The sequence below is a fragment of the Mustela erminea genome, chromosome 19 (assembly GCF_009829155.1).
Source record: "Mustela erminea isolate mMusErm1 chromosome 19, mMusErm1.Pri, whole genome shotgun sequence".
Lineage (NCBI taxonomy): Eukaryota > Metazoa > Chordata > Mammalia > Carnivora > Mustelidae > Mustela > Mustela erminea.
The window spans coordinates 25,035,317-25,100,460 of NC_045632.1; the positions used below are offsets into that span (position 1 = coordinate 25,035,317).

General features: G+C 39.9%; 2 protein-coding genes and 1 pseudogene across 5 annotated transcripts; 1 reads left to right on the forward strand and 2 right to left on the reverse strand.

The window, feature by feature from the left end:
- Nucleotides 1-16,285: 16,285 nt before the first annotated feature.
- On the reverse strand, nt 16,286-18,059 carry LOC116580214 (annotated as a pseudogene).
- Nucleotides 18,060-23,231: 5,172 nt separating this feature from the next.
- VPS35 (VPS35 retromer complex component) lies at nt 23,232-52,196 on the reverse strand. Its single transcript, XM_032324195.1, has 17 exons — nt 52,087-52,196; nt 45,736-45,834; nt 44,370-44,466; nt 43,249-43,372; nt 42,484-42,666; nt 40,590-40,803; nt 39,082-39,165; nt 38,303-38,412; nt 34,325-34,421; nt 34,070-34,218; nt 32,136-32,343; nt 30,627-30,782; nt 28,653-28,775; nt 26,382-26,561; nt 25,632-25,871; nt 25,022-25,165; nt 23,232-24,431 (listed from the first exon to the last, which is right to left on the reverse strand). Exons 1-17 carry the CDS (start codon nt 52,087-52,089, stop codon nt 24,252-24,254), a joined length of 2,391 nt encoding a protein of 796 aa, XP_032180086.1. The 5' UTR covers nt 52,090-52,196; the 3' UTR covers nt 23,232-24,251.
- A 64-nt stretch (nt 52,197-52,260) lies between these two features.
- ORC6 (origin recognition complex subunit 6) lies at nt 52,261-59,811 on the forward strand. 4 transcript variants are annotated; one of them, XM_032324196.1, is made up of 7 exons: nt 52,262-52,721; nt 54,428-54,557; nt 55,753-55,916; nt 56,129-56,218; nt 58,000-58,112; nt 58,583-58,651; nt 59,253-59,811. In XM_032324196.1, the coding sequence occupies exons 1-7, from the start codon at nt 52,657-52,659 to the stop codon at nt 59,378-59,380; spliced, it is 759 nt and encodes a 252-aa protein (XP_032180087.1). In that variant the 5' UTR covers nt 52,262-52,656; the 3' UTR covers nt 59,381-59,811. The 4 variants fall into 4 exon arrangements, with proteins under 4 accessions (XP_032180088.1, XP_032180087.1, XP_032180089.1 ...); XM_032324198.1 differs by having other exon boundaries at nt 52,263-52,484; XM_032324199.1 differs by lacking the exon at nt 52,262-52,721 and adding an exon at nt 52,733-52,987.
- The last annotated feature ends 5,333 nt before the right edge of the window (nt 59,812-65,144 follow it).

Below are 65,144 nucleotides of genomic sequence, written 5' to 3' on the forward strand. Positions count from 1 at the left end.
CTTATCTGAAATGCCAGAGGAAACCAGCACCTGGTGCCTAGTCACAGAGAAAGAGCCAAGATTCACATACAATTTTTCCTCTGCGATTTGAAATCTCTTTCAATCAGCAGGAAGTGTCTGCATTGTACCCCGCTTGTTACCTTCATGCTTTCCTCATTTATCCATCCAGATGGAGCAATTTCAGGAACATTCCTTACCTTCTGTGAATCATGTTAATTTAGTCTTCCTTTTTTTTTTTTTTTTTTTTTTTAAGATATATGCCTGCCTGGCCCCATCGGTACCTTTTTCAAAGATGTGGTTTTGTTTCTATGGCAACTGAGGGGTCTATTGTAATCAAATATTGAGCCCCATTCAATCACAATCTTCTCATCGCCCTGCCGTTTGCTCTGGTCGTCATGCTGTATTTTCTTCCGCATCCTCAGTCAGGCTGTGGCAGTAATTTTCCTGTATTGGGCAGGTGCCGCTCAGAGCGCTACAGATGGCTTAAGAGTAGGCACTAAAAACTTTATGTCCACCTCAAATGCCAAAGGTTTTTGCATGTGCCTAATTGCCTTTTTTTTTAAAAAAAAGATTTTATTTATTTATTTGACAGACAGAAATCACAAGTAGGCAGAGAAGCAGGCAGAGAGAGAGAAGGGGAAACAGGCTCCTGCTGAGCAGAGAGCCCTATGTGGGGCTCGATCCCAGGATCCTGAGACCATGACCTGAGCTGAAGGCAGAGACTTAATCCACTGAGCCACCCAGGCGCCCCCCTAATTGCCTTTTTAAAAGAGCAAAAACCTCCAAGAACTTCTCCCTCAACAACATTCTCCTGCCTAATTGCTTTTGATTTACATATCTGACTCCAAATTGTACTAGGTCTTTCCGAGCCGCCAACAACAACAATAATAATATGCTACCATTTATTGTGCTGAACACTGTGCTAAGTGAATAATAAGTCTTCACCTATTATTAGTTATAATTTAATTTTTGAATAAACAATGAACTTGAAGTTTCCAAAAATGTTTTTAAGATTTTATTTATTTATTTGGCACAGAGAGAGAGAAATAGTCCACACAAGGAGAGGGAACAGCAGGCAGAGGGAGAAGCAGGGCCCTTGCTGAGCAGGGAGCCTAACGTGGCGCCTGATTCCAGTCCCCTGGCATCATGACCTGAGCTGAAGGCAGATGCTGAACAGACTGAGCCACCCAGGCACCCCGAAGTTTCCAAATTTTAAAAGTGTGGTGCATTTTCCGTAAAAATATCCCTGCCCCCACTGTCCCTCCGCATGAACAACTGATTTTACATGCTCCCAGAGATACGCTATACGTGTACTAGCAAATATACATGTGTGTAACCTGCACCTGACATCTCTCAGAAATCAGTCCATATCAGTTCATAGAGAGCTTCCTAATTCTTTCCATGGCTAGATAGCATTTCATTACATGGAAGTACTATAATTCATTTAAACAAGGATATACTGATGAGGGAGCAAAAGGCAAGTTGAGGACAAGCTGGCACCTGGCAACAGCTCCCCCCTTGTTGGGATCTGCCTGACATCCCGCAGGCACTCCTGGCTCCTGGCTGCCCTAAAACTAAGGGAAGGAAAAACAAATGGCTATCTAATGGAGATCACAGTCCAACAAGACATGAGTTTCCATCAGCTGACCAATATCTTAGTGATTTACAAGGAAAAAGCATTCTTATCAATAGCCTAACTTCCAAAGACCCATAATTCAATTTCCTAGAGCCCTAACACCACCCTCCCTTCCATGAGTGATGTGGGAAACAAAGGTAGAAGGGAAAGTAAATAAAATTAAATTTCTTTTATGACCTCCAGCCCACTGACAAGGACCTAAGATAGGCAGAGTATACCATTTCTCCAGGAAGCTCCCAACCTCCTTAAAGTTAATGCCTTATAGAAAGGAAAACAACCTTAGCTCGACAGTAGCCAGGCCTCAGTATCCTAAGGGTCTTCTTTAGCAAAGGAAAGTCCTTTTGGACACCTCCCTTTTTCCTTACCTCCCCCAACTTCCAAGTATATAATCAGCCATTCTTCACAACCCCATTGTAGCAGCTCTTTCTGCCCACAGGTCCCGCCCCTTGCTTTAATAAAATCACCTTTTTTGCACCAAAGACATCCCAAGAATTCTTTCTTGGCTGTTGGCTCGAGATCTCACCAACATTCCAAAACTACATCATACACTAATGAACATTTGGGTTGTTTTTTAATCTTTTGAATATTTCACATGTGTGCAAGTATGTATGGAAGAAAATTCTTTTTTTTTAAAAAGATTTTATTTATTTATTTGACAGAGAGAGATCGCAAGTAGGCAGAGAGGTAGGCAGAGAAAGAGAGAGAGGGAAGCAGGCTCCCTGCTGAGCAGAGAACCCGATGTGGGACTCGATCCCATGACCCTGAGATCATGACCTGAGCTGAAGGCAGTGGCTTAACCCACTGAGCCACTGAGGCGCCCCGGAAAAAAATTCTTAATAGTGGAATTGCTGGGCCAAAGAGTAAGTGCATTTTATCTTATTTATTTTTTATTTTCTTTTTAATTTTTTTGAAGTTCAACTTAATTGATATATAGTATATTATTAGTTTCATAGGTAGAATTTAGTGATTCATCAGTTGCATATAGCACCCAGGGGTAAGTGCGTTTTAAATTTAAATAGATACTGCAGAGGTCCCTGGGTGGCTCAGTCAGTTAAGCATCTGCCTTGTGCTCAGGTCATGATCCCAGGGTCCTGGGATTGAGCCCTGAGTTGGGATCCCTGCTTATGGGGGATCTGGCTTCTCCCTCTCCCGCCTGTTCATGTTCTCTCTCACTATCTTTGTCTCTCTCTCTCTAATATAAAAATAAGTAAATAGATACTGCAAACTAGAACCAAGAATATAGAAGAATGTGTATTTCCCTATTTTTTTTATAGGAGAGTAAGAGAGGAATTTGTTTTTCTGAGGTGCAGATTGTATGGCAGAGGAAAGGACCAAGGAAAGTGGAAGATGTCAAAGGAATAAAAGTTCATTCTATCTGGTAAAGAATAAATTATTCAATGACGCCTGCTCAAGAACAATAAAGAAGACTTCATTCAAGGCAAGGTCGGGCTATCAGGATGAGTATAGGGACCACTGAGGGGGGAGTTTGCAGCAGGAGGAGAGGTTGGGCTCAACTCTGATTTCAGCACATACAGTGGAAATTTATAGCCAAGGAGCAGGTGGAGATCCATGAACAGAAAAAGGAAACATCAGGTATTGGAGGGGATTCTGGCTAAACCTGTTACAGGACTCAAACTTGTCCATGCATCTGATGTACAGTAAGCCAGCATCTGGGACATCAGTTTTGAAGCAAAAAAAAAAAAATTATTATTAGAAGGGCAACCCAGGAAGAAGGCAGGGGATCGTTCCCAAAACTGCCTTGCTTTGTTCAATCTAGGGCCAGTTTATACATAATTAGGTAGGCATGTGAACAACATGAAGGGAGGTTTATGGGCTTCTTGGAACTTTAGGGGAAGTCTTGAAACCATCCATCTGAAGGTATGCATTCTTCTGGACAGTGAGGCATCATCTGGGACCCGAGGACCTCAGACAGTTTTAAGACAAATGTTACTGCATTGCTGGGTGGCTGTTGGTTAAGCATCTGACTTGAGCTCAGAGGTCATGATCCTTGCATCCTAGGACAGAGCCCTCTATCGGGCTCCCTGCTCAGCCGGGAGTCTACCTGTCCCTCTCCCACTGCCCCTCCCTCCTTCTTGTGTGCTCTCTTTCTCTTTCTCAAATAAACAAATAAAATCTTAAAAAAAAAAAAAAAAGACAAATGTTACCATCTGTTTTCCATCAGATTCCTATAATCAGTATGCAAACAAGGAAAAGAGTGAAAAGGGCAAAGTTAATAATTAACCATGCACAGAACTTAAGGAAACATAATTAAGCAAAGAACATGAGGCTAGGTTAATAATACAACTATAGCACACCTTATACTTTCTAAACGGGTCCAAGAACCAAGTGTCTGGCTTCAAACCCCCCATCATGGTTCTTGTTGAGAGCAGGGCCGGGGAATCATACCTGATCAGTGATGGTGGGGGAGAGGAACCAGATTTGGAAGGTAATTAGATATCCGGGATTGGGGGGAGGCAGGGTTCTGGTTAAACTGACTTAGCAAGATTCTTGCTAAAGTTGGACAATGCAGAGATGAATATGAAGTCCAAAATTCAGGCCTAGTTAAGAGTTGAGGTGAGTCTGAGTGCGTTCGGTCAATGAAAGAATCTTTGTCATAGGCTCCATGACGTGCCCCTACCTTGTGATCCTCAAATCTTCAATAAAATGTAGTAAGCTCATAAAGTGTCTGGTGGAAATGAGTTTATCTTGGAAGTCAATGGAAAAGTTCATTTTGCATCCAGCTGATGTGAAGCAGAAGCAGCCCTAGAGATCCAGGCATGAAGGCAGAGGACAAAAGGACCCCACACATGGGGAGAGAGCGTTCTGGGCTTCTAGGGACTGTTATTTATGGAGTCCTAGAAGAGCTGAGTTGCTCTCCAGGGGCAAGGGGGATATTTAGGACATAACACACACAGCTGGTAGTTCATTTGGAAATAAATCTGATGCTGTCTGGAAAACATATTTGTGAATGACAAGACAGAAGTCTGTTCACCCTCCCCAAGTCCTCTCTAAAAAGATGGCTCCACTGCTGATAGCAGTTCTAGAGCTATACCTTCTAAACCCATGCATTAGCCAACAAGTGGAACTGTCTCAGGGCTTCCACAGGGTAGGATCGGAAATTCTGGAGACAGAGGAGGCCTCCGAGTTCATTTTGGCATTTTGACTGTGACATTGTATTAAGGTTCTCCAGAGAAACAGAATCAATAGGACATTTATTTATATTTGTTTATTTTCAGGAACTGGCTTGCATTGTTATGGAGTCTGAGAAGTCCCAAAATCTTTACTCAACAAGCAGGAGGCCTGAGAACCAGGAGAGCAGATGGTGTGAGATATAGGGCAAGTCCCAGTCTCAAGGTCGGAAAAGACCCACATGCCAGATCAAAGAGTCACCCAGGGAGAGAGAAATCTCCCTTCTTTGGAATTTTGTTCTGTTTGGGCCTCCCACAGATTGGATGAGGCCCACAGAGGATGGCAATCTGCTTTAAGCCGACTACCAGTTCAACTGTTAATCTCCTCCAGATACACCTGCACAGACACACCCAGGAAAATGTTTGGTTTAATTTTTATTTAAATTTTAATTAGTTAACAAACGTGCAATATTGCTTTCAAGGGTAGAATTCAGTGACTCACCACTTACATACAACACCCAGTGCTCATCATTAACAAGTGTCCTCCTTAATACCCATCACGCATCCAACCCATCCTCCACCCACCTCCCTCCAGTAACCCTCTGTTTGTTCTTTATCCTTAAGAGTCTCTTACAGTTTGTGTGTTTGGGTGGCTCAGTGGGTTAAAGCCTCTGCCTTCAGCTCAGGTCATGATCCCAGTGGTCCTGGGATCGAGCCCCGCATTGGGCTTTCTGCTTTGCGGGGGGCCTGCCTTTCCCCCTCTCTGCCTTCCTCTCTGCAAACTTGTGATCTCTGTCTGTCAAATGGTTGAAAAAAATCTTTTTTAAAAAAAAGAGTCTCTTATGGTTTGGGTGCCTGGGTGGCTCAGTCGGTTAAGTGCCTGCCTTTGGCTCAGGTCATGGTCCCAGGCCCCTGCATCAGGCTCCCTGCTCAGCGGGGGACCTATTTCTCCCTCTGCCTGACACTCCCCCTGTTTGTATTCTCTCTCTCTCTCTCTGACAAATAAATAAATAAATAAAATCTTTTAAAAAAAAAAAAAAAAAGGAGCCTCTTATGGTTTGTTTCCCTCAATCTTTTTTTTCCCTTCCCATATTTTTTTTGTTTTGCTTTGTTTCTTAAATTCATATATGAGTGAAATCATATGATATTTTTCTTTCTCTGACTGACTTGTTATGCTTAGCATAATACACTCTAGCTCCATCTAGGATATTGCAAATGGTAGAGTTCATTCTTTTTGATGGCCAAGCAATACTCAAATATATATATGTATATACCTATATATATATATAGGTATATATATATATACACACATACTGCACCTTCTTTATCTGTTCAACAGTCAATGGACATTTGGGCTCTCTCCATAGTTTGGCTACTGTTGATAATGTGCTATCAACATCAGGGTGTATGTACCTCTTTGATTTGTATTTTTGTATCCTTTGGGTAAATATCAAGTAGTGCAAATGCTGGTTTGTAGGGTAGTTCTATTTTTAACATTTTGAGGAACCTCTAAACTGTTTGCATTCTCACCAATAGTGTAAGAGGGTTTCCCTCTCTCCACATCCTCACCAGCACCTGTTGTTTCTTGTATTGGTGACTTTAGCCATTCTGGCATTTGGCATCTCATTGTAGTTTTGATTTGTATTTCCCTGAAGTTGAGTGATCTTGAGCATCGTTTCATGTGTCTGCTAGCCCTCTGGATGTCTTCTCTGGAAAAATTTCTATCTGTGTCTTCTGCCCATTTCTTAACTGAATTTATTTGTTTTTTTTGGGTGCTGAGTTTGATAAGTTCTCTATAGATTTGGGTACTAACTCTTTATCCAATATGTCATTTGCAAATATCTTCTCCCATTCCATAGTCTGACTTTCAGTTTTGTTGATTGTTTCCTTTGCTGTGCAGAAGCTTTTAATCCTGATGAGTAGTTCATTTTTACTTTTGTTTCCCTTGCCTCTAGTGATGTGTCTAGCAAGAAGCTGCTATGGCCGAGGTCAAAGAGGTTGCTGTCTCTGTTCTCCTCTAGGATTTCGATAGATTCCTATCTCATACTTTGGTCTTTCACCCAGTTTGAAGCTATTTTTTGTATGGTGTAAGAGAGTGGTCCAGTTTCGTTCTTCTGCATGTCGCTGTCCAGGTTTTCCAGCACCATTTGTTGAAGAGACTGTCTTTCTTCCATTGGCTATTTTTTTCCTGCTTTGTCAAAGATTAGTCAACCATATAGTTGTGGGTCCATTTCTAGGTTTTCTATTCTGTTCCATTGATCTAGGTGTCAGTACCTTACTGTCCTGATGATGACTACTTTGTAAGTGACTGTGTTAGCCTACCACCCAGAACCACACATCCACCTGGCTCTGCTGTACCCTTTCTCCTTGCTGCAGCCAAACTACAGGTCCAGTCATGTCCTCTCTCCTTCAGGCTTTTCAGAACTTCCCCACTGGTCTCACAGGTAGGTTCTGCATCCGATCATGGCCAGCTGGACCGTATGCATGCTACTTTTTGCCTCCTCCAACCCATCTCCACATCTCCTTCACTCACTTCTTTCAGGTGCTCAAACATCACACTCTCCACCACCATGAGCCTTCATACATTCTATTCCCTCTGCCTGGTGTGCTCCCTTCTCTGCCCTTTCCCTTCAGCCCCAGTAAATGCTTACCCCATGTATAGATCTGGATTAGAATGAAACTTTGAGAAGGCAAATTCCTATCACAAGCATTCCTAGCACAGACAGTGGTCGTGTCCTTGATTTCACTGTAGAGAAGGCGCCACCTGCCCACACACTTCCCTCCCCACCACCTCTCGGGCCCCCCATCTAGAAGCAAATCTCCTCAGTGCAAACACCCACTTTCAGAGGGCTCCTGGCAGGCCCTGGCTCTGCCTACTGGCATGGCAGATGAAGGCAGAGCCTAAATCCATGCATCAGCTTAGGGAGGTGACATATGGACCATGTTCCCAGCTGGCACACACTGCAGACCTGAGCTCTGAGGGTAGGAGTTTGGGATCCCAGCCTCACTGCTAAGACATTACCTGAGAGATGATATCATCATCTACCTACCTCATCATGGTTCAGATAGTGCTTGGAACCTAGCAGGGGGAAGGGGTTCATCCAAGGACACTTTGTCAACAACAGAGTCCAAATGGGAAACAAGTCTCTTTAATCCCATTTCAGTGCTCTTCCTCATCAACAAGGAGAGAATGACAATAAGAAGATATACCATCAAGAGGCTTCACAAGAAACAGATACAACAAAGGGAGTAAAGCAGAAAAACATGGGACTGTTCTCGAACTCACCGGAGACGGCCCCACAGTATAAGAAATAGCTGGACGAGACTTTGTGGTGGATAAAAGGCAGACTGTGACTACAGGAGGTGCTGCTCCATGCTGGTGAGGACCAGAACTGGTGAAAAAGTACTGGTTACTATCATTCATAGGACCTCTTCCAGTCTACAGTTGGAAACTAGGAAAACCCAGTTTCCATGTTAGTAACAGCAACTTGTATGCAGGACTCTCTGAGATGAAATTGGAAATGTCTTTTTTTTTCTTTTCCAATTTTTTTAATTTAATTTTTAATTTTTTAAATAAACACATAATGTATTTTTATCCCCAGGGGTACAGGTCTGTGAATCACCAAGTTTACACATTTCGCAGCACTCATCATAGCACATACCCTCCCAGAAATGTCTTTTAAGATATTTTATCTGTTTCAAGTTTGGCAGGGAACATCCAACCCCAAATACCTGAAACAAAAAGGACCTTTATTCTCCCATTTTCCAAGAAATCTGGAAAAGGACGTTGTTAAGGGTTGGTTCAGTGGCTCAATAAGGTCATTAAGGTCCAGGCTCTCTCCATCTTTTCATCCTGCTGTCCTAACCAAGATGATCATGTTCCCCTCATGGTTGCAAGACAGCCAAAGTATCTCCAAGGAATCACATCACCACACAGAGAATTTCCCCTCCCTCACACCTCTATTATCTTGGATTGGATTCCATTATCTTCTAGGAGCTCCCATTCTCCCCAAGAAACTTCCCTTAGGATGTGGTCGGCTAGGTCAGGTTACATACCCATGTTGCAAAGGACCCCTACAAAGCAATCCCTCGATGTTTCCACCTGTATAAGTGGAAGTGAGCTCTGGTGAGTAAAAAGGAAATGATAGTGGGCTGTGTGGATAATCAATGGACAGGTTCTGCACTACTGGACAAGTCAAGAACAAACCCATGCCCATATCATGCCAAGATCCAGAAATTTGCTAGAAAGAACTGATTATCTCCTAACAAGGACTTTCACAAAGATTAGTGAATCTAAGACAGGCTTGACCTTGTGGGTCGACTCACCCCATGAACAACCAGATATCTGTTCAAGATTTTCCTCCCCCTCCACCTCTCATGGGGCTGTTTACATCAAGTTCATTTAAAGGCCCTCTGTCCAAGACTATGCAGAAAGATCACTAACCCTCCTGTGAAAAGGACTAACCACCCCATCATCAGTTTCTCCTTTGGTATGGGGAAGATAGTCCAAGAGAGAAAAGAAGCAAATGGAAAAACCTTCATCTTCACCTTAAAGCATAGTATCAGGAGGCACAATGACCATGGAGGATTGGACATGATGACACTTGAGTTTTAGGCTCTGTAACCTCAAGCAGATTCCTCCGCCTCTCTGAGACTCCATTCCTCCATTTAGAAAATGACCTCCCAGGCTCCTGGGTGGCTCAGTGGGTTAAAGCCTCTGCCTTCGGCTCAGGTCATGATCCCAGGGTCCTGGGATCGAGCCCCGCGTCAGGCTCTCTGCTCAGCAGGGAGCCTGCTTCCTCCTCTCTCTCTGCTTGCCTCTCTGCCTACCTGTGATCTCTGTCTGTCAAATAAATAAATAAAATCTTTAAAAAAAAAAAAAAAGAAAGAAAGAAAATGACTTCCATAATCCATTCCCTTATTGAACTGAGATTATACAACTTCAGGTGTATGGAAAAGCTTTGTGAAGCAAGAATTATTGATCAGTCATTCAACAAATATTAAGTAAGTACCAATTATGCACAAGATACAACACAGTGATGGATGTCCTTGTTCTCATGGAACTTCCATTTTAGTTGGAGAAAATCACACTTAAACAAGTGAACCAATAAAGAATGTATATCTGGGAAGATATTCATAAAGGAAATGTCCAAGAAATGGTTAATATCCAAAACCATAAAGAACTTATACAACTCAACACCCAAAAAACCAATAACCCACTTAAAAATGGGCAGAAGACACGAACAGACATTTCTCTAAAGAAGACACCCAGATGGCCAATAGACACTGAAAAGATGCTCAACAGCACTCATCATCAGAGAAATGCAGATCAAAATAATGAGATGTCAATGAGATGTCACTTCACCCATGTCAGAATGGCTAAAATCAAAAACACAAGAAACAACAAATATTGGTGAGGATGTAGAGAAAAAGAAGCCCTCTTGCACTATTGGTGGGAATACAAACTGGTACAGTCACTCTGGAAAACAGTATGGAGGTTCCTCAAGAAATGTAAAATAGAACTAGCCTATGATCCAATAATTGCACTACTGAGTATTTACCTAAAGACTACAAAACACCAATTCAAAGGCATACGTGCATCCTGATGCATTATCTACAACAGCCAAATTATGGAAGCACTCCAAGTGTTCACTAATAGATGAATACATACAGAAGATGGGAGATTATATGTATATATGTGTATATATATAGTGGAAAATTATTTATTTATTATATATGTACTCTATATAGAGAGATATAGTGGAAATTTATATATAGTAGAAATTTATATAAGTGGAAAATTATTCAGCCTTAAAAAAGAATGAAATCTTGCTATTTGCAATGATGTGAATGGAACTAGACTATATTATGCTAAGTGAAATAAATCAGAGAAAGACAAATACCATATGATTTCACCCATTAAAGGAATCTAAGAAATCTAAGGAACAAAACAAACAAGCAGAGGGGAAAAACGAGAGACAAATCAAGAAAGAGACCTTTTTTAAAAGATTTTATTTATTTATTTGACAGATACAGATCACAAGTAGGTAGAGAGGCAGGTAGAGAGAGAGAGAGAGGAGGAAGCATTCCTAAAAATTACTAAAAATCCAAAAATAGGGAAAAGAATGTACATCTGGGTAGTTATAAAGACTATAAACAGTAAGTTCTGTGATGTTAGAAAGTGACTTGGTGGCCAGGAAAGAATTGGGCCTTCGACATTTGACCGAAGACCTAAAAGATTTGAAAGAACCAGCCAGGAACTGATGGGGCGCAGCAGACAGTACTCAGGCAGCAGGACAAGGGCTGTGCAGAAAGGCAGGCCTGGGCAGGACAAAGGCCAATGTGACCGGAGTGCAGTCAGCCCAGAGAGCAGAAAGAGGAGGTCAGAGGTAGGCAGGTCCAAGGTCACACTGGGTCTCTAGGCCTGGGCTTCAAACTTGGGGTCACAGTCAGTGGTATCACGTATCACAGTGTGCTTTTCAGCTTCTTTATAGTTTCTGTGCTTTCTCTTATCTGCAATGAGCGTATTTCATTTTTATAGTCATAAAAATAAGTTTAAAAACTGGAAACTGGGGCCCACAGAAACCTGGAGGAGCAGAGAAGGCATGAAGAAAAGGAAATTGTTCAGGGAAATCCTCTGCTTTCCCTCCAGCCTGCCCTGCCCTGCCTGTAGGTACCCTTAGCCCCTCAAGACTCCCCTGCCCCTGCCTCTTGCCCCCTCCCTCCTCCTTCCCTTCCTCCCTTCCACCCTTCCTTCCTCCATCTGTAGAATTGTCTTTTCCCTCAAGTGGAAAGCCAAAAGTCCTTCCTTTGCAGGCTTCATGAACCCTAACATCCTGAGCCAGTGGTTAGATGAGGACACTCAATTCAGTTCCATCCATATTTACGAAGTATGGCCCTAACATGGGTTTCCTATCCACCTCCCCAAATAAAAGGTTGTCTTTCAGATGCCCGGTGCCCTCACTTCCTGATAGGAGAAGAAGAGGAACTGGCTAGAAACCAACAGTCAGGGAACGAGGCAGAGGTTGGACTGATGCTCCTTTCTGCCTGATGCTGAATGTAATTATGGGTCTCAAACTCACGGGCCTAAGTCCCTGGAAAGTATCATCAGTTAGCAAAGGCCTGACGTAAGTGGTGAGGACCGTGGAACCTCTCACTCATTTTCATGGGCATATTTATTCATTCATATCCCCTCTATGGTAAGAGTCAAAACAGTAAATGGACAGAAAATGGAGAGAAGTAGACTTGTTGGAACTCTTTGGATCCAACCCTCCTTAAAGCTAAAATCCTCATGGATATTTCATTTATGCAAATACACAGATTTCTATTTCATTTTAGCTAGGTCAATGTGGGTTTCTGCCTCTTAAGAGTGAGAGGGCCTAGGCAGATACCTACAGATACCGTGCTTTGTCCTTCACAAGGCACTTTCATCCCCATTACTTATCTGAGCATCAGAATGTCCCTGAGCATCAGAATGTCACTATTACCACCCTCATTTTATGGACAAACTGAACAGCATGAAGCTCAACCTAGTCCAGTTACTGGTATACCTCCCAGCCCCGTACTCTGAGTCCTTTTATCTCTCTGTTAATACTTCTCTGTCAGTGCCATGCAAGCCAAGAAGTGACTTACTTCCAAATATGAATTTTTCACCAAGTTCTGTGTAGGGTAGTATGTGAATTGGTTCTATTCTCTGAAACAGATCGCCTTTGCCCTGATATGTGGCACATTTGATAAAGGGATGATTATGCACCTACATGAGGAATAATATTAATGTGGAAAATTAGGGGAGTGGATTTTTTTTTTTAAAGCAAAGACCATTTTCTATTGACTTTAATTATAATGGGTTCCTGGCAATAAATTTGTAGAAAGTGGGACAGCTGACTCAGCACAACACACCAATGAGAAAGGCTTCCAGAAAAATGGCAGGTAGAAATGGCAGAATCCTCACAGCCATGCTCATTTGTCACAAGTACAAATAGGAGAGAGTTTCCTAGAGTGTGTTTATACAGACCATTAGTCTCTCTGGACATTAGGGCAAGGCGGGAAATTTGTTAATGTCAAATAACAATGGACAGCTGCCCATACTGCCCCTTTTGAAAGGATTCACTGATAAATCCTGAAGTAAAGAGAACTATTTAATTTTCTTAAATAATGATTGAGCATATAGATCTTTTTTCTTCCTTTTTTAAAGATTTTATTCATTTAGTTGAAGGAGAGAGAGTGAGTGAGAGAGAGCATGAACCGGGGGAGAGGGAGAAGCAGACTCCCCACTGAGCAGGGAGCCCAATGCAGGGCCCAACCCCAGGACCTCAGATCATGACCCAAGCCAAAATCAGACGCTTAACCAACTGAGCCACCAACGCATCCTGAAGAGAACTATTTTACATGGGGTTTTCCAAACTTGTTTTACCAGGGACATCTAGGAATGAAATTATTTGGCTACAAACAACAGAAACCACAATAGCTAGCTTAAAAGGAAGAAAAGAGAACCTATTGGAGGACTATAAGATAGCTTGTAGAATTACAAGGTCTTCGGTTTTTTTCTTATTAATTAGTTTCTGGGAGCTTTCCCATGTCGGTTTACTACTATACGTATATTCATCTCAGTGTTTCACATTGCTTCCTGGTGTTTCATCGTATGGCTGGGTATCAGTATCTATGGCTACAAAACTTTGTGGTTTCCAAGACCAGCTGCGCAGTTCTTCTGGTTTGATCCAGTTTGATATCTGAGGAGTTTTCTCATGTACCTGTGGTCAGCAGGCAGGTCTTTCAGAGGCTGGATGGTCTAGGGTGGCCTCATCCATATTCCAAAGGCAGCCAGTGTGCTCCGGTTCTCCACACGGCCTCCCATCCTCCAGCAGGCTGGCTTGGGTTCACTAGCACAGCAGCGTCAGGGTTCCAAGAGAACAGGCCCCAGGGCACAAGCGCTTTCCAAGCATCTGAGTGTGTTGTGTGCCACTGGCCAAGGGAAGTCACGATGCCAAACTAGAGTCAAAGGGTGGAGACGCAGACTCCAACTTTGGTCAGGGCCACTGGCAACACCACATCCTCAGAACACAGATGCAGGGAAGGGAAGGATTTGGGACCAAATTTACAATTTGCCACAGGATGGATCATGTTTTATTTATTTGCTTCTTCTTTTTTTTTAAGATTTTATTTATTTATTTGACAGACAGAGATCACAAGTAGGCAGAGAGGCAGGCAGAGAGAGAGAGAGAGATGGAGAGAAGCAGGCTCCCCACTGAGCAGAGAGCCTGATGTGGGACTTGATCCCAGGATGCTAGGATCATGACCCAAGCCGAAGGCAGTGGCTTAACCGACTGAGCCATCCAGGCGCCCTATTTATTCACTTCTATATCCATGGACATTTAGGTTGCTTCCAGCATTTCATCATTATAAGAAAGGTTGCAACAGACATCTTCTTAAATATATCTTTATACACATGTAATTATTTTGATAGATTCCAGCACTGAAATCGCGGGGTTAAAAACTATGGGAATTTTTGCCTTTTGACACCGATGTATACTGCCATCCATTAGCGAGAGCCCATTTTCCTGCATCTTTTTCAATCACAGCTCTTATCAATCACTTTAAATGATTCCAATCATTATGGGCTACAAAAGCTATCTCATTGTTGTTTACATTTGCATTTAATTTGACTGCTAGTGATTTTGTATGTTTACAAGTCATGTGTGGGTCTCATAAACTACATTCCATGTACACATGCTCCGGAATTCTCCATTTTGCTTCATTATTATATTTTTTGATTCCTTAACACTCTATATTATGATATTTTGATACACAATAGGACAAGTTTCTCCCATTTTTCTCAAAAATGTTTTGCCTATTTTTGTGCATTTTTCCTTCTGATGTGAACTTTGCTCAACAAACTTGGGATTTAGTTGGGATTTAATTGAATTTACAGATTAACTGAAGAATTTTTTTTTTTTTAAAGTAGGCTCCATTCCAAGTGTGGAGCCCAATGCAGTGCTTGAACTCACGAACCTGAGATCAAGGCCTGAGCTGAGATCTAGTTAGGCACATAAGGGACTGATTCACCCAGGCTCTCCTAATTGAAGGATATTTATATATTATACTATTGGGTCTTAAATATGAGGAAACATTTGTCTCTACATGTATTTAGTGGTTCTTCTAAGTCAATAAAGTTAACATTTTTTCTTCACACTTTTCTTGCTCATTTCTTGTTGGGTTTATTCATAAATATTTGTGGCTTGTGTTGCCATTGTTAATGGGATTTTTTTGCAACAAACTAATTGGTTATTGCTAGCATATAACAGAGCTATTGATTCCCATACATCTTTGAGAGGGACAGTCATCTCCCCACTGGCCATGTCTGTCAGCATCAGTCTGGAACCAGCTCTGTTCAACCAGAACTCCCTGGATATCCTTGATTGAGTCTCTTCCCATTCTGGCCTGTTTCCCCACATGTAAAATGAGTGGGTTCAACTAGATTAACTAGATTACTGTGTTTCAAATGCAGGTTGATGGCCAGTTGAGGATCATGAAATAGAAGTAGTGGGTCAAGACCAGCATTTAAAACCTAAAAATAAAATATGCAGTAGAACCAAAAGTACCAAAATTCATCATACTAAGGGCAGTCACTATTTTTGTTAAACTGTTTCCTCACCAATATGCGTGTACATGCACAAGTGCTCAGTGTGTGTGTATGTGTGTGTGTGTGTGTGTATACACTGGGTTATAATGTAAACAGTATTTTCTAGGTGAATTGTGATTCAAAAAACTTGAGGGGTGGCTGGGTACCTCGTTCAGTTAAGTATCTGACTATTGATTTCAGCTCAGATCATGATTTCAGTGCTGTGAGATTGAGCCCCACCTCGGGCTCACTGCTCAGCATGGAGTCTGCTTCAGACTCTCTCCCTCTGCCTCTACCCCCATGCACTCTTTCTCTAAGAAAAATTTAAAATCTTAAAAAAAAAAAAAAAAGCTTGAGTGACCATAGTGACCCCCAAGGGCCCATCTCTGCTCTGTGGTCCAAGAATTTATATCCATGACATTGGGCTGCTTTTCCCACCACCAGAACAAACTGGTCTGCAAGAGGCAAATAACGGGACAGACAAAACAGGTATCATCTGCATAATTTATACACACCCCCTCTTCATACACAGCCTTCCAGAAACACACACACACACACACATACACACACACCAAACCTCAGGGAGGAGCTACCTAATTCAGCCCAACCCAGGAGAAAAAAGCATTAACTGGTAGTCTTCCAACCACCGCCCCCTCCCTAAGGGATTATCACTCCCTCTAGGGAAAGACTGCTTCTCCCCCATGACAATCCTGTAGTCACAACAGGTACCAAACAGGTAGCCTGCTCTGAGCCAGTTCCCCACAAGGTAGGATTTTCTATGTTGGAGAAACAAAGGGGCCCGGGTGAGAAGTTGGGAGCTTTAGGAGACCAAACTAAGACCCCACACAATTACTACCTACTGTCAACCTTGAAAATGAAGCAGCCAGTTATTTTACCAGCAAAATGGATTTATTCAGAAATGGCAGAGAAATTGCAATTTGGACACGAAAGCCATGGCAAAACCACTGGCTGGTCCAGAGAACAAAGGAGAGAAACATTATAGGGGAGAAAAGGGAAGTTGGGGGCCAGGGCTTTGGACAAAAGTCCATTGGAGGAAAGTGAGAAGAGTGATGACAGTTTCTCATTGGCTGGGCTGTAGTTGGGCAAGGAAAAAGAATCTTCCTCCTGCATGCTGGGGTAGTAAAGTAGGCTTCTTCCTGCTGGAAAATGCAAGGTATGAGTTGGGATCTGCAATTGCCCTAGAGTTGGTAGGGGGTGAAAGCTCCCCTTTCGGTATCCTGCCTCTATTTTAAATGAGGCTTCCTCAGTTTCATACCACTGTTAAAATGTGGAAGTGGCCGGTTCAACGATAAATTGGAACAACTTTTTAGAGGCAAGCTGGCATCCTGCATTCCTTTTGTCCCAGCAATTCTGCTTGCATTAGTTTCTCCTGAGGAACCTGTGGGACAGGTGAGAAAAGATACACAAGCAAAACCAAACAAAACTTAGAAACACAGTTTCTTAGATACAGATTGGGCAAATATATGCTCAACCATACGATGGGAAAACGATATCATTAAAGATAATAATGGTGATCTGTATTCTATATGGATGTGGAAAATGTCCAGATTTATTATTTTGTGGGGAGAAAAAGCAGCTTATACGTTGGAACAGCCAAACCCCATTTTTGTTTTTGCAAATCTGTGCGGGGTTCTGTCTCTCTGTGTGTTTTTTCTGTTTTGTCTGTCTAGATCTGTGGGGGAGGAAAGAGTTGTGGGGGGTGGGGGGGAGGGGTGGGGGCAGGGGCTTATTTTTAAAAAGGGTCTGAAGCCTGTAAGGACTTAAGCCAAAATGTTAAAAAGTAGAAGGAGGAGATGTGGTCGAAATTTTACTTCCACTTGATGCCCTCTATATTGTTTGTTTTACACGTGTACATGTTACTCTTCCGATAAAACATAATGAAACAAAATTATTCCTTTTCGGGCGGGGGGGTTCGGAACAGTAGTAACAAGTTATTGGGAAGACTCAGTTCTCCCTGCCTTCGTAGATGGGAGCCCGCGCAGCGAGAGCCGCTCGCCGGGACCCCTCCCCACCACCCCCGACCTCCAGCAGTGCCCCCGACTCCTCCCAGCCCGTTCCCAGAGCAAGGCCCCACTCCCACCCAGCACGCCTCACCAGCAGGGCCCCACTCACAGCCCGCCCGCAGGCCCCAGCCAGGGCGCCCCGTCCCCAGCGTTCCTGCCCCGCCCCACGGACCGCCCCTATCCTACACACCCCGGATCCCAACCCCAGCGCCTGGGCCTAGTCTCGGCCCCGCTCCGGCTGCAGGAGGTCCCCTCTCCAACGCGTTTCTTCCCTCTGTGTCCTCGCGCACCTCCTGGGCCCGCGCCCACTCCTGCGAGCTCCCCTAGCCCGCCCCGCGTCATCTCTGCCACCGACCGCAGGGAGGCCAATGCAGCGGGCAACGCGTGTGCCCGTGGGCCGAGGCACCGGCTAGGGCTGCACCCCAGGCCGCACGCCTGCCACTTCGCGCGGGTGGCCGCCCTGCTGGCGGCGCTCCTGGCGCTGCGGGTGCTGGGCCACGCGCTGATCGTGGTGGCCCTCACCGTGGACCACAGCCTGCGCTCTAGCGGCAACTTCCTTAAGTTGCCGTTGCCGACTTGCTGGTGGGTCAGTGCAGCCCCGGGGCCTGGGGGCCGGCGGCACCTGTGCAGTCCTGGAGTGGGGAACCCGGGGCTTGCAAGTCTCCCTCAAGAGTTGGGGCACCTTGGGGCACCTCAGGCCAGGACAGAACGAGCAATCCAGCGGCAGGCACTATAGGCGGCTTCTGCATCCTGCTGGACGTCCCCTATGTCCTGACCAGGGAGTGGAAGTTCAGGAGGAAACTGTCAGTTGTGGCTGCTGTGCACCGCCTGGGTCTTCAATATCGTCCTCATCAGCTATGACAGGTTCCCCTCTGTCACCACGGCAGTGAGAAGAGTAGAGGCTCGACATAAATCCGCTGGTGTGGGGGAGAGCCCGGGACACCGGCGGGTTCTGAGTTGCTGGGCTAGTGGCAGAGGGAAAACCCCACACCTTCCAGGTATTTTAGGGCCCACATATTCAAAGGGAAAAGAAAAGGAGATGCCAAAACTAGGTTACAAATACTGATGCCTGTTTTAAATACTTATATTTAATAAATTTAAAAGTTACAATGCAATGTAAATTGTGCCTTTCACATGATTTATTTTTATCATTATAAAGTGTACCCTAGGTGTTACAGTCTTGAGTATGGTCAGGAAGGATCCAAACCTAGGGGCCCCTGGCTGGCTCAGCTGATGGAGCATGCAACTCTCCATCTCAGAGTTGTAGGTTTGAGTCCCAGATTGCGTGTGGAGACTAATTTAAAAAACAAAATCTTAACCAAAAAAAAAAAAAAGAGGGGTGTCGCCAGGGTGGCTCAGTAAGTTAAGCATCTGCCTTGGGCTCAGGTCATGATCCTGGGGTCCTGGGATGGAGCGTATGTCAGGCTCCCTTCTCAGTGGAGAGCCTGCTTCTTCTCCCTCTTCCTCTGCATCCCTCTCTCTCTTCCCCTATCTCAAATAAATGAATGAAATCTTGAAAGGAAGCAAGTCCTATTAAGGCACCTTTGTCTTTCCACCCATTGTTCTCACCCTGAGTTCAGCTGTCACCCCCTGGAGAGCCTTCCTCAGTCACCCATGTCAAATAGCAGCCCTCCCACTCTCCAGTTCTCCCGGGCTATACTCATGTTTGTCACGGCCTGACACTGTATTTGAGGTCTCTCTGTCTTCTTCACTAGACTCTACCACGCTCTAAGGGGGCAGGAGTGTTGTCTTGCTTGCTGATGTTTTCCCAGTGCCTGGACCTGTACTAGTGTATGTGCTGATTTAATGAAAGCATAATTTCATCTGGAGATGTGATCGTATGTCCACATTCAAGGCCCAGTGGAAAGGTGATACAGATGCCAAGTGGATTTTTGTCCTCCCTGGTAAGTGTTCATGGCTGCCTCCCCAAGAACAGTGCTGGGTGGGAAGGGAAAATGCCCCAGCATTTCCAGGGCAGACAGCAACGGGAAGGGTTTGTATGAGCAACCACAAGTAAGGTACGTTCACAGTGGTGCTCCTTAAGCTGGTCCAGGAGTCCAGACTGAGGGTCCACTCTTAATTTTAAGACACTTAACACATTGTGTGATCTTGGCACATCACAGCACCTCTGTGCACCTGTTTTCCTGTAGGAAAGTGAGGGGTTAAAAGCCCGTTGGCTCTAACCTCTATGATGGCTAATTCTTTTGGTCCTTACCTCCTATAAGCAAAAACTAAAGTTTTTTATCCCTGTTTTGCACATCTAGATAAGACCCAAAGAAACTAATCAGCTGCAGCAGAAATGAATCTTAAGTGAGACAGAAGGGGAAAAAACAGCAGTAAAAAGAACTTTCCTTTGAGCTTTAAAAACAAAAACAAACAAAAAACTCCTTGTATCTTTTGTCCAAGTAATCCACGTTCACTATAGAAAAATCAGAAGCTTTGGCGGGTAGGCTAAGCCCACTCTATGGCACTCGTGCAATTTGCCTTTCAGCTGGAGTTCTCAAACCATTTGGGGAGCACCTTTCAAAAAAATACCTTTTTAGATTTAATGGGCTTGGAGGGGGGCCCAAGCTTGGCATCTTTAAAAATGTCTTTGGGTGATGATAAGGTATTATAAGAAATAGCTGAGGACAAGACCCGTTGCTTTCCCTACTGTTCTAGCCAGCTCATCCTGTCTCCCATCTCTGTTACCCTTTCTTACATTTTCACTATATTTGACCAAAATCATTTCCCAAGTACCATTTTAAAGTGCCATTTTCTAAATTTCCAGGACCTCAGAGTAAGCATTACTCTAGGGCCAGCTCTCCTGAGGTGCTCCATTGGTGATTAGGTTTTCTTTGCTATGAATTAAAAGCTTTGTGTACATTGCAGGCATACACAGTAAAATCACTTAATTAGCAGTATTAGCAGCTAATGTGGAGAGTTGGGTCTTTGACTTCAGTGACATACATTCCCAAAGGGTCTTCAGTATGGCAGCCCAGTTGGTATAAAATGTCAATCTTTCGGATCTTGAAATAGCCTTAAATTTCCTGTTATCTTTCATTATCTCAGAACTTCTTCTGCACACCAAAGATATGGGGGAGGGGAGTCAAGAACATTTATTTTGTGCTTCTACGTTTACAGATATTTTTAATATCCAGTAAGAATTGATAGCTAACCTTTGAGGCTTATTTTAAGTCAGATACCGTTCAAAGTTTATATGGATTATATCCAAGAACCGATACAGACAGGGTCATGACAACCCTGTGGTCCAGGAAAAAGTGTCCCATTTTACACATGAAGAAACCGAAGTCCACAGAGGTTAAGTAAGTTACCTAGAAAAAAGAGCTAGCCAAGTGGGCTTTGAAATCCAAGCTACCTCACTCCAGACAGAGCCTCTGGTCTTTGTCACAGCAACATAGTGCCACCTACAGGAACAGTAGGGGGGGACTGGCTTAGTCAAAGTAAAAATACTGGGGCACCTGGGCGGTTCAATTGGTTAGGGGTCTGATTCTTGTTGATTTCAGCTCAGGTCATGATCTCAGTGTTGTGAGATCAAGCCCTATATTGGGCTCTGCGTTATGCATGGAGCCCGCTGAAGATTCTTTCTCCTTCTCCTCTGCCCCTCCCCTCTTCTCTATAAATAAATTTAAAAAATACTGAGTGACCACTTAAGTACAAGATGAACTTAAAGCTGGAAGACGCAGTGCAAACCAGTGCTATTCTACTTGTGGATGCTGAATTGTGTATAACATATACATGTTCTGGGAGGTGTTCCACTTACACCACCTTCCTAGATGTGTACCGACCGTTCCCGAGTCTTGGAATTCCCCATTCAACATGAGGCCTAATCTAGGCTCAGTTCTTCTCTCCACCTATGAAGGGTTGCTCTCCCCAGTCTATTAAGAACCAGTATTTTGGGGGTACCTGGCGGCTCAAGTCAGTTGAGCATCTGACTCTTGATTTCAGCTCAGATCATGATCTCAAGGTGGTAACTGAGTCCCAGTGTTGGGCTCCATGGTCAGTGGAGCCTGCTTAAGATTCTGTCTCTGCACCCCTCCCACTTCCTGCTCGTGTGCACTCTCTCTCTCTCTCTCAAAACCCAAAAACGAAGAAAAAGGACCAGGGGAGCAGACCTACAAAACAAGCCCTAATTCATTAGATCCTAGACATAAAATTGCCAAATTGGTGTGTGTTAATTCTTAGTCCACATTTTCTTTGCATTTCTCTCATTACAGACAGGTTAAGAGTTTAACTTGCTCCAGTCCATGGAACACTGCTGGACAGCCTGGCTCTAGCTATAAAATATGGGATTGCAAGTCAAGAATTAGTGTCACAAGGCTAAAAAAAAAAAAAAAAAAAAAAAAAGGCTGATGCCCTGTGACTTGAAGTCACATGAAGACTCATAAAACCCTCTCTCGGCTGTACTCCAATACTCCTACCACCTGAAAGTCCTTCTGTGCTCTCCTAGAAATATCGTATTTTATTATTGCTGGTCTGTCTTCATACCAGAAGAAAATTCTCAAAGCTAGAGACGATATCTTGTTCACCTTTATACCCAGCGCCTATGCATCAGAAAAATCAACACACAGCAGGTGCTCAACTTTTGTTTAATAAAAAGAAATCTGCAAATTAAGATTAGCCAAACTCTGGTTAAAAAAAAAATTAGAAGACCTTTGGTTTCTTAAATCTGGTCTCTTCACCTCACCAAAAAAATGTGAAATACTTTATACCCTATACTAACATTATTTTGCCGCCGAACCTTTCTGAATTCAAATTCAAGTATTCTCAAGTCAAATCTTTACCCTTCAGCTGTATTTCACGGTACACGTGAATAAAATGAACATGTCAACTTCATTCTACAATCAGGTTTAGAGTAAAGTGAATACCTGCAACGTACAGAAAGGGTTTGCTAGAATAACAAGTTCTACAGAAAAGCTAAGCATACTTGATAGATTTTAACGGCACCAATATTACAACTTTATAGACACTTATTCCTATAAAACCTGATGTCTGTTCAGACTGCTGTAACAAAATACCATAGACTGAGTAGCTTATAAACAGAAGTTTATTTCTCACAGTTCTGGAAGCTATTAAGTCCAAGATCAAAACACTAGCATGGCTGAGTGAGGGCCCTTCCCCAAGTTCCTTACTGCCAACTTGTGCTGTCCTTACAAAGTGGAAAGGGGCAAGCAAGCTCTCTGGGGCCTCTTTTAATAAAGGCACTAATGCCATTCATGAGATTCTGCCCTCATGACCAAAGCATCTTCCAAAGGCCCCACCACTCAACATCTTTGGGGGTCAGGTTTTCAACATTAATTTGGGGGGGTGGAGGGAGCCACAAACATTCAGACCACAGTATCTAACAAGTGCCAGACATCTATCAATGGCGGGGGGAGGGACAGATGGTGAGGTGTTAAGTGAGGTGGTCATCTGAAAATGCCCATAAATTTGCTACTTCTCACTTCAAGAGGCAGAGCTTAATTCCTCTTACCACCGAACTAGACTTAGTAACTCCCTTCTAACAAACAGAATAGGGCAAAAACAACAGTATGTTCCAAAGTCAGATCATAAAAAGGCATGTGGCTGCCTCTTTCGGATCACTCTAGGGAAGGCAGCTGCTATGCATGAGGACACTCATGCTGCCCTTGTAAAGGCCCACAAGGAGAGAGGAACAGAGGCCTCCAGGTAATGGTCATGTGAACGAGCCTGGATGCCAGCCCCAACCAAACCTTCAGATGGCTGCAGCTCCAGCCAAAATTTTGAGACACCCTAAGCCAGAACCACCAGCTAAGCTGCTCCTAAATTCCTAAGCCAGAAAACCATGAAATAAATGTTTGTTGTTTCAAGATACTAAATTAGCCTTCTGAGAGTTTAAGTGGAGACATCATGCCTAGGAGAACAGGGTAAGGCCAAGGAAAGCAAATGGGTATAAACCAAAGAGCAGATGGTGCCTTGCTCAAGAAGTGCTTAAGTTGAGAATTGAAAAAGCAAATGCTGTAATGTAAGATTGTCTATTAAACTCCACAGGCATTCTACTAGCTCCTTCTACACATCTAGCATGAAAGGGTTAAAGTCCAAAATTGTTAATAGCAACTTTATTGTTCCACTGGTGCAAAAAAAAAAAAAAAATCGTAATTGTACGATGCATTTCCCCTTAAATTTACAATAATGAAAGTTATACATAAATTATATCGATCACAAATTTCCTATTTTATACTATTTAGAACAAAATTATTTTGATAAATATGCCCAGAGGACAACATAGGTTCTTAATTGATGACTGAATCCAAATATGCAAAATAGAGCTTTTGGTGTTGACCATGGTGTTTTAAAATTCTCAAACATGCACTAATATATTCTAGTTTTAGGGAAAATATTACACATGGCCTTATCTTGCAATTAGGGAAAAGCCCAAGCTGAATTTCACATACAGTATCCCTTTCCTCTAAATTAATCGCAAATTGGACTAGAGAACAGAGAGACAGACACTTTCAAGTTAGTACTCTCAAGTAATGAAGGAAATTACACAACCAACAAAACGGAATAAAGGAAGAAGAGCTTCATTAGTAGCTGAGATAAGTGGTGGTTTGTTTCTGCTTTTTTATTTTAACAGACCACGTGAGTTTTAAATAGCAGATCAATCATGCTACCTGGGGTGATCAGACAGACTGAACACTTAGGAAGTGAATAACTTTATTAAGGTCCTGAAGGTGTCTGGAGGTGCTGGGTAAAACACATCACAGGTAAGAACAGGAAACCTACCTCAGCATTTCTGAAAGGCACAATCTATGGAAGGGAAACCTAGTATAATAAAACCCTTACTGGATGTACATGGAAAAGAGTATGGTGAGCCTGTTTCCTTTTTAAAGGATGAGACCTTCATAAATTGGCCCCTCAGATTCTGGCGATTCCCGCCTCAAACGCAAATGCTCCAGTGTGTTATGAAAATGTTTGTTAATCTGCTCTGTTTCTTCACTGGACTCAAGATTTGGAAGATCTTCTCGAATCTTTTGGATAAGCTGGTTCAAAACCTGAATTGTGACCTACAAGAGAATATGTACAGTTACATAATCAAGCATGTAGCATATAAAAAATATAATTCAATAAAAATGTTTTGAGATTCTTGTGTTACTTTCAACAGTCACCAAAGTAATTATAAAAAGAGAGATGAAAACATCATTCCTGGTTTGAGCAACTACTGGCAATTCACCAAAAAAACAAAAACAAAAACAAACAAACAAAAAAAAACCAATAAATAAAAAACAAAGCATCATGAACCAATAAAAGAAAAGCAGTATTTTATTTAACCAACAAATCTTGACCAACACTGTATTATTGCTAAAAGGATATTCCATTTAGGAATTATTCTAAATTTGTACCTGATAACCAATCAGCCTATTGTGTGTTTTTCAAACAGACAGTGACTATTTTTTATAAAATATTCATGAGCAAAAGAGATGAGAATTTTCTTACACACAATGAGTTCTTCTCTTAGAGAGATACATCTATAGACAGAAAAGGATACTAGAGAATGAAATTACCAAGATGATAAACTTTTCTATGTATCAAACCTCTGAAGAGCAGGATGGGAAAATATTATCTCACTAACAATATTTTATTATAGTTTACTTACCGCATCATTTTCCTTTTCATAAAAATAGATATATCTGTTCAGAATTTCTATAAAAAGTTGCACTTGTAAAGAGGGGTCCATGCACTGATTTGCTATTTTCAGAGCTTTTTTAAGGCATTCCATTACCCTCTTGCCTCCATGAAGCTAGAATAAAAGAGTGAAAGGGTTGAGGGTGGGGTGAGAGAGTCTATTAAAGAGATTAATGAATTATAAATGTCCCATTTCACACAAAGACATAAACATAACCCTACAGTGGCTCTTAAGGCATAACAAATTTAAATCCACTTCATTTTTTTTAAAGCACACAGCTATACTTTACAATTATAATTTGTTTTTACATATTTATATGTTAAATGTTTTATGCTTATCATATATACTTTTTAAAGACAGTGGTATAAACTTGCTATATTACCATATACTCAACGTGGGGCTTCACCACAGGATGTGACTCTCTATACATTATACATTACTGTCCCTTTTATTTCTTTTAATTAACAAAGCTATTTCCTTTGTCCAAATGTTTCACCTCCAGCACACAAGGGCCATGGCAGCTATTCCCTCTAACAATCCCCTTTCCTATAGCATGCTCAGGAATGACCTCCCTCCTTACCTCCTCTCCATTTTTGTCTGTGTTTCTGCCAGACCAGAAGAGATGTGCACAGGTGCTCACAGCTCGGCCCTGGTCAGGTTTCTTCAGAAGTTTGGATGCAGCAAGTGCACACTGAGTCCTCAAAGGTTCATGATTCTCTTCACTGAAGCACTTCATCCTCTCAAAAGTACCAATGATCAAGGTGATGGCAGCCAGCTGTGCTTTGGAATCACTGATTTCATCTTCATACAGAGAAAATGCCTGGTGAATAAGAAGGAGAAGAGACCTTTACTACCATCGATTGGAGCACTTTCTAAAGTACTTCCCACCAAAACCCCCATCTTGTGAGATCCTCTGCAGTCGCTTCATATCACAACATGCTGACCCCTCCCATGGAGAGGAAAAAGACAGCTGATAAAGGAAAGAAACGGACAACATGCAACAAGGAAACTTGTTTTATCTTTTGTTTAACCCAGAGTTCTCAAACTGAAATTAATAAAGGAACTCTTCACTCCATGAAACACTTATCCCAAGACCCACCTGGAAATCTTAAATCTCTTTATAGCAGCTAGTAACTGATCTATTTTCCTGCTCCAAACCAATCAATATAGTATTAAGTATTATAGTATTAAGGAGTTCCAAGATAGTGGGAAAGGAGTAGTTACAAATTCAGTGAAGAGAAAATCCATGTGCACTACCACTGTAAGTGCAACAGGAGACTGAACACAGCAAAACTGATTAAATAACACAGAAAGGAGAAAAGACCATCACCTGGGACATAAATTCGTACGCCACTGTTTCATGATTTTCAAAACCAATTTCTCCAGCAGCTAGAGCCCCTTGAAGAAAAAGTCTTAAGGGTAATTCTGCCAGCTCTGCTTTGATCAAAGCACTAATAGTCTGGTGAGCAAATGAAAAAATCTTCTGGCATTTCTTTTCCCATTTGTCATCCTAAAAGAGAAAAAATAGTTTCAATTACCTTAATTTCAAGATTAACTTGCTCAAGAATATTCATTTTATATGAAACTTCTATAGAACAAACAGGAAAAGCAGGAAAGCTGAGCTCAAGGTTCCACCATCCTCTTCCTCCATTTCATTTATGAAGCACACAAGTGAATCAAGCACATACTCACTTGTGCTTACTGGCTTTGTAATTTTTGTATATTTGGCATTTTGTTTTTTTCTCATCAGAAAATCAACACATATCCCAACTGCACAGAACTAGGAAAATAAACAAATAAATTTTAAAAACTATAATCATCCCTAAATCTACTACCCAGCAATAATCACTAATAACATTCTGATGTTAACACCTTTTTCCTATGCAAATGTAATGTAACTGAGATGTCTATTCTGGTTTTGTTTTCTACTTTGTAGTAACTCACCAGAAGCGTTAAACTGGGTTCATGCTGCATATATTTGCATCGAATTTCTTTTTCTTCACTTATTTTGTCTTAACAATTTTCCTCAGGATACTAAGTTACTGGAAATCACTTTAATGACTAGAAAATACTTCACACACTGAATATAGCATAATTTACTTAACTATTTCCTTTTGGACATAATCTGTAATACCAATGAATACTAATGCTCTATACATACGCAGTTTACTGAATCCCTAATTATGTCTTAGTATAAATTCTTAGAAGTGGAATTATTAGTTCTTTTAAGGCTCTACTTACACACTGACAGTTTTTTAGAAAACCTGTAGTATTTCACATGTCCACCACTACTAGTTGAGAATGAATCCCCATTACACCACTGCCACTGCAAACCTTCTTTTTCTTTTCTCTTTACCACTATGATTTCTAAAACAGAGGTTCATTGTTGAAATTACTAGTGAGGTTAAAGTTTATCCATGTTTGACCATCCAAATTTCTTATTAGAGCAATCAGTTCTTTTCATTTTTAAAAGAGGGTAATCATTATAGACTTGCTGCAAGGATTAAATGCGATAATCCAAGTATATAGATAGTCTTTGGCACAGTATATGGCACACAGAGAATGCTAGTTGCTATTTCCATTGTTACCAAAATCTACACAGAATGCTAGAAAAGAGACTACATGAGCAGGCGGCATAATATAAATTGGCCAAAAGCTGCTGTGTCAAGCTGGCAGGTATACGGTTCTCTATTATTGGAAAAGTAAGTTTACTGAGGTTTATTCGTTAACACTACACTATCCTGACTGTCCAAATTTCAGGCACATCAGATTAAAGTATTTTCTATAAAACTATTGAAGACTTAAGCCATGATTCTGCTTAAAGAGTAAGTGCATAAAAATATACACAATTCATAAAATTATTCAATTTCAGGGTTTTGGAGAAAGGTTATAATGCAATGCTAGGCACTTTCATGAGTCAAAACTACCCTGAATTAGATCTCACCTGTTATGTACTTGCAACCTCTGCATGAAATTATTGTATCACTTTAGAACTGGTAAAGACTCTAAGAAAGTAAAATCATTCTTAAACTGAGGCAGTCTGAGCCAATTCTGTCATAAACTTATCAATGTTTCACAAATAATCTTTATTTTTTTATTTTAAGATTTTCAAGAATTTATGCATTCGAGACAGAAAGAAAGAGTGCATGCATGCACATGAGCAGGGGAGAGAGGCAGAGGGAGAGGGAGAGGCAGACTCCCCGCTGGGCCAGGACAACCCCTCTCACCACCCCCACCCCCGTGTAGGGCTCAATCCCAGGACCCTAGATCACGGCCTGAGTTGAAGGCAGAGGCTCAACCATCTGAGCCACCCAGGTACCCCTCAAGTAATCTTTAAATTACAGGAAAACTTTTGGCAGAAATGTGAACTGCTTTAATCTTTCATTTCTAAGTGTTTTTATATGATCCCTCAGCTAGTATATGCAATCTACCAACACCATTAGGAAAACTTAATACAAGATGTATAATGAACGATTTATTGAAAGTGGAATTTTATTATACCACTATTTTTGAATGTTTGAAATTTTCTATAATAAATAACATACACACAGAAGAAGAAAAAAAGAAAACAAAGTAGTGACATACTTAAAAGTAAACCCACCACTTTAGAATTCTCTTTGTAGCGAAATGCCAGCTGATAAGCTGCAAATACCAAGGGTGGCAGTGTGAAGCGAATCCGCTGATTTCCACCAGCTCCAAAATGTTTTCGTGCTGTGTTTAAAATCTGACAAAAAAAAAACAAAAACTCTAAACATTAATCTTTCCTGCACTATGATTAATCATTTATAAAATCAAATGAGGGCTCTAAACACTGTTATTCCTAACATTTTTTGACTACATCTGATGTAGCAGGCTTTGCAACAGATGCTTTGTATTTTTTAATCTCATGGAGTCAATGTAATTGACATCACAGCTGAGACAGACAGTAACCCCATTTCAAAAATAAAGAAGGCTGAGGTTCAAAGAGGCTGCATAATGTGTCCAGGGTTACACAACTAGGCAAGGGCAGAGACAGACAGTAACACTTTGTCATACACACTTGTACAAAGTCTGCTATGTTGACAGAGATTGCAGACTCTGAAGACAGACTTCTACTTAAAAGTAGATTCTAACACCTACTGCCTGAGTGACCCTGAGCAAATTATTTACCTTCTCTTAGCAGTAAAAGTTTCATTTGAAAAGCGCAGTGGTGGTTGTTATTGTTGTTGGGAAGATCAAGTAAGGCAAGTGAAGAGTTATAACACCTGACACAGGAAAGGGCGCAAGGGCTCAGAAAATGTTCGTTATTACTAGGATGCAAAGTAGCTATGTGTGTATTGCTGGTATGTCTTACCTCCTGATTCAGAAAAAAAAATGACCATTAAAGTAAAAGGAAATGGCAATATACTTTAAAAGAGCCATTGTGAAATAAACGTCAGATTGTTTAAGAAAAACCACAAGGATTCATGAAATACTTTTTAGTATGTGTGACACAATGTGTGACATATTCAGGTTTTGTGAAATTCTCTAACATAATAGATGAGAACGCAGTCCCCCTTGGGGAAATCAAATCTAATGATCCTCCCTTAAAGGTCATTCAGTGCACAGGCACAATCAATTGGCTACATGTGGAAGGCATACTTCCAAGCAACAAAAAGAGAAAACAAACGTAGGCACAGAAACATAAGGGAATCAGTTAAAATATCTGAACACTCAGCCAATCACTGCGTACAGATCACACACAGTGCACCGAGTGGGACACTGGAGTGCCCAGAATGTTTGTCAGGCAAGTCAAAGACTATCACTGCCAGAAGAAGTCAGCTTCTTTTTCACCCTGCTTATGAAGGAGTACAAGAGTGTCCTATAACAAAGTCAACAGGAGAAAATCAGGACTCAACCTCAAATAAAAATGTTCCTCATTATATAAGCCTATGAATCCAACAAGTTAAACTACACTTTGCCCAAACAATAATTAGACTGCCATCTGTGCTACCTTTCATTAAAATAAATCATCCAGATCAGTCACCAACATTCCTACGCAGGCAACACGTTATTCATTTCACAAATATTTACTGAGACTAATGATAAAGAAAGGGAAAACCTCAACTGGTTGTTCTTTAACATGAAAAAAAGGTTAAGAAAAAGACCATTTGATTAAAGTCTTTTCATATATTTTCAATGTGGCAAACACATACAACTTTTATTTTCAAACCCTGGAAACATAAATACAACTGAATAGAAGGACTGTTGCTTATACTTTAAATTTTACTATGATAAGCAACTGGACAATTCTAAAAGCAGCATAGTTCAAGAAGAAAATGAACATGGAATGAGTACTGAACATCCAACTAAAGGAAAATCGGTTTTCTGCAATTCTTAAGAAGTCTTGAAAGAAACTAGAGCAACCAACTTGTTTCCCATAAGCTCACAATTATGCATTTCTATATAAAGTAAAACTCCATGAATATCACTTATCTCATTCAGTTGCAATTTTTTCAAAACCTTCTAAGACCATAGGGGCATCAGACCACTTGAGGCACATCTACATGGTTTCTCTAAAGCTATGAAAGTGTATGATAACTGAGTTAACTCATACCAAGTACTGCTGGTCGGGGTCCTCAGACCGCAGAAGATGAATGAATCTGCCCACAAGGCTCTGCTCATCAGCAAAGTCTTCAGGATCAGGGTCTTCTATGGGCTGATCTGGCTGGTCCTGAATCAACGTGGATACCAAATTCATTATGGAATCCACCTGTAACATAAGAGGCAGAAATCCACTGAGGTGAGACCATCAGCATGTAAAGTTACTATTAAGTGTTTCCAGTTAAAGACCCTAGATGTCCATCAACAGATGAATGGATAAAGATGATGGGGGTGTGTGTGTGTGTGTGTGTGTGTGTGTGTGTGTAATGGAATACTATGCAGCCATCAAAAGAAATGAAATCTTGCCATTTGCAATGACGTGGATGCAACTAGAGGGTATTATGCTTAGCGAAATAAGTCAATCGGACAAAAAAAACGATCATATGCTCTCCCTGATATGAGGAAGTGGAGATGCAATGTGGGGGGTTGGGGGGTAGGAAAAGAATAAATGAAACAAGATGAGATCGGGAGGGAGACAAACTGTAAGAGACTCTTAATCTCACAAATCAAACTGAGGGTTGTGGGGGGGGAGGGGGGAGGGAGAGGGTGGTGGGGTTATGGACATTGGGGAAGGTATATGCTATGGTGAGTGCTGTGAAATGTGTAAACCTGGCGATACACAAACCTGTACTCCTGGGGCTAATAATACATTATATGTTAACAGAAAAATTAATTAAAAAAAAAAGGTTTCCAGTTATGTAAAGTTAACCAGTATTAACATAATTCCTCTTATTTTAAGGTTTATGTATGCTAATACACATACAGACAAGAGTCTAGAAAGATACACCAAATATTAATTAATAGTAGTTATTCTCTTTCTGGTAGGATTATAGTTTTATAATTTCCTCTTTATAGACCTCTAATTTACTTTTTTGTAGCCCACACTTATTTTTTACTTTATTAACATATAATGCATTTTTGTTTTGGGGTACAGGTCTGTGATCCATCAGTCTTACACAATTCACAGTGCTTACCATAGCACATACCCTCCTCAATGTCCATCACCCAGCCACCCCATCCCTACCATCCCCCTCCACTCCAGCAATCCTCAGTTTGCTTCCTGAGATAAATAGTCTCTTATGGTTATGTCTCTATACACTTCTAATTTCTAATTTATATAATGAGTAAGCTCATCGTAACCTTTTTAAATTTTTATTATCATTTTTTTAAGATTTTATTTGACAGAGAGAGCATGCACATGCAGGGTGAACAGCAGGCAGAGGAAGAAGCAGGCTCCCCGCCAAGAAGGAAGCCCGACACGGGGCTGGATCCCAGGACTCTGGGATCATGCCCTGAGCTAAAGGCAGATGCTTAACTGACTAAGCCACCCAGGCACCCCATAATCTCTTTTTTTAATATTAAATTACACTCTTCTTCTGTTTAATGTGTGAGTCTCAGGATCTAAAATCATTACTACGTTGTCTCAGTTTTCCTAATATATAGCACATTGGTATTCTCTTACCTGGTCTTGAGAGACAATTTCTGTGTTATAATCCAGAACATTACTAAGCACATAACAACTCATGCTCTTTCTGGACTCATAGTCAAAGTACTCAAAAAGTGGGTGAAAATGTTTTAATTTCAAGACTGTTAAAATATTGTTGTAAGTGTCAACAGGTATCTTCAAAAGTCTGGTGAGCTCCTTTGAAACTGCACTACTGGTAGCAATACTACAAAAAGAAAAACAACAGCTCTTTAATGAGTAAAATTAACTTTCTCTATATACAAACATACTGATTGCATAGAAACTTGAAGGTTTTCATTTATACATTAAAACAAAGAGGTCAGGTAAATCACACCATCTCAAAATACTCCTATGACCTTCTGAGAAGATGAAGATGCCTATCTAAACACAAACATATACTCACCTCTTAATATTCTGTTAATACAAAATAAGATGCAACAATATCTTACCAGTTGTACAGCTGGAGTTAAAATTACTGTCTAGAATTTGACATTTTTAGGAAAGCATTTTAAGTGGCAGTTAGGTTGCTAGGCAGCCAATCAACACTGTATATTCATGATGAAAATAAGTAGGGAGAAAAATCCATGCAAAACTAGCAACTCCACAAAACAGAAAAAAAAACTGCTTCTTTTCCATCAGATGCTGGCACTCAAGGAAAATCAGGCTGAATTTAAAGTAGCAGCTCACAGGAGCATTCTGTGGAGATGAGGCATACCTGGGCATTTATAAGATCTTTAGAGGTAGGGATTTCTAATTCTTTGTCTAATTTTACTTTAAAACTTACTTGGTGGGAGAAGATACCAACACATGATTTAATTTTCTCTCACATTTAACATTCGAGATCTGGAATGTTTTTCAGTTCACAAAAAATGGAAGTAACCAAAAGGCGGCAGGATGGTGAATAAAAAGAGTTATAGGGAAATAAGAAATCCTCCTAATGTGGCTCAACCACAAGAAGGGAGATGAAAAAGAAAAAGATTATATGAGGCAAAATTATGAATAATAAGGATAAGGGGAAAGGGACTAGCTTGACCCCATGTTCAGATGCAATACAAGACAGACAACGAGGGGACTGCTGAGGAAAAGATAAAGGGATCAGAATTACGCACAGTGGCCACTAGAGGATGCCACAGACTAGGACAGAACCTTGAGGCTCTCAATTAGCAACAAAATAGACTATTTTCCTCGATGGTATCAAAATTAAAGGTCAAATAGAGAAGTATTTTAAGCCAATTTAATTTCCACACCTTAAATATACATATGCTCCTAATTTTTAAAAACATACTCATCTCTAGGAAACCACTTCCTATAGAAACACTGCTTAACATAAACACAGCTGACCCATGAATATGGATTTGAGTAGTGCAGGCTGACTTATACATGAATATTTTTCTACAAATACAGTACAATAAAATGTATTTTCTCTTCCTTTAGTATTTTAAACAACATTTTCTTCTCTCTAGTTTACTTAATTGTACAAATACAGTATATACTATGTAGAATGTACAAAATATGTGTTAATTGACTGTTACTGATAAGACTTCTGATCAACAGTAGGCTATCAGTAGTTAAGTTTTAGGTAATTAAAAGTTATAAGCAGTTTTTCAATTGCACAGAAGGTCAGTACCCCTAACCCCAACATTGTTCTAAGGTCAACTATTAACTTCCTTACTAGTTTGAAAACTAACTCATTCATATATCAAAGGGGTTTGAAATGGAGAGACTCTGGTCCATAGAGTACTTCTAGTCCTTGAGTGCCACTACTTGATCAAGGTATACAACCAAGAAATTGATTGCTACTTTCTGCACTGATTAAAACCAAGCATACCAATCTAACAAATGCTAACATTTCAAAAAGCAATTAAGAAACACAAGTCTAGGATTAAAAAGTGCTTGATGAGGGTTTTTATAAAAATATAACTTTGACTTACTGTTCAAGGTTGAGCTTATTAAATATTTCCACTGTAGTTTCTAGAACTTTATCAACATAGTCCACACGATCAGGGTAACACTTCATAGCAAGATTAATGAGAGAAACTTGTAAAGATACAACATCCTCTGAAGGCATGTCTTGTCTAGACTGAAATGTTGAGAAAACCACAAAATTTATCTTAAACAATCACAAAAGGATCTACCAGCTCAGAAGTTTCAAAGTTTTGAGAATGTAGGAGAAAAGCCATACAAACCTGTATTACTGTAGCCACCTGCTGTGAAAATATGTCAAAAAGTTTAATATCTGCTGGGATTCCAGGTCCATCTTCACGGTGGGCAAACAACGCTAATCTGAAAAAGAAAATAATCTTTATTTCAACAAATACAGGGATTTAGGTAGTGGGATTATGGATGACATTTATTCTTTACACTTTTCTCTATTTTCCACAAGGTATTTCTCCTACAACATTAAAAAAGATTTTTAAAAAGGACACGGAATAGAGCTGATCATTCCCTCAATTCACTTTTTTAATAAGTTTTTAATTCCATTAGAATTAACAGTGTTATGTTAGTTTCAGGTGTACAATACAGTGATTCAACACTTCCACACATCACCCATTGCTCATCATGACAAGTGCACTACTTAATCCCCATCACCTATTCCCCCATACCCCACACTGACTTTCCCTCTGGTAAAGAGTTAAGAGTCTGTTCCTTGGTTTGTCTCTCTTTTTTTTTTCCCTTTGTTCATTTGTTTCTTAAATTCCACATGAGTGAAATCATATGGTATTTGTCTTTCTCTGCCTTACTTAAGCTCAGCACAATACTCTCTAACTCCATCCATGTCACTGAAAATAGCAAGATTTCATTCTTTTTATGGCTGAATAACATCCCATTACTTATATACCATGTCTTCTTTATCCATTCATCTATCCACAGACACTTGGGCTTCTTCCATAATTTGGCTTTTGTAAGGAATGCTGCTATTAACACAGGGTTGCATGTATTCCTTTGAATTAGTGTTTTTGTGTTTTCTGGGTAGATATCAAGTAGTGTGATTGCTGGATCATAGGGTAGTTCCATTTTCAAGTTTCTGAGGAACCTCTACACTGCTTTCCATAATGGCTACACCAGTCTGCATTCTCACCAACAGTGAAAGAGGGTTCCTTTTTCTCCACATCCTCGGCAACACTTGTCATTTGTGTTTTTCACTTTAGCTATGCTGACAGGTATGAAGAGATAGAACTATTTTAGTTTTGATTTGCATTTCCCCTGATGATAAGTGATGTTGAGCATCTTTTCATGTGTCTGTAGGCCATCTGGATGACTTCTCTGGAGAAATGTCTATTCATGTTTTCTGCCCATTTTTAAGTCAGATTATTTGGTTTTGGGGTATTGAGTTTTATCAGCTTTTTATATATTCTGGATACTAACCATTTATCAGATATGTCATCGCAAATATCTTCTCTCATTCAGTAGGTTGCCTCTTAGTTTTGTTGATCGCTTCCTTCATTGTATAGAAACTTTTTATTTTGATGTAGCCCCAATAGTTTATTTTTGCTTTTATTTCCCTTGCCTCAGGAGACATATCTAAGAAAATGTTGCTATGCCAATGTCAGAGAAATTACTGCCTGTGCTCTCTTCTAGGATTTTTATGGTTTCAGGTCTCACACTGAGGTCTTTAATCCATTTTGAGTTTATTTTTGTGTATGGTATAAGTGGTCAATTCATTTTTAACTGAACAGTTTTGTCAATGACGTCATATTTCACTGAATTCTTACTATATGCCATATTTTAAACCATACATAAGATTTTTAACAGCCTGATTATGCCATAGTCTTTGAAACTTAATCAAGTAGATCACAGATAAAAATGCATTAAAGGGACAAACATATTTGACAACCATGATTTTAAAGAGCAATTTTTAAAAGATAAATCCCCTTATAGCTTCCATTAAGAGTATGCCCAATTCAGAGGCACTTGGGTAGCTCAGTCAGTGAAGCATCTGCCTTCCCCTCAAGTCATGATCTCAAGGTGCTGCGACTGAGTCCCACATTGGGCTCTCCACTCAGTGGCGAGTCTGCTTCTCCCTCCCGCTCTGAGATCCTGCTCCCTCTTCGATCACTTTGCTCTCTCTCAAATAAATAAACGAAATCTTTAAAAAAAAAAAAAAGAGTATACCCAATTCACATATAATTCTTGCTGTCCAGATTTAAACTAGTGATTTGGAGAATCTGCTACATCTTAGACTTTAATAACTTAGGTATTTAAAATCTAAAAAAAAGGAGTGCCTGGGTGACTCAGTGGTTAAGTGTCTGCCTTCATCTCAGATCATGATCCCAGAGTCCTGGGATCGAGTCCTGAATTGGGCTCCTTGCTTGGCAGGGAGCCTGCTTCTCCCTCTCCCACTCCCTCTGCTTGCATTCCCTCTCTCGCTGTGTCTCTCAAATAAATAAAACCTTTTAAAAAAATAAAATTAAAATATATATATATATATATATATATATATATATATATATGAATTAAGGTATTTGCAGAAATAAATCTTCACTTGGGTTCCTGGTTTCATAAGGTCAATGATGTGTAAGCTAATGAGTAGGACACATGTTATATACTAGCACTCAGCACAGTTGCCAAGCAGACACTCTTTAGAGTCATTATCGAAAGCCAAGTTTAATATTTTTAACCAAGACCAATGCCGAAAGAAATAAAATTTAAACCTAAGGGGCATATACTAAACATATTTAATATTTCAAAACTCTTTTTTAAAAAAATATAATGATAGAATGATTACCTGAACATTCTTTTTTGTCAAAATTTTTAAGATTATTTACTTATTTATTTGAAAAAGAAAGAACGAGCAAGAGAGAGCACAAGCCAGGGGAGGGGCTGAGGGAGAGGAAGGAGTAGATCCCCTGCTAAGCAGAAAGCCCGATGTGGGACTCAATCCCAGGACCCTGGGATCACAACCTGAGCTGAGGGCAGACCCTTAGCCGAATGAGCCACCCAGGTACCCTTACCTGAACATTCTTTTCAAAATTTATTTTAGATTTTATTTATTTGAAAGAGTGAGCAAGTGAGAGAACATGAGCAGGGGTAGGCGCAGAGGGAAAAAGAGAAGCAGACTCCTCGCTGAGCAGGGAGCCCAACAAGGAGGGGTTCAATCCTGGACTCCAGGATCATGACCCAAGCCAAAGGCAGTCATATAACAAACGAGTCACCCAGGTGCCCCTTTACCTGAACATTCTTAATCATCTGTATCTAATGGCTACTTGATAAAAGAGACTCCAAATCAAATTAGTGCCCCATAAAAAGAAATTTCATTACCGTAAAAAACAAATTTTGTTCTTTGAATATATAAGAGTTAAATAATGGTTCTGTATGACATTGCCAACTAAATGTCTAGATTAAAAATACTCATTATCAGGTGCCTCGGTGGCTCAGTTGGCTGAGCGACTGCCTTCAGCTGAAGTCATGATCCCATGGTCCCAGGATCAAGTCCCCCAGCCCTAGGATTGAGTCCCACATCAGGCTCCCTGCTCAGCAAGGAGTCTGCTTCTCTCTCTGACCCTCCCCTCTCTTATGCTCTCTCTCTCTCAAATAAATAAAATCTTTTAAAAAAAAAAAAAAAAAAGAATGTTTAGGGGCGCCTCTGCCTTTGGCTCAGGTCATGATCTCAGGGTCGTGGCATCGAGCCCCACATCAGGGAGCCTGCTTCCCCTTCTCTCTCTGCCTGCCTCTCTGCCTACTTGTGATCTCTGTATGTCAAATAAATAAATATAATCTTTAAAAAAAAAAATATTCATGATCTCCATGCCTCCTGCTAAACCTCCTTCATACCTAAGCTAGGCAAGCACCTGGTAGATACTCATACTTACAGAACCAAACTGTTCATAGTGTAACTGCCTTAAAATCATTAATATAATAGGGCGCCTGGGTGGCTCAGTGGGTTAAGCCGCTGCCTTCGGCTCAGGTCATGATCTCGGGGTCCTGGGATAGAGTCCCGCATCGGGCTCTCTGCTCAGCAGGGAGCCTGCTTCCCTCTCTCTCTCTCTCTCTCTGCCTGCCTCTCCATCTACTTGTGATTTCTCTCTGTCAGTAAATAAATTAAAAAAAAAATCTTTAAAAAAATCATTAATATAATAAAGATGTAACAGAAGTAATTCACAAAAATGTTTTAAATTCATTAGTCCCTGGTCAGAACACTACCCTCCAATGTTGGAAGCACTTACCTATCAATTAAAGCAATGATTATGTTCTTCACATTTACATTTTGATGTAACTCAGCACAGGCCCGGAGAAAAGGATTCAAAGTTTGAAGGTGGAATTCATCAGGGAAAACCTGAAAATCAAATAATAATTAATTGACACAAGTAAAAGTATTTCACATTATAATCTGTATGGTATCTTTATGGTAAATGTATCTGTATGTATCTTTATGGTAAAGTTCATATTTGTGGAAACAATCATTTTAATCTTATACAACTAAATTCAAACACATTACTTTTGAGTCTCTTTAAACATTAAACCCAAGTAGAAATAATCCACTAGACAAACTGCATCTACAATTAAACTAAAACTAGTGAGAACTAGAGAACTTGGAGGCCTCTCTTTCCCACATTTTGGGGGGAGAAAACATATCAATACAAAGACCAAGTTATCAGTAAGAGAAAACAGTTCTTTTTAATCAGGACAGCTTGTTTTTTTTCCTTTCTTTTTTTAAGATTTATTTATTTTAGGAAGAGTGAGTGAGTATGGGTGAGCACACACATGGGGGGGGGGCAGATGGAGAGGGAGACCAGCAGCCGACTCCCCGCTGAACCAGGAGCCCCACATAGGGCTTGATCCCAGGACTCCCAGATCCGAAATCGAGAGTCAGATGCTCAATCCACTGAGCCATCCAGGCACCTCAGGATAGCTTCTCTTCTATTCTATCAAGACTTTTTTTCAAAACAATGAAAATTAATGAAGGAAGAAATGAGTTATTTATAAAATGAATGTCCTCACTTACCTGAATAATACACTCCATAAGATATTCTTGAGCCAATGCATCCCTACAATTCACAACTTGCTCCAATATGCCAGTCAAAACAATCTAAAAGAAAAAGGTAAGAGTTAAAACATTATTTTTAAGTCCTAAGAAACTCCTCTAATAACATATTTAAGCTTATAATTTGAGAATCTTATTTTAGATTTTTCCAACTCATACTTACTTTTTAAATTAAACTTCAACATTTTACAGAAGCATTATTTTATTTTTTTGAAACAAGAATTTTTTTAAAAAATTTAAATAAATTCTGGACTTCTACTTAATAAGTCATTTAAGATGAAGTTTAGGAATTTTTTTTCCTTTATGATTTGTGCCTTTTGCGTCCTAAGAAATCTTTGCCTGATCTAACATTATAAAGATATACTTTGTATTTTTTTCCTAAAAGTTTATAGTTTTAGGTTTTATATTTAGGTCTGTGATCCATTTTTTGAGTTTTTCTGTATGGTATGAGAATGGGTCATAGTTCAAGGTCTTGTTTGCACACAGATGTCTAGTTTTTCCAGAAACATTTGCTGAGAAGGTTTTGGTGGCTCAGTTGGTTGGGCGGCTGCCTTCGGCTCAGGTCATGATCCCAGCGTCCGGGGATCGAGTCCCACATCGGGCTCCTTGCTCGGCAGGGAGCCTGCTTCTCCCTCTGTCTCTGCCTGCCATTCTGTCTGCCTGTGCTCGTTCTCGCTCCCCCTCTCTCTGACAAATAAATAAAATCTTTAAAAAAAAAAATCTATTAAAAAAAAAAAGATTACACTTTTATCAAAAGTAACATACTATATGTATGTGAGCCTAGTTTGGGCTATCTTTTCCAGGGCTGACAAATCCAGTTCAATGTCTGCTTTTGTAACTGATTCCCATATTGTCTGTTACTGCTTTTCACTACAGCTGTTTACAGAGTTTACAGAGTTTAGTAGTTGCAGACAAAATCAAACATTTTCCTTTATAGGAAGAGTCCTTTATAGGAAGAGTTTGTCAATCTCTGCTTAACTCCCCACCACTGATTTATTTATCTCTTCCACCAACATCACATTCTTTTTTTTTAATTTAATTTTATTTATTTAACAGACAGAGACCACAAGCAGGCAGAGAGGCAGGCAGAGAGAGGGGGAGGCAGGCTCCCTGCTGAGCAGAGAGCCCCACGGGGCTTGATCCCAGGACCCTGGGATCATGACCTGAGCCGAAGGCAGAGGCTTTAACCCACTGAGCCACCCACGCACCCAATATCACATTCTTAATGCAGCTTTAGAGTAAACCTGGAGTAAAATACAGTCAATCTCAATTTAAGAAAAATTGGTATCTTAATAATATTGAGTCTTCCAATCCACAAATAAAAACTGAAAATATATCTTTCAATTTACTTGTCTTTAATTTTAAAGTGGTTTTCAATGTAATATTATTTAATAAAAATATTTTAATTTTAAAAATCAGACTTCAATTTATATCTCATAGGAAAAGGTGACAAGTAAAAGGATATACACCTGTTTGTAACGTTCCACATTCACACCTTCCAACTGACTGAGGCGCACCAAATTTGTTCCCACCAAAATTCTCAGTTCTTGTCTTTCCCGTTCTCTTTTCTCTCTATCTCGGCTATGTCCCTGATGTTGCATTCGCACCCAGAGCTTGTTCATCTCTGCAAAGTTAAGTAGTACAAAATCCATGGAATCACTTATGTCGCCAGTTGTTTCTTCACTGCAAAGAGAGAGTTGAAACAATCTTTACATACACTATTTACACTAGAGGACCATCTTACTGTTACTGTTCACCTTTGACCGTTTCATTCTTGTCTCTTTAATACACTGATATTTCATAGAAGAAACTTTAAAATTCACTGGCTTAGTGTTCAATTTCAAGGGAAAGAGACTCAAGAGAAAAAAGATACCAGAGAAAGGATACAGAACAAGTGTAAAAGAACAAAAAACTTTCCCCCATTCCCTATCCTAGGTCAACTTGTTCTCACAGCAATTACATTAATTCAGAAAGCCTTTTAAAAAAATGATACTTAAAATGTACTGCTAACTAAATCATTTTTTTAAAAGATTTTAAATTTATTTATTTGACGAGAGAGAGAGAAGAGAGAGCGCGCACTCTCGTGTGCACAAGCAGTGGGGAGGAGGGGCTGATGCAAAGGGACAAGCAGACTCCGTGGTGAGCACAGAGCCAGATGTGGGACTCAATACCAGGACCCTGGGATCATGACCTGAGCAGAAGGCAAACGCTTAACCTCTGAGCCACTCATGTGCCCTACTACATCATTTTACTGTGGAACATTTTATGTTTTCAATTGGAATATAAGCTTTGAGAGGGAAGAAACCATGTATTTCCCGCTTATTTTTCATCTCCTAGGATAGGGAACATAGTTTTCAAAAATTTGTAATGATTGCCTAATTAAATGCTTAAGATCTGCAGTCAAATCGTAATAAAACAAAGAACCTCACCATCTTCTCACATTGTTAAATTTTTACCTTTTCTATACCATTTAACTTTACATGCATGGTAAATTTTTGTATTTTTTTCTCTTAAAAAGGAACTGATACAGAAATACTAAAAACTACTGAACTGTACACCTTAGAAATAAATGAATAAACGAACTTGAAGAAGGAGTGCCTGACTGGCTCAGTCACTAGGACATGGGACTCTTGATCTCAGGGTCCTGGGTTCGAGCCCCATGATGGACGTAGAGATTACTTAAAAAAACATTTTTTTTTAAATAAATAAACTTAAACAAAAGGAATTAAGTTCCTCTATCTAGGAACTCTGCACATAAATAGTTCACCTAGTTGGTTGCAGACCAGCTAGCTGACCATCTACCCCTATGTGAAATACAAGTGCAATGGACGTGGATACTGGAACACTGGTCACACCAGAGACAGGGCTCTTATTCTGAAAGGCTTTTGTTTTTTCTGTTTTGGAGTTAATATGTAATTTGTGTATAGAGATAATTTAAACCACTTATATCCAGGGTATCTAGCAGTCCATAAATGAAAAAAACTGGTAAGACACATTCAAGAAACAACATGAAAATTAGCTAGTTCACAGAGTAAGTTAAGGATATGTCACTATTCATCACAAATATAACTTCAAAATATAACCCATTTTAAAAAATCAAATCTTTAAAGAATACTTAATGTAATGGGAAAATGCTCTCATAAAATTATGTTTAATGAAAAAAGCAGGTTCTAATAATCTACAAGAGCACATTTTGCATCATACCCCATATGCTGAAGAAAATATCTACATGAAATGCCACATAAGTACTGGCTGTGGGTGGGAGAAATATTGATTTTTTTTTTCTCCATACACTTTTCTATTCTTCTTATATATTCTACAACAAGAAGTATAACAACTAAATCAAAAGAGAAAATCACTTACTCTGTTGGCTCTCCTTCATCAGGCAAGATGTTTCTGGTACACTGAAGAAGATAGTTCCGAAGAAATAAACCTCTCAAAGGATGCTGCACACCCCGACACATTTCTACCAAGTCTTTCAAAATATCTTTCCTGGACTGAGGAAATGACTTGACATATACAACTCCAACTGTGATCAACAGATAACTAGGGGAATTATAAGGGAATATCTGATTAAAATATTAATAAATAAATAAATACTCAAGTCAAGAATTTGATTATGTCTAAACATACTGAATCCAAACATATTAAGCAAGACAGGGACCAGGTTTTCTTCTGCACAATGAAAAAATACCTAATTTAAAATATAACCACTCCCACTCACTGACCCTCCCCAAATCTATGTATATATTTACATGCAAATTATATACATATATATTTATATACATATACAAATATATGTGTACATACAAGTATATAAATATGTACACAAATACATATATACATACATAAGTATCATTATCACCTTTAAACATACTAGTAAGAGATGTCACATTAATTTCTCTAGTAGTCAAGGCATTAAACAAGAGTATGTCTACTTTTTCTATTTCCAAAAATCCTCAATTATCCATATAAAAAGTAAAATTAATTATACCTTAAAACCTTTAAAGAAAACCCAGAATACCTACCAAAAAGTTACTCTCAACTTGTTAAGAAATTAAAGAATCTTAAAATTGGTTTTTAAAAATCAAAGTGGAAAATGCAGATATCCGATTCTCAATTACTTACAGCCTTGGGATAATGTTTCCAGCATACTGTACAAGTTCATAAAGATCTGCCACTTTTCTTCCTTTAGCAAATTCATCTGTCAGGTAGACTTCCAAGTAGTGTAATTCATCAGAAATAGCCATATCTTTTAATTACAATTAAGGACTCAAATAAAGCTAAGCCAACCTAGGCAATACTCTGTCATTACACTATTGGGCAGGTATCTTAAATATTAGTCCTTTAAGAGAACATGTTTAAATGAAGACAGAATTTCATTTAGGCTTTCCTTATTTTAAAATAAGTGTTTTTATTCACTTACATGCAGAATTTAAGAAACAAAACAAATGAGCAAAGAGAAAAAAAAGAGAAACTAAGAAAGAAACTCTTAACTATAGAGAACAAACTGATGGTTACCAGAGGGGAGGTCAGTAGGGGATGGATGAAATAGGTAATGGGGAATAAGGAGGGCACTTGTGATGAGCACCAGGTGATTCAAATAAAAAAACTTAAAAAACAAATAAATGAAATAAAATAAAATGCTTAAAAAACTGAATAAGGGTTTTTAAAGATGTCCAGTAAAGCGAAGCAGTAAAAATAAGGATTACCCATCAGACTACTAGAGGGTTGTTGGTTTTTTTTAAGATTTTATTTATGTATTTGACACAGAGAGACAGTAAGACAGGCAGAAGGAGCGAGAGAAGCAGGCTTCCTGCTGAGCAGGGAGCTAGATGCAGAGCTTGATCACAGGACCCTAGGATCATGACTTGAGGCGAAGAGAAACACTTATGGACTGAGCCACCCAGGTGCCCCAACAAGAGGGTTCTGAAATGGCAAATCACTGAATTCATTTTCATTTTGGAGTCCTGCATGACAAATATCTAAGCATTAAAGAACCAACTGCCTAAAAGCCTCAATATCCTTCATGAAGGGAATAAAAAAACATAGCAACAAAGAAGCTTAAACATAGAAAAACGGTTTCTGTTATTAAGTTTTTCTTTTTCTCATAAAACTTACATGGAGGAGTACTATTTCGTTAAGACAATGAAAAATAATGTAACAGCAGAAAAACACAAGAAGAAATAAAATATGGCCTCATCAAGAAAAAAGTATGATCAAAATGGTCTTCAACATTCAAAAGATACAAAGTTCATAGTAGCTCTTTGGTGATAACATAGAAGTCCGAAGCTCACCAAGCATATTAGAAGCATGTTTCAGAGCATCCATAAGCTTGTTTTTGTCCTACAGAAATACCAAGAGAATTGATGGGAATGTTTAATTTAAGTAAACATTTAACTTGGATTTGTTACACAGTATATAGCACTTAAATTATTTTAATCATATAACAATCAGGTTTAGTTTCACCTTGACTTCTCTATAAAGAAAAAGATTCATGGTTCCTCATCCAGACTGCAAAGCTTAGCAAGTCTTATGTAACTAGGACTATAAACTTCCTGGCATAACTCTAATCTTTTAAATCTCTAGTGGCTATAAAAGTAACTCCATTAATTCACCCTTACCTGCAATCAAGGCAGCTGGCATATTAATTCTTTTAAAGCAAGCTACTATCCTGACAATGGCTTTGTCATAGGTAAAGACTCCTCAGAGATGTCTGAATTGACCATCCCTGTCTCTAAGTATGCTTTCCACCTCACAATGCCCATGTGTCCCACTGAACACATATATGAAGACAATGCCTTTAAATACAGGAAACAACATTCATACTCAGAAAGAGACAGAAACAAGCAATAACCAAGTTCCATACCCACTTATTTTCTCCATTCCAAGACATTTTTTTGCAAGGAAAAAATACAATACATATAATTGGTTAAAAAAGCATATTACAAAGCTTTAGAAATTGTGAGACATTTTACAAAGGTAAGATATCAATCATCAGAGCAACTTATAACTTGAAGTACCAGCCTATTTGGTTCCATTTCTTAAATTTTAATGCAGAGATTCTATAGTTTCTACACAGATTACTTCCTACCCTGTCTTTTAGACTATGACAACACAGAAATTGGTGTAAGTATAATTTTCAAGCCAGTTGCTGTTTCATATATATATATATATATATATATATATATATATATTTTCTCAGGATGGAAACAACAGACTTCAAGATATAAAAAAGCCAAAAAGTCCAAAATGAAAGCATTTAAATACATTCATTCAACAAATATTAGGTGCTCATTATATGTCAAGTACTTCTCAGGTTTGAGGTATAGAAGCAATGACACTAGTAACTGAATCAGATATTGTTATGTTGATAGAAGGTAGGGTCTCGGGGAGCTTCCGTTCTGGTAGGGAAGACAGACATTCCCAAATCATAAATGCAAATGCAAGTAAACAGGGCTCTGTGCTGGAACTATTCCATGCAGTGCTTGAAGGAGGTGAGATGCAAGATGCATGCCAGAAGACACTGAAGATTACATTTAGTAGAAGCACTGGTGCTATACAACCTTACAAAACATACAGATTGTATTTTGCCTCCCATATTGACATTCTTACCAGGCATCTCTTCATCTGGAATGACTGGACCTTCACAGCCTGTATGGCTTCATCCAACAGCTTTTCCTGCTCATCCTGAGGTGACTGCTGTGTTGTAGGCTGAAAAATAAAAAAATACTCCCAATTAATGTCTCATTAGCACTCTCTTCTAAAATAATCCGTTATTTCTGTACTTCTAGATATAGCCCTTCTCCAAGGCTTTCATAAAAGGCACATTCCAGTTCTAGATCTCAAACCTGTTTATTTATTTTTGACAATTATTGAACAAGAGCTATACCCAGTCACCCAAGTTAATAGCATAATAATCCTGAAGGGAACAGTAACATGTAGAGAATCTCTACTCTCTCAGAAACTGATCAACATTCTTGTAGCAGGTTGGCCTCAAAAAACATGTGGTGTTAGTGTGAATCCAACAACAATCCTTATGATAGGTATAGTTTATCCAAATTTCTAAATGCCTCTTTTTTCTCTATACTACTTTTCAGCTGCATTTTAGTCTAGTCTTAGATCAAGAAACCAGTTTATGAAACACTACAATCTAAGGCAATATGTAACAAGACACTAAAGAACTTAGAAATAAAATCGTTGAAATTATTAATAGTGACTGATAGAAGAAAACCATTAAGGCATACTCTCCTCAAGTACCTACCTTATCACTTCAAATTGAGAAATCTACAGCTATAATGGACAAAACATATCTTGATATTCTTCTCTTTGTTATCAGCGAAACACCGCTTGCAAAATTAATTAGATCTTCTGGTCAAACAGAATTAACCACTTGACCCTTTACATGTATAAACACGGTTTACACCTCTACTGCAGCATGCATTATATTGTAATTATAAATGATAGCCATTTCGATATCCTTGGGACCCAACACATTGCCTGACACATAACAGCTTAACAATAACAGATGCTTCCTAAACGTTCACTGTATGAACGAATGAGCTGGTTTTAGAATGTTTAGGTCATATATTTAATTTTAAAAATGCCTAAAGAATTAACAGATAAGAGTGTCTGGGTGGCTCAATCAGTTAAGTATCTACCTTTGCCTCAGGTCATGATCTCAGGGTCCTGGCATGGAGCCCTGCATCAGGTTCCCTGCTCAGCAGGGAGTCCACTTCTCTCTGCCCCTCCCCCCACTCATTCATTCTCTCTCTCTCTCTCTCTCTCTCTCTCCCAAATACATAAAATCTTAAAAAAAAAAAAAAAAAAGAATCAACAGATGAATGGTTAAGTTGGGGTATACACATATATATAAATACATATACCGGAATATTATTCAATCATAAAAAGGAACGAAGTAGTGATATATGTGACATGAATGAAACTAAAAAACATTATGCTAAGTGAAAGAAACCAGACACAAAAGACCATGTATTGTATGAGTCCATATGAAATATCCAGAATATGCAAATCATCCACAGAAACCGAAAACAGACTTTGGTTCCCAGAAGAGAGAGTGGGGTAATAACTACTTAATGAGTACAGGTTTTCTTCTGGAAGTGATAAAATTGTTTTGGAATTGGACAGAAATGGTGGTTGTATAACACGGCAAAGGTACTAAATGCCACTGAATTGCTCACTTTTAAATGGTAAATCTTGGGGTACCTGGGTGGCTCGGTTGGTTGAGCAGCCAGCTCTTGATATCAGTTCAGGTCAGGATATCAGTGTCCTGGGATAGGACTCATGATATCAGAGTCCTGGGATAAAGCCCTGAGTTGGGCTCCATGCTCAGCAGGAAGTCTGCTTGAGGAGTCTCTCTGGCTCTGCCCCGCCCCCCACTGGTTCTCCAACCCCTCTAAAATAAGTAAATAAATCTTAAATGATTAAAGGTAAAATGCCTCTTACACAATGAGATGGAAAGGAAGAAGGCAAAGAATTACATATAAACATAAAAGTTAAACCTGTTCAATTATCTAAGACAATCAAAACAGCACTGAATTTGAGAGTAACAAAAAACACACAAAACCCATTTTTTAATTAGAATCACTTATAAAAATGGAAAACTTTTTCTTCATCTAATTTTGGAAAAAGAAAAAACATTAGTAACATGAAATACCAAGTATCTTTATTTTTTTTCCTACAGCAAATCTAATAACCTGTGCTTCCTTGTGACCACCCTTCTTCCCAAGCATATACAAACTTCAAAGAAAAAGTTATGTCATTTAAACTAATCTTAAAGGGAATCTTCATTTATATACCAGAACTATTAGTGTAAAATATTGGTCTTTGAGGCAAAGACAACACCAGCATCTGAGGATTCTGACTTAATGAAATTCACTAGCCATCCTGGGCTAGTCCTCTGAGAACTTCAGTGACACCAAGCTATGGTTTGGATTTCTTCAGCTCTTTATCTCTAGATGCAAAAGATTTAACAATTATTAGAATCAATGGATTTCATTAAGTTCAGATGACCAACTTAGAGATAAAAATTGATACATCAGGAAATTTTTACACTTTGTCATTGTGGTAAAATAACATAATTTGCCATTTTAACCATTTTTATTTTATTTTTTTTTCCATTTTAACCATTTTTAAATGTGCAGTTCAGTAGCACTAGGTAGATTCACACTGTTGTATGGTCATCACCACCACTCATCTCCAGTATCCTTTCATCGTTCTCAAAGGAAACTCTGTACCCATAAAACAACAACCTGCCATTCTCTACTGCTATCCCAGGCAACCACCATTTTACTTTCTCTAGGAATCGGACTTCTCTAGGTACCTCATGTAAGTAGAATCACACGCTTTTGTGTCTGGCCATTTCAACTTAGCATAATGTCTTCAAGGTTCATCCATGTTGTACCATTTGTCAAAATTCCCTTTCTTTTTTAGGGCTAAATAATAGTCTATTGTATATATTTACCATATTTTGTTTATCTATTCCTCTACGGATGGGTAACTTGGGTTGCTTCCACTTTCTGGCTATTGCGTATAATAATATTAATATAGCAAATAAAACTGTGGTTACAAAGATACAAAAGAGATGCCTGGGAGGCTCAGTCACTTAAGCATCTGCCTTCAGCACAGGTCATGATCCCAAGACCCTGGGACTGAGTCTAACATCCAGCTCCTTGCTCAGAAGGGAGCCTACTTCTCCCCCTATGCCTGCTGCTACCCCTGCTTGTGCCTTGTGCTCTCTCTCCCTCCCTCTCTGGCAAATAAATAAATAACATCTAAAAAAACAAAAACAAAACAAAGAGACTACAAACAATTCCAAAAATATTTGTATAGAATCCAATAGATTCTCTGATCTATAAACAAAACTGTAGCAAAATTCTATTTTGTATCAACTGGGTTTAAAATAGAAACAAATACAAAATACAGAAAATTACAGCCTTATTACAAGGTAAGCTATAAATGAAGAACTAAAGCTGTAATAAAGAAATGTATTTTTAGATATTACTCCCAAGACAATGTAGTTATTATATAAATGTAGCCATTATGTGGCCATTCTAAGAGAGTGTCTTGATGCCTTTCCTGGGAAGTGTCACATAGAATAAGAACAGTAAGAACTGCTACCAGCATGCTCTCATTAAACACAAGCCAGGTAATCCATGTCTCCTAACTTATGGAAGTAGTCCTCCATTTACAAATGACTTCGTATTTATCAGTTACATGGCTAAGAGAAAAATGGAAACACTAAAGAACCAAGATCAAATTAACGTTTTAATTAGGCTAACGTTAGCCTGAGACCCAGGTCAAAGAGCCCCCCTAAGTTCATATAATTGTAAAGTTCAGAGAAAGTAATCCATCACAGACAGATCACTTATAAAACCACTTATTCAAACAACGTGCATTCGTTTCCTCTTCTACTAAACAGGGCAATAAGAGTACTTATATTACTATTATGAGGAATAAATAAAATGACCCAGAGCTCAGGACATGCTTAGTAATATGCACTTTGTAAATGTTACCATTATTATTATACACCCTTAGATATAAGCAATTACCTCCACCCATCCTAGCAACTTAGTTGCTGATCCATCTCTTCACTGATCCCCTGCAGATGTAATCTAATAACACAATTATATCAATTATAAAACAAAAATAACCAACCTCACAAAGATACAGTATTTCATCACATATAATGAAAGTACTATTTTTAAAATTATAAGGCACAAAATTACAATTGAAGTAGGGAGCATTAAGGATGATGAGGGCTTGGGAACTTCAAAATACAATCTGAACACAAAACGGGCTCCAACTTCATTTACCAATACATTTCCCCAGGAATTCTATGGTACACACCATGAATATTTACTTCTCCCAGCTTCATCTCCAGGCAACACTTTTTCTTCTCCACCTGGAGAATTTTTTTCTTTTTAAAATTTTATTTACTGACAGGTGTCCCCTTAGCGCAGCAGGCAGAGCGTCAGTCTCAAAAAATTTTATTTATTTATTTGAGAGAGAGAGAATGCACACACAAGCAAGGGTAGGGGAAGAGGGACAAGTAGACTCCCCATTGAGCAGGAAGCCCAACTCAGGGCTCAATCCCAGGACCCCTGGATCATGAGGTGGGCCAAAGGCAGATGCTTACCTGACTGAGCCAGCCAGGCACCCCTTCACCTGAAGAATTTGTGCTTGCCTTGCCTTCCTCACTGTATCAGTTCACATGTTACTTTCTGCAGTCTTTTTCAAGCCCCCTGTGCAGAACTCTCTCCCTCCATCACCCCAAAACACTGAACTTACAGTGCTAATAAAGCAATCCTCAGACTGTATTAAGTTCCACAAGCCTATCTCCCTCCATAGCTAAGCAGGGTCGGGCCTGGTTAGTACTTGGATGGGAAGCCTATCTCCCTCCATAGACTCTTAAGCTATTTGACAGCAAGAACTATGTTTGTTTCCAGTGACCAGCACAGTCCATATTAGAAGGCATACAAGATGTTTGATGAATTGGATCCCAGAGTATTAGGACCGGGAAGGGCCAAAGAAGTCAACAGTTGTTTTCAGATGCAAAAGTGAGACTCAAAGAAGACTGAATGACCTGCCCAAGTCACAGAAACAGTGACTGTGACAAGACTGATAATCAAGTTTCCTTTCTCAAAAATGTTCATGAGGACAGGACTGCTCATTGCTCCAAATTAATTCATCCAGCACAGGACAGGTGTATGGCAGATCAGTTAAGTGCTTTCCGTTATAAAATACTGCAAATATCAATTCATAAATGTAGAGCAACAGACAAAACCTAGTTAAATTTTTACGTTGTCCTTGTATCACTTCCCAATCGTAAAAATTCTGAGAAATAAAATCACCTTGTATGGCAATATAGTATATGAAGTAATACATGTCAAATATTTAATTCTACTTTCTGGCATTAACACATCTAAAGTGAAGCCTGTTTCCAGACTTACAGATTTATAGAAACCTGTGCACACGAAGTGAATAAGGAGATAATTAAAACGGCCATACAGTACACTAACATTCAAAAACATTACTTATACACGGCAGACTGTGTCAAAAGCCAACGAAATGCAAGTGACAACTGCCTTTGTGGAAACTCGGCAGGCACATGGATTCACATTTTGAGGAAGTTCAAGTTTACAGGCCAACAGCCACACCACGATTTGCTGCCATCACGAAGAGACACTAACAAGAACGAATGCCTACTTCAAGCAAATAAAACACCTGGACTTCATCAATGGGGAGACAAATAAGAGAACCAGGGTGTCCAATGAACAAATATTAAAGGAAACAAAGTCGGCTTTCTCTCTGTCAGAATTCATGGATATCAAATAGCCTAAGTACTTCCAGGAAATTCACGTAAACGAGTCCTTAGAATTCGCTGACAAACACAGCTATGGAAGGGGACTACGAGGCCGAAAAAGACCAGGGCACCATCTGGACCCTCCAGCAGGTATTTCTTGCACAAGAAAAGGGCGTGGGGCCAATTGAGCACTATCAAGCACAAAGGTGGAAACGCACGCTGACGACTGAGCAACCCGTGGGCGGGTCCCGACGCCACCCCGAGTCTCAGGCCCTCCGCACGCCCCCGACCCAGCCTGACTCTCAGACCCGTCCCCTCAAGGCGCGGCGGTGGCCGACTCCACTCAAAGGCGGCGGCAGGCCTCCACCGACTTCAAAGCCTACGGGCCGGGACACCCCCCCAGAAAGGCCATCCCATTCCTGGGCAACCGCCGCGATCAGGAGCCGCCGCCCACCCCGATCTCGGATCAGCCAGCCTGCGGCCTTCCCCGGCCTGTCCTCAACCCGCAGGCCAAGCCCGGCTGGTCTTAGTCCGGATTGGGCCGCGGGGCACCAACTCCACCCGCAAGGCTCCAGGACGGTGGCAGAGCGCAAGGGTTGGGAGAAGGGTCCGCCCAGGACCCGCAGCACCTCAACACTCACCATGGCGACTCCCCTAAGCCTGCAGCAAGCGGCACCCACCCCGCGCGGAGCCTCCCGCGGTCAGGTGACGCTGCGGCCTCTTCAAACCCCGCCCTCCTTAGCCCCGCCCCCGGAACCCGCTGGGGGCTCTTCGATTGGCCTGCTTCTAGGAACTCAAGTCTCGCGTGTTTATTGGCTCTTGCCACTTATCCGTGGACTGACGGACCCGGGTGCCAGCCAGTCTCTCCCCAGTGTGTGAGAGAGGGCGGTAAGGTGCAGAGTAGCGGGGTATATCTCGGCGGCAGGATGGAGCCAACAGGAAGTAAAGACATCGTTTGAGGACTCTGTCAAGACGGGAGAAATGGAAGAAGGGGGAGCCGCTAGTCCCGAGTTCACCTGCCCAGGAGTGTGCGGTCGTGGTGCGCATGAGCCAAAAGAAGACTAGGCTTGATTTGCGCAGCGGTCGCGGCTTCTCGTCCCAGCCAATCCAGAGGCAGCAGAGGGGTGGGGCCTGGCCCTCACTGGCCGGCGCGGCATTTGCGCGCGGGTTTCGTCGCGCTGCAGCGGTTCGCGCGGGTGCTTCTCCGCGCTATGGAGTCGGGGCTGATCCCGCGTCTAGCGGCACGCTTGGGTATCGCGGAGCCAGATGTGTTGAGGTGGGTCTGGCGGCGCAGGCCTCATCGGCCTTGGGCTCCTCAGGCGAGGTCCGCGTGACGGGCGGCGGCGCCGCCGAGTGAGGGGGGACCTCGGAGCCCGGTGGGATCAGGCCCTGTTTCAGGAAGAACGTCCCGGCAGTGGGTTTATCTGAACTGGCAAGAAGGGGTGATTGTAGACGTCCCTGGGGACAGCTGGCTCTATGGGATGCACGGTGGTGGGACGAGGAAAGTCGAAATTCCGGTCGTTTCGCAGATACTTCCTGAGGGTCTGTCTACAGTGGTGAACCACACAGACGGGGTACAGACCTTCTTGGAGGTCACTATGCAGTAAACATGCCAAGAACTAGGAGGGAAACGAAACTAGGTGGTGTCGAGAGAGGGAGGAGCGCAGAGCACGTTCTGGCGTCTGCTCTTCTTTAAAAAACAACCACCTCCTAGATATATGTTAACTAATTAGAATTTAAATAAAATTTTGAAAAAAAAAAATCTTAGAAGGCCTCGGAGGGGGCTGCCCCTTGTGCTGAGACCCGATTGATAGAAGGTGCCAGCCATGGGAAGATGTGGGAAGAGCGATAGCTTGTGCATAATAAGCCCTTTGCATAATCCAGGGTTAGAAATAAAGCTATTGTGGCTGAAGTGTGGACAAGACTAGGCCCTTGCCTTGCTGCTCAGTTAAATGACGGAAGGGAAGGAAAGGACTTGTTGAAAGAGTTGAAGTAAAGAGCTCCTGAACGCCGTAATCATTTAGAACAGCCGTTCTCAAAGTGTGGTTGGTTCCTGGACCAGCAACATCACTCGTTAAAAATGCAAATTCTTGGGTCCCACTTCACGCCTACTGATCAGAAACTCTGAGAATAGGACTCAGCAATCTCTTTATACAAGCCCCAAGGTGATTATCTTGTACCTCAAAGTTTGAGTACCACTGATTTAGAGGAAAGAATAAGGAAAGGAAGAAGGAACCCTGGTATAACTGCCAGCATCTGAGAGTTTATGTTTGTCCCAGTAATGGAAGGATGAAAGCAGGTGTTTTTTTGTTTTAAGAAATTGAAGAACTGCGGCACCTGGGTGGCTCAGTCGTTAAGCGTCTGCCTTCTGCTCAGGTCATGATCCCAGAATTCTGGGATGGAGTACCGCATTCTGCTCCCTGCTCAGCGGGGGAAGCCTGCTTCTTCCTCTCCCACTCCCCCTGCTTGTGTTCCCTCTTTCACTCTCACTGTGTGTCAAATAAATAAAATCTTAAAAAAAAAAAAAAAAAGGGGGGGCGCCTGGGTGGCTCAGTGGATTAAGCCGCTGCCTTCGGCTCAGGTCATGATCTCAGGGTCCTGGGATCGAGTCCCGCATCGGGCTCTCTGCTTGGCAGGGAGCCTGCTTCCCTCTCTCTCTCTCTCTGCCTGCCTCTCCATCTACTTGTGATTTCTCTCTGTCAAATAAATAAATAAAATCTTTAAAAAAAAAAAAAAAGAAATTGAATAACTTACTTTTCCTTAAATGTAGTTGGGCACAGTGGAATCTGAAGTCAGGGCTGGTTCTGTGCTAGAAAACATTGTTCCACATCCCCAAAGGATGTGCTTCTTGTTCGGATCCCCTTATAAACTTGCCTAGGAATTAGGTCCAGAATGAAATCGACCCTGCTGTATTCATTGTTGACCAAAATGTTAGGCAAACGTCTGGAAAAGTTTTAGTGAGCATGTTACCCTTATAACCAGGAAAGCTGAGGAGTACTTGCGGCTGTCCCAGGTGAACTGTAATGGCCTGTCTGCACATACCACAGAAACCAGCAATGCAGTCATGTGTCTGGACCTTGCAGCTTCCTGTATGAAGTGCCCCTTGGACAGAGTAAGTAGGTCCCATTGAATGTCTAAATAATCCTCTGCAACTTTGAAACTTAATTATACCTTTTAATTTCTGGTTGGACTAGACTCAAAACTCTTGTGTTTTAGAATTTTCCTGGCTATTGTCCTATATAATCTAGATGAATTTTAAAATCATTTTTGTCGGTTGCAGAAAATTACCTTTACTATCTCGTTTCCTTGGCCACCTCTTTCTTTACTCAAGACCATCTTTCATGCTGCTGCTAGCATCTTCCTAAAGTGCATGCTTTTAAACTAATGTGTGTTTTTCTTCTAGAATCACAGTGGTTGAGAGCACAAGCTAGGAGTCAAGAACAGTTAGATGTTAAGACCAGATTTTAATATCCCTAGTTACTAGCTCTGTGAGCTTGGATTCCTCATTCATAAAGTGGGGATAAGAATATCCATTTCACTAGATTGTGAGGATTAAACCATATACTGTATGTAACACACTTAACAGTGCATATCCCATTAAATGATGGCATTAAAAACACCATTAGCTCCCAATGGGTTGACTCCCCATTACTGTCAGCTTCTCCAGCTTCTCTTGAACACTGACCTCAAGCTACACTATTTACTTAACAGACCATGAACTTTAATGACTTATAGCTTTGTAAATGCAACAACATTTTTCTTTACCTGCATTTCTTTTCCCATAAGCTTCTATTTGTCTTACATGACCCTGCCTTGCCGTTACATCCCTTATGAAGATTTCCTTGACTCTCCCAGGCAGTGTTGCTTTCCCTCAGTTGTTGATCCTTCTGTTTCCCAGTTTCCCTCTCTCCCTTTTCCTGTACACATTCATCCTTCCCACCTCTACTCCCTACTTCCCTCCTTCCTTTTCCCAGTGAATTGCACATTGACATTTTCAGTGAAAAACAGATGACCATATATGTGTTTCCTGGGTTTTTATTCACAGCTTGGCTGTAGTAACACTTGTTTTTTAAATTATCTGTGCTTATGCATGACTGTCTAGTATGAGCCCCTTGAGAGCAGTACTCAGCTCTGCTTGATGGGATTACTGACTTGACTAAATGAAGCTAAATGTTTAGATAGAGCCACTTGCCACAGAATTAATTAATTTTGAAAAGTTGACTTACTAAACAAGTGTTTAAGGGCACCAATATATAGAATGATTGTGATTATGATTTTTATGATTGGTGCATTTTTTTCTTTCAAAGGATTATTTAATTAAACTTTCTGGTTTGAACAAGAAGATGTATCAGAGCTGTCTTAAATCTTTTGAGTGTTTACTGGGCCTGAAATCAAATATTGGAATAAGAGACCTAGCTGTACAGTTTAGCTGTACAGAAGCAGTGAACATGGCTTCAAAGATACTGCAAAGGTATGAAGCATAAAGAACCTTAATTGAAAATTTATACTGACACATAAAGCAGAATTATCTGATGTTTTATTTTCAGTCTTAAAAAATAACTAATATGGTAAGGTGACATAATGCATTATTTCATACATTTAAATAGCTTATAAATTCTGATTTACATTTTCAGTCTCTTTGAAATAATTTTTAACAATTCCGCAAACACTGCTTTCCCTTAGCTATGAATCCAGTCTTCCACAGACACAGCAGTTGGATCTCGACTTATCCAGGCCACTTTTCACCACTGCTGCATTACTTTCAGCATGCAAGTAAGTATGCCTTTCAACGTTGAGAAATGTCCACAATTTAAAAATAGATTTCTCTTTCCCAAAGAGGACTTCTACTTAGTTTATTTCAACTCAGAGTGTATTTTCCTATATGAATAATATTAGAGGGGTGCCTGGGTGGCTCAGTGGGTTAAACCTCTGCCTTCACCTCAGGTCTTGATCTTCAGGGTCCTGGGATCGAGCCCTGCATTGGGCTTTCTGCTCAGCAGGGAGCCTGCTTCCTCCTCTCTCTCTGCCTACCTCTCTGTCTACTTATGATCTCTCTCTCTCTCTCTGCCAAATAAATAAATAATATCTTTTAAAAAAATAATAATATTAGAAACAGTGGCCAATGACCAGATTTTGTTTATCCCACAGTATAGCTGACAATTTGGAACCCCTATCGCCAAAGTCTGCTTGCCAAATGGCATTTGTATATATAAGTGGGGTATTCTGTTTTCAGGGTCCGCCTTTTTTTATTTTTACGTTTTATTTTCATTAGTAATCTCTATACCCAGCGTAAGGCTCGTAAGGCTCAAACTCACAACCCTGAGATGAAGAATCACATGCTCTTAGTCTGAGCCAGCCAGGCACCCCCAGGCTCCACCTTTTATAAATGATAAAATCTGTCAGTGAAACTGTAGTTTGTGATTTTTCCAGTTATATATTTTCTTAAGTACTAATTGCAACTATGTTTCAAATAATTTAAGAAACACCAATGATAAATTTTTACATCTGGATCTAAAATTTGGTGTTCTCTTTTTACATACTGAAATGTTACCTTGGAAATATTAATAATTGTTATTTTTGTCTAAAGTTGTCTTGTTTTATCTTGCTGAAAAACTTCTTATAAAATGTAGGGGTGCCAGGGAGGCTCAGCTCGGATAGTTCAACATCTGCCTTCGGCTCAGGTCACAATTCCAGGGTCCTGGGATCAAGCCCCACATCTGGCTCCCTGCTCCACGGGGAGCCTTCTTTTCCCTCTCCCTCTTCCTACCACTCCCCTGCTTGCTCTCTGTCAAACAAATAAATAAAACCTTTAGAAAAATAAAGTAAAATGTAGTTGGCCCTTAAAGAATGGGTTTCTTACTACCCAGCCTATTTTGGTTTTTTAGCTCTCTTAGCCACATACCTAGAAGCAATTAATTGACATTCATAGAAAATGTCCCCATGATTCAACAAAGATACGTATATAGAGAGGAGTGTGGCTGCTGGTGGAAAAAACAATATTGACAACTCCACTTTTGAAACCAAATTATGCTGAACAAAGAAAGGTTTGACTAGATCTATTATCCTAAATAACAGACAAGAAGTCTGTTTTGTATATTTCATCAGTAGTTGTTGTGGAGTGGTAATTAGGGGTTTTGGAGAGGGGAAAGTAGTTTATATCCCTGTAGTACAGATGTAAGCTTCATGGATTAAAATGAGCTGAATATTTAAAAATGCTGTGATTGTCATTCAGCAAATCAGTAACCTCTGAGATTTAATAGGAATTCTTTGAGGCATGAAACACCAGAGCAAATGTCTTCTATGCATTCCTTTTATTATATAACAGATCTCATGTATATTTTTGACTCAGTCCCATAAACAGCTAAATAAATAAATTCAAAAGGCAGATTTACATAGTTATAGCTAATAATATATGTGTGGAATAAAGGGAAAACTAAACAGTTGGGAATTCTTAATAAAACATGGGCAGAAAGGAAATAAGTTAATAATCTGGTTGGCCAGAGAAGACAACTGTATTGGTCTTAAGAACAGTAATTTTTCAAATTCTTTTGTAGGATTCTAAAGCTAAAGGTGGATAAAAATAAAATGGTAGCCACATCTGGTGTAAAAAAAGCCATATTTGATCGACTTTGTAAACAATTAGAGAAGATTGGACAGCAGGCTGATAGTGAGTATTCGTACCGTATTTCAAGAGTGTGTCATTTGAAAATGTAAACCAGCTGGTAAAAGTCTAATATTTTCAAACTTGCAAAATGGCTGCTCTCTGAATTCTGTATTTAATGTGGACTAGGTAAGTTTTTAGTGAAAAATTTTTTTGTTTTTCAAATAAAGTAGCTTAATAACCTTTAAAACAGCTGTGACTGTATGACTCCTTGCCTGAAAAATAGTTTCTCTGTTAACATGCTCCAGTGTTAAATGCCAGTCTCCATATACATAAACTTGAATAGAAAAAATTCTTCAGTCTGACAAGAGAAACCAAGGAAGGGAAGGCATTTGCCTTCTCCTTATCCTTATATTTGGTCAGTCAAGGTGTCTTATTTTTTTGTGTGTGTAATCCAAAATAAGCTCAACTACTAAAATTGAGAAGAGGCAAAAATTTAGCCCTGATGACACTTTTGTGTTTTTTGTTTTTTAAAGGAGAGGCTGGAGATTCAGCTACTCCACCACAGAAGAAAAAGAAAACAATGGCTGAACCTCTAGCAAAGGGTAAGGCATACTGACACTGGACAAAGTTTAAAATTAGTGCAATGGGATTAGTGTACAGTGGGTTTAATGCAGTAACTAGTCCTATGCTATTTGTCTGACAAGAGTTAGGTTTTAAATAAATCTGGAAAATCATTTGATAAGATCAGTTTTCCAAGCAGTCATTACAGAAGTTAATAGAACTACTATGTAAGAAAACATCTAAAGCCAAACTGCTTAGGTTCAACTCCTGCCTTACCACCCACGGGCTCCATAACTTTAGGAAAGTCACTTAATTTCTATAAGCCTCAATTTCCTAATCTATAAAGTTGTAATTATTATTAGCACCCACTCATAGAATTCTGGTTAGAGTTGAGTGAGATGATGCCGTTGAAGTGATTGGTACAGCATCTTGAAGCACAAGGTAAGTGCTTAATGAATGCTAACTACAGAATGTTGTGGAGTGCTTGGAATTTAAAAGCAAAAAACTGATGTGTTAGCTGCTGTTTCCACTTTTCATTTTAGCAATGATAGTACCTATTTTTAATTAACTAATTAGATACTTCAAATAAGTTTACTTGTCAGTATAAGAATTTTGAAACACTTTGAAAATTTTCTCTCACAGAAACAGAGAATGTAGTAGAAAGCTCACATAAACTGCAAAAAGATGAAGATCTGACACAGGATTATGAAGAATGGAAAAGGAAAATTTTGGAAAATGCTGCCAAAGCACAAAAGGCTACAGCAGAATGATATCAGCTTCTGGAATACCTTGGATTGTAAACCAACAGTACATCTGCCACCTCAATGAAGATATGAGAGCTTTAGAATTTTGTTTAAACTTTTATAAGGATCCTAAGACTGTTGCCTTAATAGCAAAGAAGCCAGCACTGGGGTTGAGCTCAGACTGGCTGGTGACATGGGCAACAAATTCTTTAGGTCAGGCACAGTGCCTGGTTGGCACAGCCTTGGCTCCCCACAGGTCTGCATTCCTACAAAATGGAATTAAAGCAATTTTGCTCTTTTGTTTTTAAGCAAAAGACAGTTTCCTGTCCTATCCAGAATATCAAATACAGGCTGAATGGAGTCTTAAGGATTTTACTTGGATTTTTGTGTAAGTTTCTTGGTTTGACTAAATCAGTATGTGGTACAACCTAAGTTAATAAATGTTATTTTTAAATACATTCAGGCTGCCCTTGTCATCAGTTTGTGGGGTCATTGCTATGCCAAAAGCTAGTAGAAAAAAGCCATATGCTGAACCATGCTGCTCACCACACCACAAACTCTGAAATCAGACTTCCTGGGTTTAAAACCCCACTCAGTGACTTACTACCTGTCAAACCTTGAGCAAATTAATTAACTTCTTTATGCCTCTTCTATAAGTAGGACTAAAAATGGTATCTACTTCATAGAATAATTTGAAGGTGCATTGGAGCTGATACATGTAAGACATTTAGCACAGTACCTGGAATAAGTATTTAGCAAATGTTAGACTAGAGAGAGAAAAATTGACATATAAATGCCTCATGTAATGAATTACACATTAGCAGCATATTAAAAAGTTGGATGGGGCGCCTGGGTGGCTCAGTGGGTTAAACCGCTGCCTTCGGCTCAGGTCGTGATCTCGGTCCTGGGATCGAGTCCCGCATCGGGCTCTTTGCTCAGCGGGGAGCCTGCTTCCTCCTCTCTCTCTCTCTCTCTGCCTGCCTCTCTGCCTACTTGTGATCTCTCCCTGTCAAATAAATAAATAAAATCTTAAAAAAAAAAATTAAAAATTAAAAAAAAAAAAGTTGGTTGGACTGAGAGTTATTTTCTTTGATGTCCACATCCTAAAGAATGTAACCTTATTAAATACTCCTTATTTTAAAACTAGAGGAAAGGGCCTTTATAGAAGATATGTTGCTAGGGGATCTGAGGCATGCCAGGCATGATTTTAACTAAGATTAAGAATACATGGTCTAATTAAATATTTCTGTACTGTAAAGAGGGGCACCTGGGTGGCTCGGTGGGTTAAGGCCTCTGCCTTCAGCTTGGGTCATGATCCCGGGGTGCTAGGATCGAGCCCTACATCGGGCTCTCTGCTCAGCACGGAGCCTGCTTTCCCCTCTCTCTCTCTGCCTGCCTCTCTGCCTACTTGTGATCTCTCTCTTTCTGTCAAATAAATAAAATCTGTAAAAAAAACAAAAACTTCTGTAAAGAATGTAATAGACTACATCCAAATTTTAAAAACCTATTTAGAATAGTATCAGTAGTACTAGTGGTTGCATTTTATCTGCTCAAAGTAAGGCATAATACCTACTGCATAGACCTGGAGTGCTAAACAAGTAATTTCTCTTCTCCCCTGACTTTGTAAATTCTAGATATTTAGCAGCTAAGGTCAAAGAAATGCCACAATCAAATCCCAACACAGGCTTAATGTCCAGCAAGCCCTATGGTAGAGGGGAATAAACCTGAAAGCAATTACAGTGCATTTAAATTCTGACTCTGCCACTCCCACCCTAGGGAAATTTCAAAACCTTAAAGAGCCTCGGTTTCCTAATTTATAAAGTAGAGATACTTTCTACCTTGTAAGGATTAAAGGTAATATTTCTAAAGTAAGTGGCACTTAGAAGGTGTTCACTAAACAGTAGGTCTTGTTACTACTTTGATCTGAAATGGGTGAGGTTTTTCTTCATTTATTTATTAAGATTTTATTTATTTGAGAAAGAGTGCAAGGGTTGGGGGTTGAGGGGACGCAGGGGGAGGAGCTGAAGGAGAGGGGAAGCAGACTCTGTGGAGCCCTTCATGGCACAGGGTTCAGTCCCACAACTCAGAGATCATGACCTGAGCCCAAATCAAGAGTCAGACAGTTAACCAACTGAGCCACCCAGGAGCCCCTTTCCTCATTTTATTTTAAGAAAGTGTATAATTTTTTATATTTGGTGCCAGTATTTAGATTTCTGGCTTTGGGTCAAAAGCAGTTCATTACCAAGTAAAATTAGGCACATTCACTTTTTCTTTTATTACTGTAAAATGCACCTAACAAAATTTACCATCTTACCATTTTTTTTTTTTAAGATTTTATTTATTTGACACAGAGAGGGGACACAAGCAGGCAGAGTGGCAGGCAGAGGGAGAGAGAGAAGCACACTTCCCACCAAGCAAGGAGCCTGATGCAGGACTCAATCCCAGGACCCCGGGATCATGACCTGAGCTGAAGGCATCCGCTTAATGACTGAACCACCCAGGTGTCCCTACTATTTTGCCATTTTTAAGTGTATAGTTCAGTAGTGTGAAGTACATTCATATTCTTACACAACCCATCTCTGGAGCTCCTTCATCTTGCATAGCTGACTGCAGCCATTAAACAACTCTACCTCCCTCCCCTAACCCTTGGCAATCACCATACTGTTTATGTCTGAATTTGTCTATTCTAGATTGGTACCTCATATGAATGGAATCATGTCCCTTATGCTTATTTCACTTAGCATTATTCCTTGAGGTTCATTCTTGTAGCATGTGTCAGAATTTCCTTCCTTTTTAAGGCTGAATAGTAGTCCAGTGTAAAGATAGACCACATTTTATTCATACATATGTAAATGGATACTTGATTTGCTTCCACTTTTTGGCTATTCTGAATAATGCTGCTATGAACATGGATGTACAACATCTCTTTGAGACCCTGCTTTCAATTCTTTTGGATGGATGTATACTCAGAAGTGGGATTGCTGGATCATGTGCTAATGCTATTTTTAAATTTTTTTTTTTTAGATTTTATTTATTTATTTGACAGAGATCACAAGTAGGCAGAGAGGCAGACAGAGAGAGGGGAAGGGAAGCAGGCTCCCTGCCGAGCAGAGTCCGACGTGGGGCTCAATCCCAGGACCCTGGGATCATGACCTGAGCCAAAGGCAGAGGCTTTAACCCACTGAGCCACCCAGGTGCCCCAGGAATTCTTTATATAGTCTAGATAATAACCTTTTAGCGGATACATGCTAGCAAATATTTTCCCCCACTTCTTAGATTGCCTTTTCACTGTCAATTCCGTAAGAGTAAATATAAGTTATGTTTATGACTTTTTCCTCCTTTATCCTTAAAAGCAGGTAATTGTTATTATTTTGATTATCTGGAACATAGTTATTTCTTATATGGTTATTTCTTAAGTTAACTGGAGTCAGGGAGTAGGCACTGCCTTAAAGCAATTCTTTCAAAACAACAATTTTCCAGCACACTTATATTTCCAGTGATGGATGCTTACTACCTAGTGAGTACATTTCAGTACTACTTTGTGAAGACTTTGTGGAAGCTCACTTCTTTTATACTGCCTCATGGCATTCATTTAAGTGATTTAAAAAACTCTTTATCATGAAAATTTTCAAATGAAAATATAATGAAACCCTGTATTCATTATTCAGACCCAATAGTTAACAAAGATCTTGCCACATTTGCGTAACTGTATCCATTTTTCCTAGTCATTTAACCTACATTATTACTGCATTGCCATTATCATAACTCTCAAAATTAATAGAAATTCTATGTATTATTTTTTCAAGGTTCATTTCTTTTAGGGAGAGAGAAGTAGCATGAACAGGAGAGGGAGAGGCAAAGAAAATCTCAAGCAGACTCTGTGTGAGTGTCAATCCCAGAACCCTGTGATCATGACCTGATCTGAAACCAAGAGTTGGACATTTAACTGACTGTGCCACCCAGGCGCCCCTGAAATTCTATGTATTATTGAATATGCAATTTAGCATTTTATTTTCCTGGATGCCTCTAAAATATCCTTTTATTGTTTGTTCAAATCAAGGTCAGAGTAAGGTCCACAATTGACATTGCATTGCTCATTTTTTATTATAAAAGCAATACATGCTCATTGTAAAAACCAAATTTCAAATTATTCAGAAAGTTATAAAGTGAAAAGTGGAACTGCCCCTTCTCCCCATCACCCATACTCCACACCCCACTGCTAAGTTTCTTGCATATCCTGGAAAATTTTAATGCAGGTATAAGCATATACCTCTCTCCACAAATGAGATGATAATATATATATATATATGTTCTATAATTTTCCTATAATAAAAGGTGGTGGTCAGTACATCTCGAGCTATGTTTAACAGCTACAAAGTATTTCCCTATATGGATGTGGCTAAATTTATTTAACTAAATTCATACTGATAAGCATATGAGGTTGTTTTCATTCAGCCATTAGCAGCAGCGCTACAGTAAACATTTTGCATAAATCTCTGTCCACTTGTTCAAGTATTGCTGAGGGATAAATTTCTAGAAATAAAATTTCTGGGTGAAAGTGTGGGTATGACTTTTATTTGGACACATACCCAACGAAAGTGGAAGAATTCCATTTCCCCATTCCACCCCCACAAGCACACCAATCTAACAGGTGAAAAAAGTGGGTCCTATCTTTTAGAGTTTCTCTGCCCGGCAGTTTCCAATGACTATTCAAATGGAAAATCCATTAGAAATAGTTGATACCAGCACAGTTGCAATCTAAAAATACCAGCAAAGTAGAGAACTAAAAATATCTGAAAAATTTAGAGCTTTGAAAGTTCCCTTGAATTTCAGATAAGAGAGGCTAAAATCACATTACTTCTCACTTGTGTGGGCTTGACCTAAACAAAGCCCTCCTCAGGGGAATCTAGGTAAAGAATAACAGCATACAGGGGGAAAAAAAATAAAATCCGATAAGTAAAGGATTCTCTCTATATCTGCCCTGTTCCATGTAGAAGCAACTAACCACATGTGGCTAATTTATGGCTAATGCAACTCTAGGACCGAATTCCTGGTTTTATTTAAGTTAAATGTGAAAATGGATAACCTCATTATTAGAAAACCTTTGAGGTGTTTCAAACAACTTGAGTATGTGAGTATATGGTTCCACAGTAAATTTCATGAAATCTAAATACAAACTAAGCATGTCTGATGAAAACCTCTTGTCTGAATTGAAATATATTTTAAGTGTAAAATACATACCAGATTTTGGAGATTTGTGTGAAGAAAAAATATAAAATATCTCATTAATAGTTTCTATGTTGATTATAAATTGAAGTGTTTTTGATCTTACTGTGTTAAATTATTAATTTTACCTGTTTTTTTAGGGGAGCTATTAGAATTTTTTTAAATGATGTATATGGTTCGTATAATACTTCTGTCAGTGGTGCTCTAGATCAAGCAAGGTAGCTAACTACATTTTTCTGGGGAGAAGATTCATAGCATTCCCAAGAGTCAGAAATCCCAAGGGATGTAAGAATCACAGTACCTGACAGAATTATAAGGTAACTCTGGCTCCTTCTGGAGGTTGCCTTCCTAAAACCTTTTCAGAGAAGTAGCTTGTTTTAAAATAAGGCATTATCTTAAATCAGATTACTCTCCCATGAAAGAGAGATTTTCAGTAGCTCTCTGTTCTGATGTTCATCCACTAGCTGGGCAGCTTGGAGCAGGCCTGGATACGCTGGTACTGAAAAATCTTAGTTCTCAACAAGAGTTAGCCTTCTGGAGAAAAGTTACAACTTGAGAACTGCAG

What these genes read in the sequence shown, in the direction of transcription:
- VPS35 (XM_032324195.1), bottom strand. An exon ending in CGTACGAATTTATGTCCCAG is followed by an intron (nt 25,872 to 26,381) that starts GTGATGGTCTTT and finishes CTTATTCACCAG; the next exon opens with GCATTTTCTCTGTATGAAGA. An exon ending in CAGACAAAAATGGAGAGGAG is followed by an intron (nt 25,166 to 25,631) that starts GTAAGGAGGGAG and finishes CTTTTATTCTAG; the next exon opens with CTTCATGGAGGCAAGAGGGT.
- ORC6 (XM_032324196.1), top strand. Translation starts at nt 52,657, where the DNA reads ATGGAGTCGGGGCTGATCCCGCGTCTAGCGGCACGCTTGGGTATCGCG. An exon ending in GCGGAGCCAGATGTGTTGAG is followed by an intron (nt 52,722 to 54,427) that starts GTGGGTCTGGCG and finishes CCTTATAACCAG; the next exon opens with GAAAGCTGAGGAGTACTTGC. An exon ending in GATTGGACAGCAGGCTGATA is followed by an intron (nt 58,113 to 58,582) that starts GTGAGTATTCGT and finishes TGTTTTTTAAAG; the next exon opens with GAGAGGCTGGAGATTCAGCT.